The 72,089-nt window shown below is 32.4% G+C and overlaps 1 protein-coding gene and 2 long non-coding RNA genes across 3 annotated transcripts; 2 read left to right on the top strand and 1 right to left on the bottom strand.

The window, feature by feature from the left end:
• Window positions 1–26,026: 26,026 nt before the first annotated feature.
• On the bottom strand, window positions 26,027–53,116 carry LOC134269348 (receptor-type tyrosine-protein phosphatase alpha-like). Its single transcript, XM_062751548.1, has 18 exons — window positions 53,007–53,116; window positions 52,777–52,865; window positions 51,859–52,028; window positions 51,589–51,676; window positions 51,387–51,481; window positions 51,072–51,108; window positions 50,854–50,951; window positions 50,132–50,260; window positions 45,037–45,182; window positions 41,257–41,392; window positions 29,286–29,435; window positions 28,964–29,057; window positions 28,646–28,716; window positions 28,184–28,318; window positions 27,861–27,980; window positions 27,391–27,539; window positions 26,908–27,043; window positions 26,027–26,134 (listed from the first exon to the last, which is right to left on the bottom strand). The coding sequence occupies exons 1-18, from the start codon at window positions 53,009–53,011 to the stop codon at window positions 26,063–26,065; spliced, it is 1,920 nt and encodes a 639-aa protein (XP_062607532.1). The 5' UTR covers window positions 53,012–53,116; the 3' UTR covers window positions 26,027–26,062.
• Window positions 30,866–35,879, top strand: LOC134269350 (uncharacterized). The gene is made up of 3 exons (XR_009992559.1): window positions 30,866–31,800; window positions 32,663–32,851; window positions 35,602–35,879. It is a non-coding gene; the product is annotated as an uncharacterized LOC134269350 (long non-coding RNA).
• LOC134269351 (uncharacterized) lies at window positions 47,547–50,729 on the top strand. The gene is made up of 3 exons (XR_009992560.1): window positions 47,547–47,738; window positions 47,968–48,058; window positions 50,626–50,729. It is a non-coding gene; the product is annotated as an uncharacterized LOC134269351 (long non-coding RNA).
• Window positions 53,117–72,089: the final 18,973 nt, after the last annotated feature.

Here is a 72,089-nt window from a genome sequence, read left to right as displayed (position 1 = left end):
GTGTAACACGGAGTATTTTACACCGTGTATTTTCCACCGTGGGGTGGCAAAAACTCGTGAGCTGTACTGTAGATCATCTTTTGGAATATTAATAAGGTCGATAATATTAATATCTGAGAAATCTTTGTTCTTTTTGATATGACACGCAATATCTTCTACATTTACTGGCTGAGCTTCACAGAGTAAAGCATGTGGGGCAAGAGTTACTGTTCTTGTCGTGATATTGCTAATATGCACTGGTACTACACCATTAAGTTGATATTTGTATGGTATAAGTACAGGTGAAATGTCTATGTCATTTGGGATTTTTGACTTTGGTGTAGGTTGTAATATTGCACAAACTGGCTGGTAAGGTAATTCTTTTTGAAGGTAACCTTGTACAACAATATCTGTATTTGGGGGGATGGTCACTTTTGATGACTCAGCTAGCCGAATGAATGCTAGTATATTGTTGTGTTTATGCAATTCTTTTTCTCGTAAAGAAATACATCTAAATGCAAGATACCAAGGAGTAAATAACTTGGCTTCTTGTAAATATCTAGGACCATGGGACTCTTTGACTATGTTCATTAACACAGAGATGATATTTGTACCTATTAAAACAGGAACACTGTTATTGTAAGATGTTGTAGGTACAATAAGAAATAAACCATCTAATGTCAATTGTTCATCACCTATGCCATTGATTTTCAAAGGACATTGTATATAACCTGAATATGGTAAAGTTTGACCATCTGCACATTCTATGTGCAGAAAATCTGACACAGGTTTCAAAGGTAAATGGTGCAGATGTTCTTCATAAAAACTTTGACAAATGGTTGAGATAGAAGAACCTGTATCAACAAGTGCTGTTGTAACGACACTATCAATATCAACAGAGACTTCATTGGTTGTACCTACTAGAGTACAAGTTCTATTTGTTTGTCTATAATTTGTAATATTGTAAGGCCTTTTGTGATAGGATCTTAAATGATCTTTCCTAACTCTACAATATAAATCAGAATGACCAGATTGATTGCAAATTTCACATTTTATTTCTTCAAAATTTTCAGAATTGGAGCTTTGATGTGTTTCAGGATCTATGTCTGTTATTTGCTCCACAATACAGACATTTTCTAGTTTTTTCGATTTTCTGCGTTGTTATTTACAGGAGGTGGAATTCCTCTGTTGGAATAACCTCTACTGGCACCTCGGTATGATCTGCCTCTGAAAAATCCTCTATTATAATTTGGTGATGATTGGTCATATTCGAATGGCTGTTGTGATTGATCTTTCTGTTGTTGGTAAAATCTACCGGCACCTCTGCTGTAGTTGGTAGCACCTCTGTTGTACTGGAATCTACCATGATTGTGTCCTCCTCTCATTGAATTATCTCCCCCTGATCTGTTAATCTCATATAATCTAGTCTCAAAAGAGCTCATCTTTTGGTCCATCTTCTCCATTTTCTTGAGAATATTTTCCAAAACTTTGTTAGTAAGGTCTGTTGTAGAAGTTAAAGGGTTGTGGGCTACATTTCTTTTTGAAGATGGGATTTCTGTGTTTGTGTTGTTTGCTTTAGAATTTGAAATTTCTAACTCTATTGCCCTAATCTCTTTTCGTAAAATGTCAAAATCTTTCACAGTCTCATATTTATACCTACTAGCATTTTTCAATTCTGAATCTCTCAACCCTGACCAAAATTTTGTTCTTAACATATCATTTCTAGCATCTTTGCTAATATGACCCTTTTCGACAGCTGATTGTAATATTGACTCTAACTTAATTCCATATTCAGCAACAGATTGATTGGCTTCTTGTCGTTGCATGTAAAAATTTTGCATGATTGTTTCACTGTCATAGACATTGCCAAAAACACCCTCTAATTTCTCAATAATGTCTGCAGGAGTTGCCTCCTCTGATAGAGAAAGTAATAGTCCCCTAGCCTTTCCCTTTAAAGAATTTCTAATTGCTTGTAATGTAATAGGCAGGGAGAAATTTCTTTCTTTAAGAATACATTTGACTTCAAATTTCCAAACTTCAAATGATGTTTCGGACTTTTCTTCCCCTGAAAATACTGGTATCTTTGGATGTGATAAAGAAATAGTATTGCTAGATGGTACATTGCTAAACATAGGAAAAGGATCAACCCTTGGAACATTGTACATACTATAGGGCTTTGGTGTAGAGGATCTGGGGATACCTTCTTCATCCTCTAGTTTTACATGAGAATGTGTAAGATTTTCATATTCTTCCTCTGTGAAGATCTTGTAATTTGTATTTTGTTTTAAAAACTGAACCATGGTTTTGATGTCAGCTTGTGTGACTGCTTGTTCTTCTTGTTCTTCCTTAAGGTGTTCTTCAGTGTCTTTACCTGGATTCTTTGCAGCCATTTTCGACTGAAGAAAATATGTACTCACACACGAATGATCTATAATTCTACAGTGTCTATCAACAACAAAAAAAAATCACACACAAAAAAACTGCACGTTAAAAAAAATCGCACGCGCAAAACTGCACGAAATACACTAATTCTATGTGCACATCTATACGCATAAAATAAGCAGAAAAGTTATACGGAAATATACTTTGTATTAAATACAAAGTAACCAAAAGAAAACTTTATGACATGCAGAGTTACTGACCCTTTGATAACTGATGAGATTGACTCACCTAATTATTGGTAAGGTCAATAACATAGAGATTGACTTTTCTTAATTGATGAGATTAACACACCTAATTAATACCGAGTCAATATGGATTGTACTTTAGACATAAATACCTAAGTTGTAAGTTTTACACATATTAAACTTGACAAACGGAAAATCTCAATCAGAAATTCAAAAACGCCTGACCACGTTTACAACATGTATGTACAGACGCTCACTGTATATGGAGATAAATTACACGTTCATTTTAATCATTACATTCCTTCTGAACATCTTGTAAAATTTCCTTAATGATGGCCAAAGTTAAAATACTGCCAGTGTGAATCCCATCATAATTTAGTGTTAAATTCACTGAGGGTTTAGGAATGGGATTTTTTAATTTAAATAAGTTTGAATTATAATTTAGAAATGAGAAGTTTTTAAATTAAAAAAAAAAACAAATTTTACTTAAATCTTTTGGTCTAGTTTTACCAAAAATCAAATGTAATAAATTTTACCAGGTCAAAGGTCACTCAAGGTCACTGATAGGTCAGATAGAAGTCAATGAGTAGAAAAATAGGAATTAGTGATCTTATGTATTTAGTATTACTTCATTCTCTCTGATCTTTCTCACCTTTTTCTAATAATTCAATTGAAAGCAAAAAAATAATATGAAAAAAAAACTAAGTTCACACAAATACAAAATAAAGGAGTGTGAAAAAAAAATCTTTGAAAAGAAAAAAAAAATACTCTCTGGTATTTGCAAACAATATCAAAGCATGCTCAGTGAATTATAAAACAAAATAAAATGTGCACATATAACTAGATACTTGCAGATATGGCAATCTATAATATCGAAGAAGTTTTCAGTTCAATAATTGTCCGTTCTCCCTCGATGTCCCAGAATTATCACAGTCGAACCAGTCCAAGTTTCACCAGTCCCTACGTGGGCGCCATTTTGTAACAGGGGTCAATTGTGTATCCTGACGGACAATTGCATTCTTTAATAAGCACATGACACCTGCGGGTTCGTTTGATGATTTTATTGTTGCATGGTATTATCAAGAGATAATATACTGGTTATATATCATACCCTGTAAATATACATATAAATAATATTAGTACAGTTTTATATAATCAAAATGACAATTCTATAAACATACAATGTATTCATAAAATCACAATGCATTAATTCTTACAACGCATACTTTGAAAGAGTTATTTCCCTTTACAAAGCATTTTATAAAAATCTACATATATACTTGTACAATTCATATATATTCCATTGAAACATATATTGAAGTATTTAACATTCATTATTACAATCATTAAGTGAATTCTAAGTCCACTTCTTAATTAGGAATATATAAAAATGATAAGTACATTTGTAAAAATATGAAATGTACCTGTTTATGGAACAGAGTGCCTGGTACCTTTGATTTACATTACTCCAGGAACTGTCTCATTGTTTAAACTGTAATAAAATAATTGCATTCACTCTCAACTCTTACACACTCAATATTTCCTTAATTTATTAATTTCAGATAAATTCACACACTTTGAAATATATTTCATTAATAAGAAGTAAATTAGCTACTTACATATAAGTAGCTGGTAACCAGGTCAAATTTAAACTAGGAGACTTATTGTTCACAGAACAATAAGAGGTCTTTCCACCTTCTTTAAATTTCAATTTCATGTAATATTTATCTCTTTAAAATTAAATTTCATCAAAAAGAAACCAGGAATGGCTTAAAAGAAGAAAAAAAAGGAAAAAAATTCAAAATTTGGAGGTGACCTTGACCTTTGACCTTCAAGTTATTTTCAAGGTTAAAGGTCAAGGGTCACATTGTAATTAACCTCAGGTCTCTATGACGTATAGTTTTAAAGTTATAAGGTTTCATGGTAAGCACAAAAGAATTAAAGGGCAGTAACTCATTCAAGGAGTCACCAGATCCTTTCTCACTTGAACATAAAAGTTGTGCCTAAAGTCCCATAAGACATAAGTGAAGGTTTCATGTCTTTACGATTTACTTTTTCGGAGCAATAGCAATTACAAGGTTTTTCGCAAAAGGGGCAATAACTTTTAATAGGGTCAATCTTAAGGGACAAGAATGAAATCTTTGAAATAGGTTTAAGAGTACATATTAATGATGCAAAGACATTAAGTATGTGCTAAAAGACAAAAAAGATGTAAAAAGAGCTTAATTTCTCAATTTTGGAATGACCTTGACCTTTGACCTTTACATGAATTTTATGAGCAAAGGTTAATGAATCTTATGCAGTTAGTCCCATGTCTTTACGACTTCTCATTTTGAAAATTTTTAATTATTTGTACAATTCAAAGATTTTCAGGGGCAATAACTCATTGAAGGGGTCACCAAATATTTTCGCAATGAATAGATTCCAGAGTCTTCTAAAGGAGTCGAAAACATTAGTGAAGGTTTTATGTCTCTGCGGTTTACGGTTTCGAAGTAGTAGCAATAACAAGGTTTTTCGCACAAAGGGCAATAACTTTTAATAGGGTCAATTTTAAGGGATACGAATAAAATCTTTAAAATAGTTTTAAAAGTGCATAATAATGATGGTAAGACAGTTTGTATATGTTAAAAGACAAAATAAGATATAAAAAGAGCTTAATTTCTCAATTTTGGAATGACCTTGACCTTTGACCTTTACATGAATTTTAAGATCAAGGTCAATGAATCTAATGCAGTTAGTCCCATGTCGCTAAGATTTGTCGTTTTGAAAATATTTAATTATTTTTAAAATTCAAAAACTTTCAGGGGCTATAACTCATTGAAGGGGTCACCGAATACTTTCACAATGAATAGATTCCAGAGTCCCTTCAAGTAGTCGAAGGCATTGGTGAAGGTTTCATTCTTCTATGGATTACGGTTTCGGAGGAGTAGCGATAACAAGCATTTCTTGCGAAAGGGGCAATAACTTTGAAAGCGGTCATAGTTCATATGCGTTGGGTCAAATTTGTTCCTAACTTTTAATGACCTTTACGATGAACAAAAAGTCTTTTCGATAAATGTCGAAACAAAAAATCAGCGGAAGAAAAATAATAGGAATAATAACTAGGAGACTAATTGTTCTCTGAACAATTAACGGCTTTCCACCTTTTTTAAGTTTTCATGTCATTTGAATTTAAAAAAAAAAAAAAAATAAAAAAATGAAAAAAAAAAGTTTCTCCAGCTGGGCTTGAACCTACAACCCTCAGTTTGTAAGTCGGACACGCTAACCATTGAGCCATCAAGTTGTACACAAGTAAGCGTATTTTGTAAACTAATTTATTTTTTGAAGGTGGAAGAGGATACCTGTAGTTTCGTAGGAAAGTACCGGTCAAATTTCTTAAAAAACTGAGATCTTGCCGGTTTGATGTGATATTGTATGTAGGAAAATGATTAGAATAATTATGGGACACATTAGCAGTGAAGCAATGACACGTAGCATATATCGAGTCGTAAAAGCGAAAGTAATACACGTGGTCAGTTGCAGAGGAAATTCAAAATCCCGGAAAAAAACAGTGAGTGAGTCATGGACTTTTTTCTACACTATATTGTATAAAGCGGGGTATCTGCAATTGATTTAACCTATCTAAATTGCGTGGAAATTTATTTGATATGAAAAATCGCTATTTCCGAGATTTAGATTTAAATCTAAATAAAATTAAAATAAATTCCATACACCTAAGAAAGCAAGAATACTTGGTATTAAAATGTCGTAATAGAGCAGGAGAATCGAATGATATTAACAATAATTGCAGAAATAATTAATACGAGTTTTAATTAATTTTTATGCTCAGCAATAACTAAATTTCAGACAGAAAAGAAATGCAGATTTTGCCGATATACAGTATAATTTCAAAATACTTTAGAGACTCACCTTCAAACTCTCAGGACACTTTCTTTCAGGTCTATTCTTGCTTTTATTACGAATCTTATGCCGATATTTCGTTTCATTTGACTTGTAGACATTTTCTCTAAGTTGGTGTTGATTTTCTTCTTAAAGGGGGGGGGGGTGTTAATTTTATAAGCATTTGTTAGATTGATGGTTGTAAATACCTCCACGACCTTTAGCTTGATTGTGACCTTTGGTTCAATGGGGTCAATGGTCAAGGTCATTTATCAAGGTCAAAAGTCAAGGTCATGAAAAGAGAGAGAGGTAAAATTGAGATTAACACTTGAAGCTGAATCTAGATAAAGGAAATGAATATTTCTTTATGACCTTTTGAGTAAGGGTCAAGGTCAGAGGTCAAGGTCAAAATCAAATTTCAAGGTCAAAGGTCAAGGTCATTTGAATTTTAAGCTTAAATTGACAATTTCTCTATTTGGCCAATGACCTTGACCTTTGACCTTGACCTAATTTCAAGGTCAACGGTCATAAGATCTCATGCACATGGTCCTATATCTTTACCACTTGTCATTTAAAAGTTTTTAATTTTTCTTGTCAGCTTTAAAACTTTGAGGGGCAATAACTCATTGAAGGAGTCACCGAATACTTTTGCAATGAATAGATTCCAGAGTCCTCTCAATTAGTCGAAGACATTGGTGAAGGTTTCATACCTCTACGGTTTACGGTTTCAAAGGAGTAGCGATAACAAGCATTTCTTGCGAAAGGGGCAATAACTTTGAAAGGGGTCAAAGTTCAAACATGGGGGGTCGTTTTTCGGAATAACTTTTAATATCCAATATCATGAACTACAAAGTTTTTCGATAAGTCTTGCGGTTTCAAAAGTCCGGGAAGAAAAATAATAATAACTAGGAGACTTATTGTTCACAGAACAATAAGAGGTCTTTCCACCTTTTGAATTTCAATTTCATTTAATATCTATCTATTTAAAAGTAAATTTCATAAAAGAGAAACAAAGAATGGTTTAAAAGAAGAAAAAAAAATGAAAATGAAAATTCTTTTAAGTGACCTTGACCTTTGACCTTTAAAAAATATTTAATAAAGGTTACATGTCAAGAATCACATTGCAATTAACCCCATGCCTCCATGTCTTATAGTTTTAAAGTTATAAGGTTTTATAGTAAGCACAAAGACATTAAAGGGCAGTAACACATTCAAGGAATCACCAGATCCTTTTGCCCTTGAACATAAAAGTTTTGCCTAAAGTCCCATAAGACATTAGCGAAGGTTTCATGTCTTTGCGGTTTACAGTTTTGGAGCAATAGCAATAAAAATGTTTTTCGCACAAGGGGCAATGACTTTTAATAGGGTCAAACTTAAGGGACAAGAATAAAAATCTTTGAAATAGTTTTAAGAGTACATTTTAATAATGCATAGAAATTAAGCATATGTTTAATGACAAAAGAGATATAAAAAGAGATAAATTTCTCAGTTTTGGAATGACCTTGACCTTTGACCTTTACATGAATTTTAAGCTCAAAGGTAAATAAATCTTATGCAGTTGGTCCCATGTCTCTATCACTTCTTGTTTTGAAAATTTTTAATTATTTCTAAAATTCAAAAAGTTTCAGGGGCAATAACTCATTGAAGAAGTCAACGAAGACTTTTGCAATGAATAAATTTCAGAATCCTCTCAATTAGTCGAAGATTTTAGTGAAGGTTTCATATTTGTACGGTTTACGGTTTCGCAGTAGTAGCGATAACAAGGTTTTCCGCACAAAGGGCGATAACTTTTAATAGGGTCAATCTTACGGAATACGAATTGAATCTTTAAAATAGTTTTAAGAGTACATATTAATGAAGCTAAGCCAGTTTGTATATGTTAAAAGACAAAAAAGATATAAAAAGAGCTTAATTTCTCAATTTTGGAATGACCTTGACCTTTGACCTTTACATGAATTTTAAGCTCAAAGCTCAATGAATCTTATGCAGTTGTTCCCATGTCTCTATCACTTCTCGTTTTGAAATTTTTTAATTATTTCAAAAATTCAAAAAGTTTCAGGGGCAATAACTCATTGAAGGAGTCACCGAATACTTTCGCAATGAATAGATTCCAGAGTCCTCTCAATGAGTGGAAGACTTTAGTGAAGGTTTCATATTTCTACGGTTTACGGTTTCGAAGGAGTAGCGATAACAAGCATTTCTTGCGAAAGGGTCAATAACTTTTAATAGGGTCAATCTTACGGAATACGAATTGAATCTTTAATATAGTTTTAAGAGTACATATTAATGATGCTAAGACAGTTTGTATATGTTAAGAGACAAAAAAGATATAAAAAGAGCTTAATTTCTCAATTTTGGAATGACCTTGACCTTTGACCTTTACATGAATTTTAAGCTCAAAGCTCAATGAATCTTATGCAGTTGGTCCCATGTCTCTATCACTTCTCGTTTCAAAAATTTTTAATTATTTGTAAAATTCAAAAAGTTTCAGGGGCAATAACTCATTGAAGGAGTCACCGAATACTTTCGCAATGAATATATTCCAGAGTCCTCTCAATGAGTCGAAGACTTTAGTGAAGGTTTCATATTTCTACGGTTTACGGTTTCGAAGGAGTAGCGATAACAAGCATTTCTTGCGAAAGGGGCAATAACTTTTAATAGGGTCAATCTTACGGAATACGAATTGAATCTTTAATATAGTTTTAAGAGTACATATTAATGATGCTAAGACAGTTTGTATATGTTAAGAGACAAAAAAGATATAAAAAGAGCTTAATTTCTCAATTTTGGAATGACCTTGACCTTTGACCTTTACATGAATTTTAAGCTCAAAGCTCAATGAATCTTATGCAGTTGGTCCCATGTCTCTATCACTTCTCGTTTCAAAAATTTTTAATTATTTGTAAAATTCAAAAAGTTTCAGGGGCAATAACTCATTGAAGGAGTCACCGAATACTTTCGCAATGAATATATTCCAGAGTCCTCTCAATGAGTCGAAGACTTTAGTGAAGGTTTCATATTTCTACGGTTTACGGTTTCGAAGGAGTAGCGATAACAAGCATTTCTTGCGAAAAGGGCAATAACTTTCAAAGGGGTCAAAGATCAAACATGGGGGGTCGTTTTTCAGAATAACTTTTAATATCCAATGTCATGAACTATAAAGTTTTTCGATAAGTCTTGCGGTTTCAAAAGTCCGGGAAGAAAAATAATAATAATAATAATAAACATAAGCATTTCAAGAGGTCTTTCCACAGAAAGGTGGAAAGACCTAATAATAATAAACATAAGCATTTCAAGAGGTCTTTCCACAGAAAGGTGGAAAGCCCTAATAATAAACATAAGCAAATCAATAGGTCTTTCCACAGAAAGGTGGAAAGACCTAATTAAGTTAACTGTTTGTAAGATATTTAGGAATCTAAGTCTTTCCAGTCTGGAATCAATAAGCTGAATGTCTTTGTCTGTTGTCCAGAATTTGGAGGTAAAAGTCTTGACCAATAGGATTTAAGGAAATTGAATTCTACTCAGGTAGCTTATTTACAGGTGTAGAAATAGAAAGGAGTGGATCTAAAGTTTTAGCTGATTGTTTATTTTATTTCATTTGGTTTGTTTTATTTAATTTTTTAAAAAGTATTTTATTTGTTAAATTATTTAAATGAAAGGTTTCAATATTTGAGTTTAAATTATTTGTTTTGGTCAATATTAATTGACACACAGATTTAATAATACATTCACTTCAAAGTTTAAAATCAGTTGTGGCATATTCATAATGTATAAGTAATAAATTATACATCTGAATATTATAATAATTAAAACAACATAAAACTAATCACTATCACAAATATACCAGTTCAGTTGGGTCAGGTAGGACAAATAATTTTCAGTTGGAAGTTAAAATAATGAATGTATGAGTTTGGACCAAGGAGTATGACAGTGGTTTTAAAAGAGGAAATAGGTATATTTTAATACATGCAAGGACAATTTTTAAAATTTAGCTGATCACACAAATATTTCATCACCATAATTACATAAAGATTTATACAAAATTAAATTGAGTGCCTATAAATGATGATATTTTGAAAATCAAGAACATTGATAAAAATCATTAAAATATACTGCCACTCATAAAGTTTATACTGAAAATTTTAGCATGTACATGCACTATACAGTATATAATTGCTTGTACACCTGGTGTATTATACAGATTTTAAACATCTCCCATATATTTTATAATTCCTCTCTTGAATTATACATTATTTACAATTGATTAAAATTCTTTCTTATAGCAACAGTTGTCCATGTGCTGCAGTATTTATTGGATCCTACCAAATCAGAAGAGAAAACCCTGAAGCAAATTCATATGGTAAAGTGTACTGTAGGGCTAGAAAATTAATATAATTATATTTTTCACAGGTCACTTAGGCTATCACCTTGATTTTTTAATAACTCAATACTCTTATTATCCCACTGGGCCAGTTGATTTTAAAAGAACGCATAACTTACTATAATTTATAGTACATGTAATACCTGTTTATATTATGATACTTTGTAATAGTGCAACATACATGTAACAAAACAAACCAAAAGTCCCTGTTGAGACTGTAGCTCTATTAGTTTGTACTTATTACAAACAGAAAAAGGAAGAAAAAAGTAGCAGTTGGGTCTAGAATAATGATTTTTGATAAAGCCTCTTTTTGTGGCAAGATTGCAATAAAACCACAACTGTAGGAGCTGCGTTTATAAAATTTTACAAAATTTTCAATTTTAGTTACTGTGATAAAATCATTCATCAATATAAAAAACAAAAACAACAATTGTGTCTCTGTGTAGTCTATTTGCATGCCACATTATATTATAATCAGACTAAAACTGTATTTAGAATAGCCTTTTGAAAGTATTTCACAGAAGTTTCTTTTTTATTAACCATGGCAACACTGTTCATCAAAATTGAAAAAACCCATACATTATCTTCTAAATTGTAATTCAACCATTTACAAAGGTCACATGTCATGACATATGATATATTGGGATTGTGGTAGGTAAACATGGTTAAGTCAAAGTAAAGTTTTTTTTTCAAGAAAGGTCAGTTATCAAATTTATTCTAAAAGCACTGGGGCACTTTTTTCATGATGCAGAACAAGATCAATGAAGTACTTAAAGTGGTTTGTTTTCCAACAACATATTTATTCATCCTATCATTATGATTGATTGAATGTATATATTGTTTATTGTCTTTCTCGAGAATTTTTCACTCATATGGAGACGTCACCGTTTGCCGGCGAAGGGCTTCAAATTTAGACCTATTTATTTACATTTCCAATGTCTTTGCCCGAGATAAAATTACCAATTGTAAATGTAATTGATTTCCTCATGAATGTTTTGGCGCGGTTCCAAAAAAACCACGTGCAGGGCGGGACAACTTCTAGAGAGAAGCAGGCTTGGAGCCCGTGGATTGGCGGAATCAAAGCATGTAAATATAAGGAATAACTGTCAGATTTTTCGAATTCATGAAGATGATCAATGGATTGGCTTGTGTGATAATTTTATGCATAAACGCCTTCAGCGTTTATGCAAATTATCACACAAGCCAATCCATTGATCACTTCATGAATTCGAAAAATCTGACAGTTATTCCTTAAATAATGGGCACTCAGGGCCATTGAGCGGTGAGGGTTCTTATCGTGCCAGCGCCTACCGTGACACGGGACCTACGTTTTTAAGGTCATATCCGAAAGACCCATGACTTTCAATTCTGATGCCGAGCGCTTGGTGAAGGAAAAGTCACTACCTATTTTTTATTACTTCTTAGGTTTCACGTGGCGCCGGGAACGAGAATCGAACCCGGACCTCCAGATCACGAAGGGAACGCTCTACCACTAGGCTACCGTTAACGGTCCTATTATGGAAAGTACACTTAATAATTAGTCTTTGAATAAATCACCTCCTTCATCTACAGTAAATTGCTTATGGTGCATTTTAATTCATATTATAGGTAATACAGGGTTTTCTACGAGAGGAGGATCACAGGAGTGGAACTGTTTCATTTACCCAACACCTTGAGCTGACTGATCAAGGGAAATTTGAAGCAGTTTACAGATGAAAGTTCTGCTGGAAGCACAGAGATTAATACTGAACAATACATGTATCACCTCTGTCCGGACTCATCATAACAGAAAGTATTTTCGAAATGTTGCAACCACGAAAATCTTCTGGGAGTTGGAAATCAGTCTTACAGAAATTGAAGATCAAGTAGGAACACTGCAGCAAATTTATATGCTACAAAATGTGAAAGCATTAGAGAGTCTCAAAATTTATTGATACAAACAGTCAAATCAGCTAGAGTCGATGATGGAGTCCAGAGTGAGCCAACAGGAGAAAGCATGGGTTTGGCACTGGAGAGCAGAAGAAAGCAATAAAATCCTCCAAGAAAGAAAAGGACTACTTGTGCATGATATGCGAAGAATGTGACAGAACAGGAAAATGCCCCAATAGTGTCTCATTGGCAGATGAGCTGAAGAAAGTAACTGATAAAAATGGTGAAAGACTTTTTAAGAAAGACAAATGGCTAAATATTTCAGAAGTTAGAGGATATATTGCCTCATATATTTGTCAATAAAATTTAAAATCTAAGAGTGTCTCTGTACCTCCCTCTGTATAAAAAAATCAATTGTTGTCTGAAAGGTGTTTTGAAGATGTTTGTATTGATGAGGATGAAAAACTTGCAGAGATTGTTTCTGCTTTAGACTCGAATGAATATGAAGATCAGATGAATTGTATGGTTTACATCTGTAAATATTCAGTAAGTTTATAACCTGTATAATCACATATTTTGAAAGAGAGGAATCGAGGATTCAGAAAAAAAAAATATTAATATGTGGAAATTTTGAATTTATTTTGCAGTTGTTGAAGTGTGGAGTAGTAATTAAGCATAAAAATTTTATATTTCATGATAGTCATAAATTTGTGGGTCTCTCCATGCCCCAAATACATTGAAAATTACCCCCCCCACACACACACACAAATTAGAACCTTGGAAATTAAAGGTACAAATATACTGAACCATGGAATTGATTTTGACATTCTTACATTATGATCAAAAGTTTCATGATCATTAAAATGTTAGAATTCTGATTGTTACAGTATTTTCAGTTTGATGGGATATCAAAATAAGTTATTTTAAATTTATAAACTCTGTTGCCTACATCACAATATGACTTCTATCAAAGAATGTATGAATCGTTATAAAAGTAATTAGTTCCCAATACAGTGTAACATGTTTTGGAATCAACAGAGGATGAAATTAACTACAGTAACTGTAAACATGAATTCATTTTAAGTGTGTTTACTGTAACCAACATTATGTACATGAAGTTGATGTATTACATACCATATATTGTAGAATAAGAGATCACAATGCTAATTTTGACCTTTATGCACTTGTTTTCTGAATTCTATTTTAAAAGAGCTATCAAATTCAAAAGATGTTGAAAAATAATCAAACTTATTAATTTTTACAGAAGTTTGGTTTTGTTTACTTAAAACATTTACAATATTCTTTTCCTTACATGTTAAGTTTAAGAGATGAAAGGGGAATCATAATATTGAGTGTAACCCCCCCCCCCCACCCCTTTCTAATGGATTATTTTGATTTATAGAGGTGTTATCTATTGAACTGTAATTAATATGTTTAATTTTTAAAATACAGATATGAATGTTTCCACAGAAACATTTTTATTTAATGTTTTGAAAAGTTAGAAGTATTTTATGTATAACACTTTAAGTATTTTTGATACCTTGAGTGTGAAAAATTAACTTACTTTGACATTCAATAAATACTAAAGTTTAAATTTGCCATCAGCAATTTTTTCATATTTTGTTCACATAATCATCCTTAAAAATAAGCAGTAAAATTTACTAGATTAAAATTTCCATTATGGCAGTAAGTGTTATTTCAATTTATTAGAAAATTGACATTTTTTCAAAAATATGGAACATTGCCAATTTTATGACCTTTTTGCACTTAAACAAAATGGATGTCAGTCATTTTTACTATGCACTTAAGAAGTACTAACCTGTGTTCTTTTATTTCAAAATTGAATATTTTGATAATAATGAGAGTTGCAGTTTTAATTCTTCTCCAAATATGACTAAAAAGTATAAAATATGACCTGAGATTTTGTTGCATAAGAGCTATTTTTAGTAACAGGTCATATAAGGTATACCGGTATGGTTGGCACAATAAAAATTTGTCCAATTTCCATTCATGCATACTAGATTTAGCTCGCAAAATTTGAAGGCAATTGGAGAACCTTGCTACTGGACCATTTTGCATGTTTTTCTCTGAGACACGCTCTTAAATTAAAATTACAACTGTTGGAAGGTAGTGATTTGAAACAATTGAAAGAAAAATTTCATTTTTAGTCATCATGGCAACACCATTTATCAGAATCAAATAATCTTGCAAAAAAGAGTGTTTCTAAAGTTGAACAAGACTCGTGAATTATCAACGATATCGGCATCGGACAACACTCTTCGCATTTGTCGCAACTGACTGCCTTATTGTCACTGGTAACAGCATGGAATGGCTACACACGTTCGTGCTGGTTATATTATAGTACCTTTGCTTATAATTTATTGCAGGTACGTATACATGTATTTGTATATTGCACTGACATTCGCATTTGTTGTCTCTTTGTTCTCTGCATTAGATGAAATACTCAGTTATTTTTTGTCGCTACAAATGCTGTATAGCACGTCTACACGGTTACTACATAAAGACCATCAGATATAGCATATACAACATGTAATATAGCCTTATATTTTACGAATCGTGTTCAGCGATAATAAAGAATTGTAAATACTACTAAGGTGTCAAGTTCACTGAAATTAGATCAAAACTGTACGCGGGTATGCTCTGCTCCTATTTTGTATTCATTTTTGTTTAATGGACTTTGATATTGAATACTCAATATCCTCCTTTTACCACGGTAACCATGGCAATCTCATTTCTCACAATAAGAAACCCATCGACTTGAATTTTTAGTACTTCCCTATTTAAGTTCTACTAAGTGTCATTAAAAAAAAGATCAATACTGTGGAAGGAGTAGATTTTTTAAGGAATTTCTAAATAAATACCTATCTTTTTATAACCATAACAACACGGTTTATCCAGTTCTTATACCGTTGCACTCAATTATGTATCTTAGTGCTGTCTAAAAGTGTTCTTAGCAAAAGTAAAATTTGGCCAAGACTGTAGAAGCAGTAGCGTTTTTAATGAATTTCACATTAATTGTCCCCCGCTTTCGCGAAAGCGAGGGGACATTAAATCTCATTCGTCTGTCCGTCAGTCTGTCCGTCCGTCTGTCCGTCCGTCACAAAAACTTTAACCTTGCCCATAACTTTTGATTCAGTGGAGCTATGACTTTCATATTTCATATGTGTATTCCTTGTGACAAGACCTTTCTTTGGGTACCACCAAATTTGAACTTTTGACCTTGACCTTCGAGTTTGACCCACTTTTACACAAAAATTCCAAACTTTTACTTTGGCCATAACTTTTGAATAGTAGGTACTAGGACTTTCATATTTCACATATATATTCTGTGTAGCAAGACCTTTGATTGGGTACCAACAACTTTGACCTTTTCACCTTGGAGATTTCCATACTTATGAAAAAAACTTTAACCTTGACCATAACTTTTGACTGGTAAAGGCTAGGGCTTTCATACTTCGTGTATATAATTCTTGTGAGAAGACCTTTCATTGAAAAGCAATAACTTTGCCCCTTGGACCTTGACCTTGGAGTTTGACCTACTTTTCAAAAACTTTGACCTTGGCCACAACTTTTGAACAGTAGATACCAGGACTTTCATTTTTCATACATGTAATCTTCGGGGCAAGACTTTTCATTTGATACCAACAACCTTGACCTTTTGACCTTGACCTTGGAGATTTTTTGTACTTATGAGAAAACTTTAACCTTGACCATAACTTTTAAATGTGTGGGCTAGGGCTTTCATACTTCACATATGTAATCCTTTCGATAAGACTTCTCATAGGATATAAAGAACATTAAACCCTTTGACCTTAGCCTTTGAGTTTAGTGCTATTTTCTAAATAGATGACTTATGAAAGGGCGTTCATATTAGACACAAAATGTCATAAAAAAATGACACCTCACCCCCCAAAATACACCGAAAGCGGGGGACCACAATTCTTTGAATTTGCTTGTTATTTCTTTTAGTAACTATTGCAACACATTTAGTTGAAATAAAAAAAAACATGCAGAAAATTAGATACCTTAGGATAGTTTACATGGTTGTAAAACTTTAGGAGAAGAAACGATTTGAAGAACTGTTTACAGACAGACGGACACATCACCATTACATAAGCTCTAATGATTTCTGACCAGTAGAGCTCAACAAGAGTCTTAATTTTTAACAAAAGACAAAATTTATAGGAATTTAAATTAAAAAAAAAAGAAGTAAAATGCATGTTTATACCTTTTAAACAAAACCGCTATTACAATAATGAAGGCAACAAAGGCACATAGACCAATAACTGCACTGATGATGGTTGATTTCGATTTGATACTTTTAGACTGAAGTCGAAAAGTACCATCTCCTTCAAAAACATCCTGTTAGCATTTACAAATATATGCAAGTCATAAATTATGAGACATCATTATATATTTCTTGAATTGAATTCGGAATTTTTAAATGATTTTTATGAAAAGCATAGATTTCTGTCTACTTTTTCGAGGAGTCTTGAAGTCAACTCACTTTGATCACAGATTTTACCATTAAAGGGTTCTTTGCATCCTTCAGAACAACTCCCATTAAATTTATCACAAGTAACATTAGCACAGTTTAGGCTGCACGAATGAGTACAATTTACACCGAATCTTTCCCGAGGACATCCTAGAGTAAAAAGAATTAAAAAAAAAACATTGTATTATAAAAAAAATAATAATAGTGTTCCGAAATACTACATGAGGATGACCAATATGGCTTTGCTGATTTTTAAAAGATTTTTTAAAGTTTTATCCTAAATATTCCTTTGTGAAAATTTGCAAATCAATTGTAGCCCTTCTTTACCTGCGGGGTCATGATTTGGACAACCTTGAATCTTCTTTTATCCCCAACATTTGTCTTTTATCTTCCTTAATTAAACTTCCATTTTGGACCTACCCTAAACCCGCGGTCTTAATTTCCACAAACTTAAATCTACACTTATTAAGAGTGATTTCATTTGACTTTTATCTTTCCTGTCCCAGTTCATGCGCGGATCTAGAGGGGGGGGGTCGGGGGGGTCAGGACCCCCCCCCCCCCTGGAATTTACTAGGTTAAAAAATGTATATACTAAAAAAAGAAAATAGTTACCATGGACCCCCCTTGGAAAATGCAGACCCGCCCACTGGCAGGTAAACGCGAATATGTGTGAAATGGGTATGATGAGTATGAAAGATTTGAGGCAATAGAAGTCACCACTACCCCCCCCCCCCCCACCCCTACGAAATAGGTTTTTGGTGTTTCAATTAACGCAAGTTTTGGTGGGGTTTTTTTTTTGTTTTTTTTTTTTTTTTTTTGCTTGTCAAGAAATTTTTGGGAATCGATTTTTTTTTGACTGAGGTGGATCCTCCCTACCCTGGAAAAAATTTCTGGATCCGCGCCTGCAGTTTGCAAAGAAGAATTTCAAAATAAGCCATGAATATTTTATTTTTACTTTTTACTTAAAATTTGTAATGATCTCTGATTGAAAGAAGTAGTCGTTCTTTATTCTTGTGTCGCCTGCGGATCACTTCACACTTGTAGCTTGAGAATGGTGAGAGGTACATGTATGAATTTGAAATTTAGCACATATATAGATTTGCACTATTGCTTTTGTATTTTACCAAGTTAATTGACCTAATTATCCTTAAACTTGACCTTTGACTTAATTTGTGAAATAGCTGACAGTGCAAATATGTAACATATTTTACATTTGAAAGATGTCTATGTTATCTAGAATATGCACCATTTATCAGAAACATTAAAAAAATACCAGTGTCACAGCCCACTTGACCTTTGACCTACTTTGCAAAATATACTGCAGACTGTTAAATCTAACTTGTGTCTTTTGAATTAAGAGATACATGATTTGTATTTTATCGAATTCTCAGATTCTATCACAGTCCTACTATATCCCACCTTTTTTTTTTTTTTTTTTTTTTTTTTTTTTAATGAATTAAATGATGTTACTGTTCATAGTTGACCACTCTCAAATGTAATTGCATATTTAATGAAGCCAAAGGCAGGTGACACGTGTGTTCCTTTACCCAAGGATGAATTGTGACAAGTGTGGTTGAAATTGTTTCAGTAGTACTTGATAAGAAGTCAGAAAGTAAAATGTGTACAAACAAATGGCTTCCGGATAAAATTATTTTAAAAGATTAGAAAAGCTCGCTTACACCTTCGGCTCGGGTAAGCTTAATTGAAAGAATCTATAAAATTGAATAGACTGTTCTTCACTGACCTTTAACAATAACCTCACACAATTCTGTGTAGGAAATTATTTCATATCCAGTTGGATACGTGACATTTTGTTTTCGCTCGTTGTAGTAGATAACATATCTACTTTGGCCTGAACATTCTATTGTGAAAACTAAGGGAGGTAACTCTAGTCCGTCTTTATAACATCTAACACCGTCTTCCTTCTTGGTTGTATTTGAAACAAAAAGAGAAAATCCAGAAAATCGGCCTCTCTGTCTTTCATCTGTAGAGGAACACAAAGTATGCAATAAAGGTAAATGTTTTTTTACAGTTCAAAGTACAAGTATCAAAAATGTAATCGATCGTTTGAGAGAATCCAGTTTCAAGTGCATTTATAGAAACAAAATATTACATATATATGTATTTGAAATTATTAAAGGTCTATAGCATCTTGAAATGAAGCCCATCAAAATGCAATCTTTGAATATAAAATAAACCCTGTTACATTTATATTATATAAACAAGATATGTTTGTGAAACACTATGCGCCAGGCAACAACAAAAATCGAAAAAGCTATTTTTAGCATACTAGCTTAGGTAACAGTGAATGTCACAAGGTCATTGACCTTAGTGTCATTTGAAAGAACTTGATTAGTGGAGTATGCACACCAAATATGAATTCTCTATATTTTATGGTTCAGAAGTTATGGTGAAGGTACGAAAAAGGTTTTTTAGCATATAGGTCACAGTCAAGATCACCAGGTCATTGACCTTGTTGTCATTTGAAAGTACTTTATTACTGTAGTGAGCATACTAAATATAAAGTCTCTATCTTTCATGGTTCAAAAGTTATGGCAAAGGTTAAAAGTTTGCAGACAGAAAGGATATTTCAAGCATATAGGTCACATTCAAGGTCACAATGTCATAAATATTGGTGTCATTTGAAAGCACCTAATTAGTGAAGTATGCATACCAAATATGAAGTTTCTACCTTTCATGGTTCAAAAGTTATCACGAAGGTTAAAGTTTGGAGACAAACAAACAAACAAACAGACAGACAGACAGGACAAAAACAATATACGCCCCTGATCTATCGATCCGGGCGCATAAAAACAAATGCAATGATACTTTTACTCATATTTAAAAAAAAACCATTTCATTTTTAGAAATAGCTTAATAATATTTAGATGCGATGACTTGCCGTATGAGTCTTTATAGGTTTTAAAAAGGATCCATATGCTCTGCACACTGAAGATGTGACCCAAATCTACATACCACCATGCCGACTCGTCATGAGAATCATAACCAATTGGTTCAGTCCTCGTACAAGTAGTTATATTTCTGTCAACGGCAACATTCGCTGAACAGTTTCCCCACGAGCACCTGGAGGTTGTACTTTGATAGGCAGCCTTTCCAGACGATAAATTTTCTACATAATTTAATACTTATTAAAGCTAATACAAAGTGATTGTATGTAGTTTATCGCATCAATTGAGAATATTTCACTCATATAGGTAAATACCTACAGTGAAGATAATTTTCCCCTTAAGATTAACAACTAAAGACAACACTTACTGAATATAAAATGCTTGTTAGTAAAAACAACGTTCAAAATTATTTTAATTTATTGTATTTTTCAGATATATTTTAAATGATCAACTAAAGGCCTGTTAGCAGAGAAATGTTATAAAATGAGCGAGTACGACGAACAAACGGCATGATTTAATCCGATTATATTTTATTTCTATATGTGACAGCTTCCTTTGTCTACGGAAGCCTCCTTTGGCAAGAAATTCTCGCCACTTTAATGCCCCTTTTTAAATATTGAGAGCAAATATTTACAACCAAAAGTAAGACATTTGAATTAAAGTTCTCAAGCCATCTGTATTCTTATTTGCTGTTTACCGTCTCTCATGAAAATTTTTCAATCATATGGAGACTTCACTACTAGCCGGTGGTGGGTTGCGAATTTATAACATTACTTGGAAGTAAGGGCCATTCAGCAGTCCGATTTTTTTTTTTGTGCCAACTATGGACCTCGGTTTATGCGATCTCATTCGAGGGAACGTCACTGCCTGAAGATTAATTGAACCTGCGACGTAAGTATCAATTCCGCGACTCTCCAGCGGAGTTGATGTAACCACTGCGCTACAAAAGTGACTTATCAATGGTTATACCGATCGTTCATGTGACCTCAGTTTTATTAAACATATTTTTTCCTTAAACTGATATGAAATTGTGTTATCTGAAAAACAAACAAATTATGTTTTCAACATATCAATTTTATAATACCTTTGACTTCTTGATTGTTTTGCAATATTGTTCCTTGTTCCTTCAGATATAATTTATTATATACAATATATTTTTTTAAGATTTTCTTATTCAGGTAAAATCGCGTTCTTGTTTCTTGTGAAGAAGAATTAAATCAAAGTACTCAGAAGTACAGAGAGCCGGGCTCATTTACAAAGTAGAATAAATTTCTTACATTAATCTCGTTTATATTCTGATTGAAAAATTAATAAAACTATCAATACAAATGATAAAACACTGACAGTGTTTTTCAATCCTAATACCACGGTCCGATTTTTCCAGAATCAGAATTAATCTGGTACCGCAGCTGAATGTAAACAAACAGGCCAGTCTGGCTCCCTCTCCTTCTTTACCTCTTATGTGTAGAGAACTACGAGAACACTATCAAAAATCCTTGCTCTAATGCACTATGTTCTTTGACTTAGGACTGAAGTTTTCAAAGTCATTACTGCTAATGTTTATTTATAAAGATAAAACTTCGTTTTATTTTTGTTGCTTTATTTAGCGTTTGTATTTTCTCAAAAGTGGCTGAGACTAAGAACTATACTTTTGTACCTAACTTTATAATGGCGACTATGGGGTTGACTTCCTGCCTTGAACAAGATGACCTATAAGCCGGCAATTGCTCTTTGAGAAATAAGCCCGGCTAATAACTAGAGGCACTGTTAGCATCGATCTCTTTAAATGATACACTCCACTTTCAAAATGTTTACAATGGCAAAATAAATTATTTCCAAGGGGAGACCCGTGTCAGTTCAAAAATTTAAAGTAAATCTGAAGTGCACAAAGATATTATGCAATAAAATCATTGTGGGAAATTATCATTACATTTAATTCAGTGGTCGAAATTATGACAGTGTTCATGTTTTTTTTTCTAAGGGAAACCCAAAATACATGTCGGATCAAAAGGTACATTGTTAAAAAAAATGTAACAAAGATTACTGATAGGAAATTGGAACCTCTCAGCGTAAGAGACACGGACGGAACGCACCGATCCCTTTATATACCATCCTACTTTTCAAGGGTGGGGTACAAAGATAGTTTAAGTAAAAACAACTATTTAAATGATAGTATTTTCCAATTAAATGCGTATTATCAAAGTATCAATCCTGAGCCTCAACAATTTTAAGTGAAATAGCATGAAAATGAAAAGAAAATAAATACAAGAATCTTCCTGTAGTTTTCGTTATCCAAAAGGTTTTGGTGTAAATTTAAAAAGAAGAACACCAATATGGGAAATATGGTGGATAGGGTTATGGTTAAATTCGGGACTACCCTCCTAGAAAACTAAGTATATTTCTTTATTTCAAGAACGCACAAAATAAAATTATTTTTTTTTTCAGGAAAATAGAGTGGCAAACAAAAAAATTAGTACGTACCATATCAAAAGGCTATTATTGATCCTCCCAATAAAATAAGTACTTTCATAATCAAACTATATATATTGCATTCTGATATTATTCTGTTATATATACACTCAAACCAAAGCAAAACATCAGGTCTATATAAATAGTATACATTCTCATATTCAAGGAAAACTTTCGGTACTTAAAGATTATACACGTAGCTACTGTAAGTGTTTTATGGATTCGACCACAGATGAAGTACAAATAAAGATAAAAGAAAACAAAACAAATCTCCTAACCCAAGAATCCTATTTAGTAAAGGGAAACTTAATTTTTACAACCCTATTCCGTCAAATATTACTCATGTATAATATCCATTCATTGAATAATTTCTGTTACTGTAGTAAAAACACTATACGTTACTATACTTAATAGTATAACGCTTCTCTCCCTCTATCAAATCAAAAAGGCGGGAGGGTTGCAACAACAGCAACCCCACCCCTCTTGACCCGCCATCTGACTTATTTCACAAATTTAATTTCAAATAAGAACAAACACACTTAACGTTAGTCAACAACAAAATGGTTAAAACTGATCATCTATGTTTGTACCATTACGTCCATTTTAGTAAAACATTCACACAATGAAGCGTCTTTAACCTGGAGTTCATGGGGATGTAACGAATCAACGTAGGAATTAAAATGAGTATAAGGTGTCGTTTAAATATTTGAATGTTTTAAGGCCACACATGGTTCCTCTTTTAATGTGCTCCAAAAATACTGAGTTTTAATAAATCTAAGAAAAATTGGACAGTTATCTAAGATTACAAATAAAAGTTGTGTTGGTTGCGTTATAAAAAACAAGTTCAAACCCTAAGGACTTGGAGTCACACAACGAAATTATTTTCAGATCTCTCAAGATTCATGACTTCTCTAATAAAAGATACTATAGATACTATCAATAGTAAATCAAAGTGTCAAACTTATCACTCAAGTACATTAAAGTTTTCAGAGTGATCATTATAGGGTGAAAATTATCACTTTTGTAAAGCAGATTTTTTTCCAATTAAATGCGTATTATCAAAGTATCAATCCTGAGCCTCAACAATTTTAAGTGAAATAGCATGAAAATGAAAAGAAAATAAATACAAGAATCTTCCTTTAGTTTTCGTTATCCAAAAGGTTTTGGTGTAAATTTAAAAAGAAGAACACCAATATGGGAAATATGGTGGATAGGGTTATGGTTAAATTCGGGACTACCCTCCTAGAAAACTAAGTATATTTCTTTATTTCAAGAACGCACAAAATAAAATTATTTTTTTTTTCAGGAAAATAGAGTGGCAAACAAAAAAATTAGTACGTACCATATCAAAAGGCTATTATTGATCCTCCCAATAAAATAAGTACTTTCATAATCAAACTATATATATTGCATTCTGATATTATTCTGTTATATATACACTCAAACCAAAGCAAAACATCAGGTCTATATAAATAGTATACATTCTCATATTCAAGGAAAACTTTCGGTACTTAAAGATTATACACGTAGCTACTGTAAGTGTTTTATGGATTCGACCACAGATGAAGTACAAATAAAGATAAAAGAAAACAAAACAAATCTCCTAACCCAAGAATCCTATTTAGTAAAGGGAAACTTAATTTTTACAACCCTATTCCGTCAAATATTACTCATGTATAATATCCATTCATTGAATAATTTCTGTTACTGTAGTAAAAACACTATACGTTACTATACTTAATAGTATAACGCTTCTCTCCCTCTATCAAATCAAAAAGGCGGGAGGGTTGCAACAACAGCAACCCCACCCCTCTTGACCCGCCATCTGACTTATTTCACAAATTTAATTTCAAATAAGAACAAACACACTTAACGTTAGTCAACAACAAAATGGTTAAAACTGATCATCTATGTTTGTACCATTACGTCCATTTTAGTAAAACATTCACACAATGAAGCGTCTTTAACCTGGAGTTCATGGGGATGTAACGAATCAACGTAGGAATTAAAATGAGTATAAGGTGTCGTTTAAATATTTGAATGTTTTAAGGCCACACATGGTAACTCTTTTAATGTGCTCCAAAAATACTGAGTTTTAATAAATCTAAGAAAAATTGGACAGTTATCTAAGATTACAAATAAAAGTTGTGTTGGTTGCGTTATAAAAAAAAAGTTCAAACCCTAAGGACTTGGAGTCACACAACGAAATTATTTTCAGATCTCTCAAGATTCATGACTTCTCTAATAAAAGATACTATAGATACTATCAATAGTAAATCAAAGTGACAAACTTATCACTCAAGTACATTAAAGTTTTCAGAGTGATCATTATAGGGTGAAAATTATCACTTTTGTAAAGCAGATTTTTTTTCCATTGGAAATCAAATTTTCCAAAGTGATCACTAAGGTAAATCAAAGTTTTCATAGTTATTACTATAGCAAATCAAAGTGTCAAAGCTTTTAGTTTATTTAACTACATATAGAGCATATTTTGGTTAGGGAATTCGATTGAAATATATGAGGATAATTAATAGTATTCAAGCTCAAAAGTCCATAAAAGAATGCAAATAGGAGCAGAACAAACCTCCAGAAATTCAGAGTTGGAATCAGGTGTCATGTAGGAGTTAGCATCCACTGCCGACTGGTCATACCCGTCGTGTAAACGTCATAAAATGTTTTTTTTTCAGTTTCGTACAGATTCGTCAATTTCAATATCTGTTAGATCACTGCTCGTAATATTCGATTCTTACCCTCAAAATTTGTTTTCAAAAAAAAAAAAAAAAAAAGAAAAGAAATAAAAGTCCATAAAATATGTTAAATGTGTACACGACAACGCATTTAAAAATTCGTTTAAAAGCAAAGAAAATGAGGAAAAATCTATGTCAACATATCCGTTGTAAAATTAAAATGTCATTAACATTAAAAAGGTTTTAAAATAAGCCAATGCTTTATGTAAGGATTGTTTAAAGTCTAAAAGATATCAAATCATTGAAATAATTATGTTTTAATAAGCAAAATAAATGGAAACTTATTAAATAAGCAAAAACGATTATTAATTTTATATCTTACGCTACCTATTTTACAATATACAAATTCAAATAATTAATAGAATCGAAGGAATAAAATTGTCATTTCACTTCTGCATTTCATATGTGATGCTTAATTTCTCCCTTAAATTGATTAGAAAACATTTAAATCAAAATTTGGCCATAATAAATCAACAATGCGTTAAGTAATAACATAAAAAGGATAAAATTTAAAAGATCTGGTAGCAATCTAAATATTCATGTAAGTACTAGTATATATGAAGTTTCATTTCAGTAAATAAGTCCTCAGTTCTTCTTTAACAGGATTCGACTGTCATTGCAAAAACAATACTCTGCTGTTCAATTTACATTGTCTTTTCACAGCTATTAAAATTCCTTCCCTTTGTCTAACAGTTTGCATACACACTGTCATTCTGCATATATTCAGAAACGACATCATAACAAAGCTGGTATTCCTCCTGAAAAATGAAGAACATATGAAAATAAAGTGTACTTAGTACATATTTAGATTAATTGTTACCCATTCATCCTATTATGTTGATTATTGAATAGTATAATCATTATATATAGGTACAAAGGATAAGACATCAACAAAAAGTAATTTTTTTGTCCAAGAAAGTGAAAAGGTACCAAACTTAATATTTTCTCCAAAGCAATCAAACCTTTGATTCAATAATAAATATACATGTACAACTAACAGTAAACATCGACTTACTAAAACTGATTGCTAGATAATAACAGGAAAGCTTTTATTTGTCTGTTACATGAAACAATACTTTTATTCAATTATCCTTCTTAAATTCACCTACAAAGAGTACTAAGGGATTCCTAAGCAAAAAGAAAACATCTATCTTGCTCTCAGGGTTATTAATAAATATCATCAAAATATAGCATTGTATAAACATTCAATCTCTAGTGAAAATGTTAGCGATTTCAGACGAGATATAATATTGCTGATATTTCATTTAACAAAATGTTCCAAAAATATTGAGACTAGTTAAATGTCTAAAATGAATCATCTGAAGATAAGCATAATCAACATACATTTTTTCGAATGAAAAACTGAAAAGCAATTATGATGTCAATGAATGTTCCCATTCATCCATTGATGTTCATGCAAAAACACTAATTTTGGTCAACTAAAATTCCCATAACTGATTAAATGGGTAGCAAAACATATTAAATGGTTACCACGGAGAACACATATTACTGAAAAGACAAAACTTCTAACCAAAGTAGACAAAAACTCCGGTCTACGGATCTGAAGTTGTCGTGTGATGGTGAAGATGTCCACTTCCTGATCCATTGAGAGTTGTTCTAGAGCGTTATAGACCACACAGAATGCTCCACAACGTGTGGCACCATAACTGTCAAGATATAATTAGATTATTGTTATTATAATTATAGAATTGTTCCAGAGCGTCATAAACCACACAGAAAGCTATCTACAACGTGTGGCTCCATCACTCTGAAACACATTTATACATGTATAAAGAATAATTTTGATCTGTTTTCCAGTGTACTTGAAACGCGTTTTCAATAAATTAAAAAAAAAATGTATGTCATCTTATAAGCAAAAAGATTGGGCTAATTGACGATCTGACGTAGACAAAAATAAACATGCGATTCATTGCTAAATTGTTACTAATATAACTAGACATTTATCAGAATGTGATGAAAAACAATTGTCCAGCTACACAGAGCTGAGATATACCTGGACAAAACCAATATTTTCCCCTCTTCCTTGTCTTTCTCTGCTTTTGCCTCCTTCACCACGTCTAGCAGCACTCTTTTGTCGGTAAGGAACCTTCCTTCTTTCCAGGTCTTACATTCCAACACCGTTATTTTTATGTCGCTGCTTCCCTACGATCAAAAACTTTTGTATTATAAAGCACATAGACTTTCGTACAAAGTAAGAAACAACTACTGTGAAATCATGTATGTTCGTGGGGTCATTGTTTTGGTGTTAAAGGAAAAAATATTGCTTAATTTGGGATGTGGATGATGAATTGTTGAGTAGTGATGAATGTAACATTTTCCATCTTGTGATGGGTATGAGGAATGAATTGGTGGACCTCTTCATACATTTCGAAAACAATGAAAACTAACACCCCACCTCATCACAGAAATTGTTTTTTTTTTCACAGTATTCACTAGTACAAATGACATATAAATCAAACAAACCCTTGGCTGCAGAACAATATTCCTGGTTGTAAAGTTGACCGAATTGGTTGATGTTGCCAGATTAAGAACAAAACTGCCCACTATTTTATTTTCGGATTTTGCTGGAACCCAAAGGGAGGACTAAAATAAGAAAAGTTTTTCTGTTACTTTTTTACACAAATATTCATATGTTTTAAGTAAACTTCAAAAACTACGGAAACCATTCTTTTACGACAAGATAATTATCATCTACAATTTTTCTTATGTTTATACTATTTGCTTCACATCAAAATCGACTGACATTTTCTTTCTGTATCTTAAATTGGAATATTTGGCTGTCTTACAGATTTTATTTCCTTCAAAGGACCAAGAAAAACTACAACACGGGCGTCAAAATCTCTGATGAGTCTGAGAAAGTCCTCAGTGAAGTCAGGAAGTGGGTACTGGGCGCTGATCAGACTGTCGTTCTCTGTGAAGGACTAGAATATAAAGATTTTATTTAATTATTTTTTTCTCTGTATCAAGCACAATTATATGAAAAAGTAATCTTAAAATAGAAAATCCAATTTATATATTATGTAAAAAAATTTAAAATGTGTATATTTGATATACATGTATATCTTTAATTTTCATGCCTTATAAGCAAAAAACAATTTATTTTTTTCCTATATAACTGAAAAAAAGGTAACTTATACATATATAACAATATTTTTCCTAAACCTTTATTTTTTAACAAGTAAAAGACATAATTTTAAATCAAATCAATAAGGAAGCAATAATTTCATGATATGCGTAAAGAATCGGACCTGCAGTAGAACAGCATTGTAGTAGTTGTTCCTTCCCTTTGCATAGGACAGATAACACATGAATTTTTCCACTGAAATATATATTTAAATAGGATCAATATCTTTTAAAGAAGCTGTATGTAGAAACAATAAGATGCTATTTGCCGTTTTTCCCAAGTAATTTCTATTAACAATTGAACATGCATTAAATGATTAAACATTAGAAAATCAAGACACTTATTTACATTATTTTTTTTCCAGAAAATGTCGCTACTAAAAATCAAAAGTTGACTGAAATACATGAAACTTTAAATTGATGAGTAGAATATTCAAGAATACCCGGCAGAACACTCTTTGTGTAGTTTGCCGATATGTTTGTCTGTCCAGGTTCGTAATCTTTCTCTGTATATTTTATTTGAAGAGACTGTAGACTCTACAAGAAATAAAATTCACTGTACAAAGAAATTGTTTTTTGATGGACATTTGCATTCTATTATAACTGGACATATATCACCTAAATTGTGTGAGACAACAGTATCATTATCAAATGTATTAAAATATGAATCATTTCCATAGACGAATTATATCTATTATTGTGAATTTGATTACAAAATGAAATTATTTGCATTGTGTTTCTTACAGTGGGATAAATCTATTCTACCTGGAACTCTGAGGCCAAGGGATTTGAATTTGTAGCTTCCCCACAACTTGCGTAGCAATTTTCACCTTGAGAAAGTTTTTCAGCTGTCAAACATCTGGATCTTCCACTGAACGACTCACAAAGGGCGAGATATATTACTCTGTACTGGTCCTAATGAATGAAAATGTTATAAGATTTATAAATTCAGAATCAAGTGCAATATCAAATGCATCTACAGTGTATGAAATATGCATAGAATGGAGTTTTTTTTAATTTTATCAACACGTTTGACCTACATTCAGAAGCTCCTCCTTGGCAATAACTTTTGAATATGTGGTGCTAGGTCTTTCATATTTCGCAATCGTATTTATTGTGAGAAAAGCCTATTTTGGGTATCAATGTATTTGATTTGCATTTAAGAACAGATGATACAAACAATATTTTGTTTGGAGGAGACTAAGTATTATGTCACAAGTTAAGAAATGTGGATAAGTCTTAGACTTTTTTTTCCTAAGAACTGATAAATGAAATAGACTTGTAAAATATTACTAATATTTCAATAAAAAATAAATATTGACAAATCACACTCAGTAAAGGATTACAGGTGAAAACAAATTTCAGAAAATGTTAGCTTGATGCTAAAAATTTCATATACACATTCGAAAAAAAATAATACCAAGCCAGGTGAATTTTATGAGGAGAAGCAAAATGGTATAAATCACCCTATATCATATGATATCACATGGGCTGATTTTTACCATTTTGCTTTTCCTCATAAAATTCACCTGGCTTGGTATATTTTTCTTAAGTTTATATTACACTTTTAGCACCAAGCTAGCATATTCTGAGGTTTATTTTCATCTGTAAACCTTTATTGAGTGTGTTATATCCATTTTTATAATTTTATTGAAATATTACTGATATTTTCCAGTCTATTTAAGGTCTTCCGTCTTCACGGAAGACCTTATAGTGATTCTACTGTTTCTTATTATTATTATTATTAAGGTCTTCCGTCTTCAGCGGAAGACCTTCTTGTTAGGGTCTTCCGCTTCCTTCGGAAGACCCTACTGTTATTCTACTGTTTCTTATTATTATTTTATTTTTTTTTTCCCGCTCGATTTTTGACAGGCGATTTCTCAAAGACCTTTGGACTGATTTTTATGAAACTTTCAGGTTAGATACCTTGTAATTAAACCTATTTACACCTGTTTTCAATTTTTTGATGCATGCCTTTAATTGTGAGTTATTGCCCTTTAATTGATAATTTTGATGTCTCGTTTCCACTAAAAATCTCAAGAACGACGTAAGATATTTACACGAAAGTTGGAGAACTTGTAGCCAATACATTGTAGATGTGCAGAACGATAAAATTATAAGCTGATTTCCTAAAGTTTGGAAGCTATAAAACGGCAAATTTTAGTAATTTTTTTTCTTGAATTTTTGCTACTTTTTGTGTAATAACTTTTGAACCGAGAATAATTTAGTAAGAAATATATAACAAAAGTTGTGTGTAATTATGAGAGCTTTCATATTAGATTAATGAAAAGGGGCTGGCCCCTATAATTAGGGGTTAATTGCTCATACACATTTTTTCTGATAGCTAAAAATATTGGTATATTATGAAAAAGTTTGACTGAAATAATTTCGAACTTATAAAATCTTGTCATTTGATATAAAAAGAAATAAACTTCCAGCTATATTTAATTGTTTTTTATATAAAACAAGTACATGTATGTGAGAAACCTTTCAGGAACAAGTTGTCTACTATAGCCAGCCAAGCCTTTACTGCATACATGTGCACATTTTTAGTTGATGCATCTAAAAGATATAGTTTTGATTCGGTGTTTCTTTGTTTTCTTTTTATTCAAATAATTTTAAAATGTGATGATGTACACAACAATAATTAGTACCTAGTTTAGAGGATTTTTTCGCGCTTGTTTGTAAACAACGCGCGGCATTGTGGGAAATAGGAAGGTACTAAAGACGCGATGTACTAAACACTTATTTGACCTGATTCAAATTTGTCTGTAAATGTTCCAAACAATTGAATTTTTGTATAGCATATGCCTCGAAGTCATAAAGTCTGTACATAAGTAATTTAAAATACTCAATATTATCATTTAATTAAAAATTAAAACGTCAGGTAAATATCAGGTCTCTAGTATATCCCGTTTTTAGTGTGCCCCTTCGAGTCGACGTCGGACACATTCATGGTTTACAAACTGAAAATAGAATGATTTGTGAAGTTGAACATTTTCTCACAAAGAATCCGTTTGTAGACATGCACACTCATTTAATCTGGAGCTACGAAGTACTTTGTCACTTCTCTGGAACATTATTCTAAGCAGAATTATCCCGATTCCTATATTCTAAGAATCTTGTGTGAATTGTTTACGAGGAAATTCTTACTGTCACATTAACCAAGGATGAACACTCTTGACTCTGCTTCGGATTCCCCAGTGATAATTGTATCGAGTGATGAAAGAGCTGACGGCGACATTTTAATGTATGATTGGCTTCGTCCATTGGAATGAAGGTTAGAATATTTTTATTACTTAAAATTTACACTACTGATTACATGACAGTGACGTACATTGATGTTATTAGAAATACACAGACACACCGATATATTATCTGTTTTACAGTTCAGACGCTCTCTGTTTGCCTTGTACATCCCCACAGCTTTATATTTTATTTTTTTTTAAATTTGAGGATGTAATTTCAACAGCCCTACTATCTATCATAGTGATCATACTCTATAATTCAAACTGCACTTAATGTTACAGAATATATTCAACTAATTATATATTGACAGTGTGACTGTAAGGGTGAGGGCAGATACTTATTTAGTTTTAATTTAGATTGTGCTTGTCAAGCCGCATTTGACATTTGGTGCATCCATGCTCAATGTTCACACTGAGAGTTTATTCAAATGTTTAATTCGAATGAATTCACTGCTCGTTAAATTACTTCCCATTAGCTCCATGTGAACATGAGTAAGGATAGCTAATAATCAAATTAAATAGAAATGAATTTTGAATGTAGCTTAAACATGTTAAAGAAGCTAAGCACTGTGTGTCCAAAGTATACTGCGGAAAAATTGTGTGGAGCAATGTGCAAGTCACAATCTTCTTTTGCCAAGGTGTTATCATAAGAGCTCGCATAATGGGCAGGGATTTGTGCTGCTGTCTGGACTCGCTATAAATAGATGTTCTCAAAAAGTCTTAATTATTTAATATCATACTTTACTGACAAAAAAGGACAAATATTGCTTAGTTAAATTGCAAAAGAAATTTGTTTAAAAAAATTGTAATAATAGAAAGTTTGCTTTTTTTGTTTGATAAGACTGCTGTAATGGTTTAATGTTTGTTTATTTGCCTTAATCATACATTTTTCAGTCATTTCATGGTGCCACCACTTGGGATGGTATTAGCTGCAAATATAGACTTGTACTCAGCACTTACTGCCTTTAAGAATTATGAGATCCATTTTGTGCTAACACCTACCGTGACACAGAATCTTGGTTTATGCAGTCTCATAGGAGTAACCTGTCTAAAGCATTTAGCAATGGGATTGGAACCTGCGACGTAAGGTTCAGCTTCTTATTGATACTTTGATTTATAATATTTATTTGAGAATTTCACTCATTCACATACTTAGAGATGTTGATATATATTGTTGAATAGCATCAATTTAGACCTTTAATTAGCTAAGTGAACATGTACTGTGAGGTTTTTAAGGTCTCATTCATTTTATATGCCAGATGCATGTTAAGGAACATTACTGCATAAATGTTTTTGTCTTAAATTTGAAGCTTTTTACTAATATAGAGATATGTTAGTTTTAAACCTCTTCAAATTAGGGTAGACCTTTACTTTAAACTCAGCAATGTGAGTGTGTTGTGTGAACTTGTGTTAGCGAGACAGTGTATTGTATGAATTTGTGTTAGCAAGGCAGTGTGTTTTGTGAACTTAATTGTGTTAGCCTGACAGTGGGTTGTGTGAATTCTTGTTAGCTTGACAATGTGTTGCGTAAACTCGTGTTAGTGGGACAGCGTGTTGTGTAAAATCGTGTATAAAGTGTAAGTGTGACAGTGTGTTGTGTAAACTCGTGTTAGCTAGACAGAGTGTTGATTGAACTCGTATTAGTGAGACTTCGTGTTGTGTAAACTGGTGTTAGTGAGACTGCGTGTTGTGTAAACTCGTGTTAGCGAGACTGCGTGTTGTGTAAACTCATGTTAGCGAGACAGCGTGTTGTGTGTATTCTTATTAACGAGACAGCATGTTGTGTGAATTCTTGTTAGCGTGACAGTATGTTGTGTGAACTTGTTATCCTGAAAATTTGTCGTGTGAACTGGTGTTAGAGAGATAGTGTGTTGTGTGAACTCGTGTTAGCAAAATAGCATATTGTGTGAACTCGTGTTAGCCAGACTGCGTGTTATGTGAACTCGTGTTAGCGATATTGCATGTTTTTTGAATTTGTGTTAGCGTGACAGTGTTGTGTGAACTCGTGTTAGCCTGACAGTGTGTTGTGTGAAATGGTATTAGGATGACAGTGTGTTGTGTGAAATGGTATTAGGATGACAGTGTGTTATCGCAACAGCGTTTGGTGCGAACTAGTGTTAGTGAATAGTGAGACAGCCTGTTTTGAGAATTCGTGTTAGCGTGACAGTGTGTTGTGTGAACTCGTGTTAGCCTGACAGTGTGTTATGTGAAATGGTATTAGAATGACAGTGTGTTGTGTGAAATGATATAAGGTTGACAGTGTGTTATCGCAACAGCATTTGGTGCGAACTTGTGTTAGTGAATAGTGAGACAGCCTGTTTTGTGACTTTGTGTTAGCGTGACAGTGTATTGTGTAAACTCGTGTTAGCGTGAGAGTGTATTGTGTAAACGCGTGTTAGTGAGACTGCTTGTTGTGTAAACTCATGTTAGCGTGACAGTGTGTTGTGTGAATTCATCTAAGCGTGACAGTGTGTTGCGTGTACTTGTGTTAGCTAGACAGTGTGTTGTATGAACTCGTATTAGCGAGACTGCGTGTTGTGTAAACTTGTGTTAGCGAGACAGCGTGTTGTGTGAACTTGTGTTAGCGAGACAGCGTGTTTGTGAATTCGTGTTAGCATGAAAGTGTGTTGTGTGAACTCGTGTTAGCCTGATATTTTGTTGTGTGAAATTGTATTAGCGTGACAGTGTGTTGTGTGTTAGTGTGACAGCGTGTGGTGCGAACTTGTATTAGTGCGAAAGTGTCTTTCAGTGTTGTGATGGCGAGCTGTGTGATAGCCTAATGGCGTCTTTTGTGTCGGTAAGATGGCACGCTTTTATGAAAGTGCTATTGAGCTTTAGCAAGTGGCCCTATCTGGACACGCCTTATTACAGATCAGTTCTCAGATATACAGTGAATTACCGGTATTATTGTCACCATGAAATCAGCATTTACAGTTGCAATTACCTAGTTAGTAATCATAAGATATTGGTTTGTCAGTTTTAAAATTATGGTGTTCCAATGATGTGAAGTTGCAGTGTGTTAGCATGTTAATTTCAACAGACTGCCACTCCAATGCAGCTTTAAACAACACGCTGCTGTGTTAACACAAAACAAAATATCATGCAAACACAACTTTAAACAATCTGTTGAGTGTTAGCTTCACTGCATGTTGGATTCAGTGTGCTGGCATATAATCACTGACGTACATGCTAGCACATTGTCACCTCGTGCTAGTATGTTGTCATAAATACTCTAGCACATTATCCTAAACCCACTAGTGCATGATTACTTTGCACTTGTATGTTGTCTTATTGGACTTTTTCGAGAAGCACTGACTTCTACAGTTGACGTTTACTTGGACATTTAAACTTGTATCATGTACGGAAGATCAGAATTGATAATGCATAAGAAAACCTTTCTTGTGGTCATAGGTATGGTGTTAGGGGCACTAACTTGTGAAGACCGGGAGCTGAGGGTAGGGTCGTTGTCGTTTTCTTCAAGGACAACTTATACGTGCATTAAAATAACCGTTATTTTCGCTTAATTAAATGTTGAGCTAAATATTTATATCGTCAAGGAGCTACCGTACATAGCCCTAGTGTAAAAGTAAGCGTCAACTGTAAAAGTCAGCGCTCCTCGTAAAAGTCCAGTAGGGAATAGCATAAATGACTGCCTTAATTGGTGTAAACTTCTTTTAATTGATGAAAGAGTACATTAAAATTTACAAATTATACACAGAAAATGTGACAATATCTTATCTCTCAATTTGATAATCTAATTTATAATCTCATGAATTGCACTTTTTATTAGTAAAAGAATTATAGATTAAAAAATTTCAATTTCTTTTGGATAGGTGTGACTCATCTGAAGACTGAATTTTGATACCAAGCATGACCATGATTTGCCAGAAGATCATCTGTTTGGATGTGACATGGAATAAACAGCATAGTGAAAATAAGTCAAGTTTTGGTTTGTGAAGACAATTTTTAAACACACTGTGTATCATTTTTAAATTTTGATTTGACAACATAAATCCACAAATATGAACATATCAATTGCTCTCAGTTTTTCAAGTGAAATAGTTTTTGTAACAGAAATACATGTACCAGTAATTACCTTGGAATAAATGTTATTTTTAAATATAATAATATTTTCTTTGTGTAGCATGTTGACCTCTTTATTAAGGTCTTCCCTTTCAAAGTTTAGACTTACTTATTCTAATGATTAAGATAGATCCTCTGTCTTCAGCAGGAATAGAAGATCTTGTAATACATGTATGTGTATTTTTTACAGTATAATGTAAAAAAAATTGTTATTTTGGCACATACAACTAATTAAAGGCAAAAACATGTGTATGATTCCAAGGAATTCAGTACATAGGGCATGTACATGTAGTTTTCTAAAACAAGATTGAAGAGATGTCCAGTCGCATTTCAATGTCAACTGCAAAACTGTGCCTGTTGCATACTTATTAGCCCATCTGAGCTAAAGGAACCAGTAAATTTTTTAAAAACATAATTTTATCCATTATCATCATTGTCTAAAATTTCACAATATCATTTTCCAGAACCAAAGTGAAACTTGGCACAGAGCATCCTTAGTGTAGGGGATTCAAATTGTTCTTATGCAGGGCAATACCTTCAAAGAGATTTGTTTCTTTAATGCTGTAAATGTATTATATTTAGCTTGTACAATATTTGGTGGAAATTGACTTTTGAATAAGTTAGCGTAGATATTCTTATTTATGTTTATGTACAAGACTTTGCTTTGTACTTGATTTAGTGATTGCTGCATTCCGCCAAAGCCGCTTAAAAAGAATACACAGCCATATGTAATATGTTTACAATATACCTTTCAGAGAATTTTACACTCCTATTGAGGTACCACCAGTTGCTAGTGGAAAGCTGCAAATTCGAAACATACACAACACATTTCTGTGCGTTTATTATAAAAGTATTGTTCTACTTACTGATTGCAACTAATGAAGATTGTTCATCATTATTGTAAATACATTTGGATTTTTTGAATTATTATATAATTTATTTTATTTACCTAGTTATATTGTATATTAAATGATTTTAAAGCCATTTTTAAGATGGTAATGTAGCAAAACACTTATGTTTCTGTAGTATGACACGTTTCACAAACATAATTGCAACAAACATGATATATCCGATATCAAAAGTCATAATATTGGAAGTTAAACTGTTGTGGATACGATTTCAAGAATGCTGTTAGAGAGAGTACCCTTTAGACCTCATGCTCACACCAAATTAAAGAATTCAAGTAAGGGTTTCTGAGACAAATCGAAAAAGAGAATGTTAGCAAAGTTGACAATCTAGACAGAAACATTTAATCTTTTGCTTATCACTAGGAAGGAAGACCCACTCGTTGCTTTGCAACGAGCTTTGCTCTAGTTATTCTTAGGTTTCTTTTTCACTTTTATTATTATTGTTTTTTTTTCTTACCGATTTTGTGCACGCGATTTCTCGAAAACAGCTGAATGGATTTCCATGAAACTTTCAGGACTTATGTTACATCACTTGAACCTTATGCGTTTTTTTCCGTTTTGATGACGTCACTTCCGGTTCGGAGTTATCGTCACTTAAATGGTTTTTTGAGGGTCGTTTTGTCCGCACGATTTCTCCTAAACGGCTTTAGATAGACACATGATACTTTCAGGTATGGTAGACCTAAGTCTGTAGATTTGCGGAATGTATTTTATTTTTATCGGAAGTACCGCTCGTCGGCGCTCGCTACGGCCCGAAAATAGTATTGCAAATTTCAAAATTTTTATCACCATTTCTACGATATCTTTTTACCTGGAAATATTTTGTTAAAACATATAGAACAAAAGAAGTGTAGAATTTCAAGACTTTTCAAATGATATCTCGTAAAAAGAGCTGGCCCCTAAAATTAAGGGCCTAGAGGGGCTGAAAGTTTTTTCTTTATATCTCAAAATGTATTGAGAATTTGTAATATGTCAAAGAAGCAAAGTTGTTCAAAATGTCAAGTTCAATCTATTGGAGTCATTATAATACGTCCGTCGTCGTCACTTCCGGCCAAACCGGAAGTAGTCGAAAAACGTGTATTTTTGCCGTTCTTAACCAGTTTTTGGGTAACATATGTCTCTGGGTGCATAAAAATTAATTTTCCGTCAGTCGTCGTCACTTCCGGTCAAACCGGAAGTAGCAAAATATGGCTTATTTTAGCATTAATTAACATAAATAAAGGTGATTTATACATTTTTGGGCGTTATTACTCACCTTTAAAAAGTGAAAGTTTCTTCCAGTTACTTCCGTTCAAACAGGACGGAAGACCTACTCGTTGCTTTGCAACGAGCTTTGCTCTAGTTATTATTATTATTCTTTTTTTGACAAAATTTTGTGCAGCCGATTTATCGAAAACTATTCAGCGCTTTTTCATGAAACTTTCACAAAATATGTGTCATTATATGAAGTTGTTACATCCGAAGAGAAATTTGGAAAATTCGCTTCTGGTGCCAAGTTATGGACAATTTCCTGATTTTAAAATGCGATTTTGTCGCCCCTTTTTATCAAAAATGGCTAAGGATATGAACTGGAGACTTATTGGAGATGATAGATCATGACTTTGTGGTTTGCAGAATTGCCTTTTCATGCGTCGTCAGTACTTCCGGTCGTTACGAATTGCAAAGTTAAAAAATTCCTATTTTCTAACTTTTTTGTTTTTCAGTATTTTTCATTTATATTTAGCATGGTAGTAGAAGCCCGCCGTATAATGCTTACTATTTAATTTGTTTGAATGGTGATAAATCTAAACTCTAGATATTAGCATTCAAAAATCTGAAGCGGGTCCAAAATGGCGGCTGTCTGTGTCAACGCCGACATTTCGCAATAGTGGTTTATGGAGGCAGTCGAGCGTTTGCTTGAACGAAAGTAACATAAGAATAAATGAAATGTAAAGGAATACTTGGATTGTCACGTCGTAGTTTCGTTGCAGTTCTGTGTCAAACTAACGTCTTCTATAATTGGTTTTGGCTGGTTTTCAAAGTAGAAAAACAAAAGACGATTGCGCACAATGTGCAAATGAAATTCGATACCTTATGTCTTTTGTGCATCACGGAAAAACATATAAGTAATACTTTCTCAAAAAAGAATATCAATTAATATTGTCAGTATAAATCTTCACCACTGTTTTTCCTATACACACTTGTGTCATATTAAAGTATAAATAAGACAAAAATAAGAAAACGTTTTTTTTAAAGATCGCTTCATGGAGTTTATTTTAGCATTCTTGTTTCAAAGATCTGATTCAAGTTATTGAGCATAAATGATTTCTGATTCCTTGACCATCAAAGGGCGAGCCATGTTTTCCGGCGAAACGTTTCAACCTTTTTCAATTAACTAATCGGGATAGTTCAGTTTGGGGATAAACATGAAATTGAAAAAAAAATCATAACCGTTTCACCGCTTTAGTGTTACAAGCATATATACAATATGGACCTTTTAAAATGTGTTAAATATACTTTCTAAATCTGGAATCTTAGGCTATGAGAACGTTCTTTTTTTTAATTTCATTGAAGCTATCACACCTATTTAATAGAACATTCCAAAGAAAAAGCGCGAAGATTAACTCGTGGCGTTTGGCGCTAAATTTTGAATAGTGACCTGCCTTTCATAATTTTAAGAGAGAGGCACTGCTTCGTAAATATGTACAAGTAGATTTAGTGTAGATGTCCCTATAGTGTAATATTTAGTGCGTTGAAATTGTGCTTGCGACTTGGGTTCAATCCCCTTGTGTGCAAATCTTTTTTTTTACATTTTCAGCACGATTTTACGTTTTCTTTCCGGAATCGGACGGAAGACCTCTCGTTGCTCGCAACGAGTTTCATCTAGTTCATTTTCCAATTCTTCGGAGAAAACAAATCTAAGAATTATCCACTTTTATAAACTACTGACATTATATTAAGTCTCCTCCATAGATAAATTTTGTTTGTATCATCTGTCCTTAAAAAAAATATATTTTGCTATGTTGCCATACAGGGTCATCAGTGTTTCACAAATACATATTTTTTTCTTATAGTTTTTGATTGAGTAGAGATAGGTTTTTCACATTCGACATATGTATTACCTGTGACAGATATTTAAGAGCATGCTATGACTTCCGACTCCTTGACCTCACGATTGACATTATTTTAAAAGAAATCAACTTCAATTATAATTTTTTAATGACAGAGTACGTTCGTATTTGACACAATATGTCATAAAAAATGACATCTCACCCACAAAGACATCGAAAGCGAGGGATCATATTTCTTAGAAATTGCTTGTTTATGAATTTAACGGGAATATGCACAACGTCTTGGAAGGCGAAATAAAAAAGAAAATCAAAGCCATTATACTCCGCGAGAAAATAATGATTTTATTTTCTAGTAGAGAGAAAATCAATATGTGGAAAAAGATCAATGACACAATATTTTGTTGAACTGTTTAATATTAGCAAGTTTTTTTTTTCTTGCGACTAGAGGTCCTCATGTTCATTTAGCTTGATGTAATATCTGCTTTTAGTTGATTGTAACAATCATCTATCAAAATGAATTGTTATTGTATAGAAAATATATACTACAGTCAATTTGTCCGGCATTATACCTCGCTTTTAAAAACATTTATATTCCATATCATCAAAAGGGGCGTAGTTTCTTTACTCTACGTTCGTGTGTAGACACGATGGTAAAAAGACAGTCTGAAATTGATTTTTTTTTTCAAGATTAAATTTAATTCGTCATTGCTAAAAAGGCTCAAATAGAAAATCTAAAAATTAATACATTTGAAATATGGAACTTTTCCAAATAAAAGAAATTCCAAATGATTCAATTCGTCTTTTGAAAGATCTTAACAAACAAGGAAATGTTTGAACATGCAATATAGGGAAGTTACCTTACATGCCAACAGTGAGGTGATTGGAAAGATAAATAACCTTTAACTTATTCTTCTTTTATTAAGGAAGGGTTTCGCCAGGAATACAACAAAATTATAATAGAAGGATAGAGTAAGGAAGCTTTTACAACTTATCACTTTTTATCTCCTCCAGATAGGTGATCTAAAGGGAAATATTTCTTTCATATATTTTACTGAGTGAAAGAGAACAAACAATCATACTTTAATGTTACACACGCTTTTTGTTTACAGGGGACTTAATCATACTATGCACTAAAAAATAATTCCTCAATTTTGCAAAAAGAAATGGAATGCGGAAAGTGTTGGTGAATGTTCCTATATGCACAGGGAAGAAAACCATCCATAGAAGCGTCTTTTTATTTATGAAAAAATTTCCGCACACATGTACACTAATTTATCAGTAAACATATCTTTAGAAATTCAAATGGCAGAAACAACAGTTACATGTACGAATTGGGCAATTAAAAAAATGAAGACCAATTCTTATGGTGACAATTTGAAAAGTGCAAATTAGGGCTGATATTTCAAGAAGACGTTGATATTAAATCAGATAAGAAATCTGAACCTACTTCCCCTTGTATCATATTTATTCTGTCTTTTCTCATGGTTCTGACGTACATCGGTACATTGACTCTACCATTTCTCTCCCCTTCCCGGTAGAGGGCGTCCAGAGCAATGTATGTTCCAGTTCTACCAATCCCAGCACTGAAATAGAAATGTATCATTTTAATATATAGTATAAAGACTACTTCATTACCATTTATTTTTATTTTTTAAATGATAAAGCTTAACAGTATCATTACAAAAAAATCATTTAGACAACAATTCGAGTCAGGGTAAAATATAGACTCGGAATTGGAGTTTTATGAAGAGACTTACTTTTACATTCGACAGCTGACTTTTACATTTCAGTAATAGGGGTTTGTCTCTGTTCAAAATGTAAGTCAGTCGTCGAATGTAAAAGTAAGTCTCTTCATAAAAGTCCATTACCAGGGCTGGGAATGAGAGTCATCCACCATATAACCCTTGTTTTGAATGCATTAAAATGTAGTCATAGTCATACTTAGCTTAAAACAATGATCAAACAATTGATATGAAACCATACGAAAGCCAGCGACAGGATATATTTGCAAATTATAATGATCACTTAAATGTAACTACATGTACTAGTATTCTAAAAGCAATATAAGCTGCAAGTTTAACATGGGACAAATTTGGTTGCAAATTTGTAATCAACTATTTCAACAACAGAAAAATAGATTTTGCTGCAAATTTGTAATCAACTATTTCAACGGCAGAAAAATATAATATTTATAACTTCTTCCGTTCATATTTGCGATGGAAGAACATTTTATAAGCTTTTAAATTATTGTTGTCCTGTACAATGTTCTTTTCCTATATATACTATATATTCGATTGTAGTCAAATTTTTCTTCTGAAACAATTTCAAATTTTATTTTGGTTTAATTGATCAGAAAGGTTTAAGTTACATACAAAATAATCATATTACATTTTTACAGCAAAATAAATTTCTCAAAAATGCAGCTCGTATTACTTTTAATAAACAGGTGTATAACAGTGGGTATTACACGTATTTCTTTTTCATTAGGTGCCTGTGGCAAAAACATGGTTTATAATTTCTATTTTTAAGCCTCTGAAATAGTCATATTTGCTAATATTAAATATCCTATGAGGATATGCTTAGTCCTTAATCCTTTTTTAAGTAAATGTTATTTGTTCTCTCCTAGCAACGATTGTGGCTTTGCAAGCAAAACTAGTCCAATACTGTTTTTATCTGAAATTTAGTCTTTCTGATTTGATGCCTTCTTATGTCTGTATATATAGTAGCTTAATCTTGTATAAACCGCCAATATGAGCAAGGTAAACGCTGAATAGTTGAAAATTCTATAGACATCATTTGCTGAAAGCATACACTTCGATTATAGCAAATTAAAACATGGGTAAATACCTTCCTAGGATATCAGTATTCAAATTAAAAGCAATATTATCCACTGCTTTCTACTTTTTGTTGAAAATTGTCACTTTTTAATAATATCAGGTGATCTGATTTCGCAACGCGAAGTATTTACCTCGGTAAAATTTGAAAAAAGAATACAATTCCTAACATAATGAAATTTAAGAATAATTCTGAAATCGACCATTAAAAAAAATTGATTCAGTATAATGTGTTTATCTTTAAGAAAAACAAAATATGCTAATTTGTTTTTAAAGAATATTGTAAAGGTTTTGAGTTATGCAACAACATTGTGTATAAATGCAGTATTTCAATTTTCCCCAAGACGTCTTTCAGAACAATATGTAACACAATTTCATAATTATATGAACGAGATATATATAAAAAAAATTTGTTAAAGCTCCAAGGGGTACCAATTGCGACCTGCAGACTATTTTTGTATTCATATTTAGAGGAATTTGTGCAAAACCATATCTGAGAAAAGAAGAAAACACTTGCTGTGGCCTTCAACTCGACATTTAGAAATATCGACGACTGTATTGTCAAATAATAACGGTAATTTCCATTCTTATGTCAATACGATATTTCCCGGTGAGCTTGAGATAAAAGATACCACAGAGTCTGACACACATAATTCATATTTGGATATTTTACTTCAAAAATTTAATGGTATCAACCAAGCTCTATGATAAATGTGATTAACTTTTCTACCGTCAACTTTTCATTTTTATAGAAATTCATCATCTGCATACGGATTTTATACATGTATCTCAGTTCATTTGACATGCAAGAGCGTCAAATGCTGACTAATACTTATTGTTATTCCATGATTTATACACTGAATTGGCATTCGCTTTTTCTGCTATTTCCTTCTCGTAATAAGAAGCTATTATAGGTTTAAATGTCACTCAAAAGCTCATTAGAGCTTGTGTTACTTTTAAACTACCATACTGACTTTAAATAAAGCTTATCTTTAGAAGCACATAGCGGATGTGACCGGTCAGCATGGGATGCTCATTCCTCCTTGACACCTGATCCCATCACTGATGTTTTGGAGGTCCGTGGTTGCTCTGCTCCTATTTTGTATTGTTTTAGTGACTTTAAATCTTGAATACTGTTCGTTATCTTCATATGTTTCGTTGACTAATTTAAATACTTGTAAGTGAAATGCAGAATTTACACCTGTAGGCACCCCTATACATATATATTTAGAAAAAAATCAATAATATAAAACACACATATGATAATAAATTTAATATCTTTATTGCAGAGCTGGAAAATTCCCTCGTCTGTGCAAAGTACATCTATAAGTTTGAGTTTTTGAGTCTTTTGATCGGAACACTTTGAAAATGATCCTAATATTTATTCCCTGAGGTTTTATCAAATTCAATGTATGGACAGACATCACTCTTGTATATGCATGAACAATAGAAAAAAAAAACTGTAATTTCTCGTTATTTGACTTACTCAATTAGGTTTCAATTTTCACTTAATGTTTACATTTATTCTTAGTATAATTCATTGAAAATATCTTTGCAGTTCTTAAAGTGGATGGAATTGTAATGGACACGCATTACACACTTGAATCATCATAACTGTTCTTCTGTTGTTAACAATAAGATTTTTTTAAAAGTCTTCTTAATGATTGATTGATTGATGGTATATTGTTTAACGTCCCACTCGAGAATTTTTCACTCATATGGAGACGCCACTACTTGCCGGTGGAGAGCTGCAAATTTTGTCCTATACTTTGCACTCAGGGCCATTGAGCAGGGAGGGTTCCTTCTTGGTGCCAGCATCTACTGCGACACGGGACCTCGGTTTATACCGTCTCATCCGAAGGACCGGTCTCCACGTCCAACAGTGGGATTTAATTCCGCGACGTAAGGATTGACTCATTACTTCGCAACTCTAGAGCAGACGCTCTAACCACTGCGCCACGCGGACGACTCTTCTTTTTCAATTTATCGATATAATTTATCATATTGACCATTTTTCTCATTTATTACATGTATCAAATGATTAGATATGTTTCCTGAGGGGTATCTTAGAATGAAACATCATCCCAATTGAAGTTCCAGGAGGGTTATGCGGGCCTTCCCTCTTGAACAATCATAGACTTGCTTACAATTTTATCAACCAATCAAATTGCGTGGTTCGATAAATGTCTCGCTCTGAATATACATGTAAACATTTCATTATAATTTTTTCCCGATCTAATATTTAAATACCATATCATGTTTATGTCATCTGATTGATAAAGAGCAGAAGAACATATTAATATAACGATTTTATAACCAGAGAGAGCGAGAGAGAGAGAGAGAGAGAGAGTCTAAAGAACTGGTATTCAATAAATTTGATATCACAATACAACCTGCAGTGCACCAATGAATATTTTCCAGTTTTTGATGACGTTTTCATCACGTGACGATGAAACACAACAAGATTGAGTGGATCAGGAACTCCGTGGTCTGGCCATCTTGTGTAATGATACATCAACACCTCACGGTCTTTTCGTTCCTTCCATTAAGAAATAAGAATGTTATATTGCTTTCTTTTCTGTGGGTCATTTTTATGGATTATGATTTTTTTTTTGGCATTGCATATAAATAGTACCTTTCATCAAATTCACTTTGCTAGCTTTATATACATTCATAATCTTTAATATAATGAATTCAAAAACTTTCTCCGGACAATTCATCAGTTTCAATTAACATAAAGAAAACTAAAAGATTATAAATGTCAGTCAAAGGAAAAAAAGACCTACCCGCCAACGATCGAAGTATTTGAGATTTTTCTTTCTCTCACTTGGTGATATTCAATTATAATTTATTTTATTTGGGGAAAAAATACTAGATGGATGTGTGTTACAGATTTTCAGATTTCAACAAAAAATGGTAAATGTATTTCTTTTTGTTGGAAGGGAAGGTCTGAGATTTGTTTTTCAAGAAAACAGGCATGCATATAGATAAATAGCAGAAAAAGATACGAGATATTTTACTTATATTTGAGATTGATAAGTTTTTTAACTTTAGGAAAGAGTCGGCTGCAGGTGGCATATAATCTGACAGTTCATTATCAAAAGCAATTTTCCAGACTTTTATGACTTCAAGATGTTTGTGTTCCATAACCACGAATGTCGGTTTGAAAACAAAATGTAATTTAACGAAGAACTGCGAACGATAGTATTGTTCTCCCGCCTACCTCCAAGTCAATTTTCAAAAGTTAATATAAAGTTAATATATTCGATGTATTTTTAATGTTTCTTATAGATAATTATAGGGATTTTCATAAAACATTACTTATTTAGGAAAACAAAGAGAGATAACTTTAAAATTTTGGTAAAACTTGTGTTTTTCACTATAGAAATCAAAGGAAAATATTTTTAAAACATCTTCCCCCCCCCCCCCCCCGTGTCACAAAAATTCCATTTTACAGGTAATATGGAATGTTATTTCACAAGTTAATACTAAAGCTTTTTGTGTGACACGGGGGGAACATATGTTTATTTACAAAAAAACCGATAAAAATGCTTATTTTCCACCAATTTCAAAGCGTTATACAACTGAAACATTATATTTAATTGATTTATTTATGTTTTATTTATTTGCCTAAAACATAAGAAAAGATATAAAGAACATTTAATCAAATCCAAGACTATTTCAAAATATGGTGATGCTCCGATTTCAATTGAAAATATCGTCTACCCCCCTTTTTTCAAGAGCTGGAATTATGGATAATTTACCGTTTAGCGCTGGTATTAAGGCAATTCATCAATTAACATTAAACTGTTCTTTGTATTAAACAAAGATTTTATGGCCAAATTTCTATTTATATTGAATTAAATGGTTCCAAAATGTAGGCGGGAATCGAGAGTTAGCGTGCGTATTTCTTAGCTACATGTTTATCATTCCTTGATCGGGAAAATGGGTCCTTGAATTGTTATATTTCACTTTTTGACATTGAACAACAGCATTCATTGTGATACAAGTCAATATTTGTTAAGACGTAACATTTTTTTTTTAGGATAGGCTATTCAATAATAGAAAAAGAAAGATTTTTGTAATATATTTTTAAATAATTAAAAAAAAAATAAATGAAGATAATGTCTGCAATGGGGTCCCTAAAAATAATACTCTTATGTTTGTGTATGGCCCTTCTAACTTAAAATTTACATATTTCTATTTTAATTATCTTTTTACGCGTTGCATACATATGTTTATGTATTTAGTCGTTCTTTTTTTAAAATGAGCTTGATATTTGAAGAAAAAATATATTTCCTGAAAGTATTTTCATAAATATATTCTGTAATTTTAATTTTTCATAATTCTCAAATAATATGTTAATCACCACGCAGTCAATCATACAATTAATCATTAAATTAAAGATTTGACGTTTAATGCTTGTATTTATTGTGCTTTCAAGATTGAACCGAGTGAAGTGCTGCGTAGAGATTTAGGATTTAAAGATATGATAGTCTAGCTGCTTGAAATCCTAAAATCTAATAAATTCTGTGAGTTGTATAGATTTAGATACGCCTAGCTGCTCATGCGTAGAACTCAGACAAGATTAATGAATATAGCCAATAATCTACCTTTTTGCATCCTTAGGATCTTCCATACATGTGCCGAAAATTACGACAGCATTAAACAAACGTTAAATTACCTTTTGGAGCTGATATATATCATGTATTAAAACAAAAAAATGTAAGCATTATTTTATTACATATAGTTGTTTCATTGGAATCGCTAATGTTTGGAGAAAAATTTGTATGCATCCATTTGTATGCATGAGTCGATCGACATTTAATTTAATAAGAATTAAATATGAGCATGCGCATTTGATGTAAAATGGCATTTTTCCTTCAAAATGGAGTATATAAGACCTGTGCTCGCGTGGATATTATTTTTGGACCGCTTTTTTGCGATGCAATGTCGATTATTCATATAATTTCGTTTTTATATTCCTATTGTGCTAAAGTTATCGCAACAGGTTAAATAAACATAACGGATTTTTGGGAAAAAAGTGGATATTTGTCTTGATGCATTTATCACCGTTATTTTAGGAACAATAAATGTAAGTGATTATCTGAGGAAATTATAAGCAAACTTGATGGAGGACTAACATTGTTACGAGAATGAAAATATTCCAGATAAGTATCTTGATTCTAGTTTCGCTCGAGAAAGATAATACTTGTTTTAATTTCACCTCGTTGCTTTAAAGATAAATGTAATCCAAACACATTCTTTTGTGTGTGTGTTCCTCATATTCAGAGCATATGTATCTCAAAATCAATTATTTTTAGATGTTCATGGTGTGTTACAGCAAAAAAAGAACTTTTGACCTGTCCAGGAATAGTACTGTATCAGAAACCTGCTGACAAGGATGTGTTTTCGGTAAAGAGAAAAGAAAAATTCAGAAATACACTGCTCATATGGCTCACAATAATGTACAAAATACTTAAATACTTGATTTTTAGCATTTTTATTTATTTATTTATTTATTTTTGTTCTGTTCTGAAATTTATATGATTATACTGAATTATTTTTAAAAAAAAATGTAAAGCACATCAATAAACAAGAGGCCCACGGGCCTTCTAAGTCACCTGAGTATTGTGCAACAACATTCAAACAATTAAATTTGGTTTGTGGCCATGAAATTCGCAATTTACAATTTTTAAAGAGGCACTATTGCTAATCATGATTAAAGACTTAGCATATTTACTCTATTTACTTTAATACCCAAAGGTAGATCATCAGAGTAACAAAGAGAAAATGCACTTATATGCAGTTGTGCACATCATCCAAAAGGAACCGCTGACTTTGGGGCCACATATTTCAAAATTTTGCAAATTTGATCATAAAATGGTTGATTTGATTAATACCAAAGAGCAGATTTCAAAGCATTAATTTATTTTCAGACTATGTACCCCCCCCCCCCCCCAACACAGGAGGAGGGCATAAAAAATAATCATTTTGCTAGATGCACCTTTCTTCATCATAAATATGTATTTTTGGATCATTGGCATAAAACTCAGGAGCAAAGGAAAGATTTTCAAAGAATTAATGTATTTTCACTTTATAATCAATAGAGCCCCGTCCTAACACCAGAACCCCTGACCCTGGGGCCATAAAATTCACAATTTTGAAAGACGCACTCTTGCTCATTATAACTATGTACTTAGTTAGTTTACTTAATACCCAGGAGCAGAGAAGAAAATTTTCAAAGAAATCATGCATTTTCACTTTATAATCTATGTAGCCCCTCCCTAGCATTAGAACCCCTGACCCTGGGGCCATGAATTTCACAATTTTGGTAGAGGACTCAATGCTTATTACATTCATACCAACAGTTTGCCTGCTTGATGTCCAGGAGTAAAGAAGAAGATTTTTAAAGATTGCAATAATTTTAGTGGTTTTGGCCCCACCCCTCAGGTCCCATGGGGGCGGGGACCATAAAATTCAAAACTTTTGTTTCCCTTGACCCATAGATACTGTATACCAAATTTGGTTGAAATTGGTTCAGTGGTTTCAGAGAAGAAGTTGAAAATGTTCAAATGTTAACACACGACGCACGACGGACGAAAACAGTTAACAATAGGTCACCTCAGTTACTCAGGTGACCTAATAAAGGAAAAAGATGTGTTTGCGAACACTGATGCACCCGAATATAAGCTGTCTGTGAATAAATCTGTTTAATATGCAGGTTCCAAAACTCATATTTTGAAAATCAAATTCAAAGTTCAAGACTTTTTAAGAGTGGGTCAAACTCCAAGATAGAGATTAAAATGTCAAGCATGTTTATATCCCTAGAAAGGTCTTATAACAATGTACACAAGAAGTATGACAAAATTAGCTTCAACTGTCAACAAATTACGAACAAGGTTATATTTTGGTAAATCCTTGCTTAATTGGATGAAACACCAACGAAAAAAGATCATTGTCACAAGGAATATACGAGTAAAATATTAAAGACATAAATTTAATCATTCAAAAGTTATTAAAAAATGTTATAGTTTTTGAGGACAGATATACAAAACGTTAAACAGACAGCTAGATAGACGGTTCAAAAGCGCGAAATCTAAAAACACGAATGGTCAGTTATTGGGGCATAAAACAAACATTTGTATAGACCCAACCGTCATGGAAATATGTCAATTTAAACATACAATGTAATGAGATTCAAACAAGAAGTACGCAAGCCATTGTTCATAAGAAATATATAGATATCTGAGAAACTGCTAGAAGGAATTTCTGACGGATAGACAAACAGCTAGACCCAGACAGAAAAACACACAAGAATAAAGCAGTTTATCACTTTCCTTCGGAAAGGAGGTATTCAAAGTCTTCGGAATAAAAAGCACAAAAGAACAAAGAATAACAGTGGGCTTTTTCTAGTTTTAAAGGGAAGGACACTTCATAATTAAAGTCGCTTATAGGCTATTATTATACATTATAACTCCTTCTTACCATGCTGTTGTACACTTTGAAGCGCCTTGATGTGTAATTGGCATATACCCTTTCTTTAAGGTTTCTGATTATAAATTTTCCATGCTGCATTTTATCGTTAAAATTTGGCCAATATTGAGTACATTTGATCTACAAGAAAAATAAGGCAGTACGTAGCCACAATCGTCGCTCTTAAACTCTCGTGAAAAATGACATTAATTTAAAGAGTACATTATTACAGCAAAAATCTTTTGTGATGTAAATTGTACCTAAGACGGTTCTACTACAAATATGCATAGTTGTATTTTAATTAAGTTAAAAAATGACGGATAAGTTGTAACCCAAAATTTTACCACGAAAATTGTGACTCATATCACTTAAATTTAATTTTGTAGTTTTCTTTGATCACATTTTTACAATGTATATTGCGTATTTTTGTAGCACTATTTCTCTTTTTTTTAAAATTAATTTCCCGTTGATAGTTCTCTTTGATTGCACCCAAACTCTAATTACAGGTAGGCCAATGACCCTCTGTCTTGGAGTGTCCACTGAAACGTTTTTGTACGTGTGCCTTAAAAATCAAACCGCTTAAGGTACTGCGACGGATAAATAAATGCTGAACCATTTTTTTAATACAAAATTAAAGTGACAATCATAAGGTAGAGTTTTCTATTCATAAATAAAACCGGAAGTTATTTAAACGATGAAATTTGATTATTTGTGTATTCATTTTCTCATCAAACCTTTGTTCCTTCTTTCAGATTGGTCAGACAAACAATGGTGTTAACACACTCCTGCCACACCATCATCCAAAAATCCACCACTGTTTTTGGTTTTGGGCCTAAAACATTAATAAGTATATTTAAACTAGCAATATCACAAAATTATATCACACGTAGAACAAAATGAAACCTGTTTTCGATCTGCGATTATAATTACATTAACAAATAAACAAAATTACCTTGAGTTGCAATGTAATTTCGATTACTCTGAGTATCCTATGGAAGTAAAAATTAATAAATGTACAAATTAACCAAAATGTCAACAGTAATTTAATACCATCTAAAGTGTACTAGATACTTTCAGAATTTATTAAAATATACGGCGAAAGTATCGTGATAGGAATATTAAAAGTCTTATTTATCTGATATAAATGTTTCGTGGTAAAAAAATGTTTCATTGCAAGATTAAATTATTTCAAAGGAAGTCTCGTTTGCCTCTTTTTTTAAGAAATGTTTATCTAGCTACTATATGTTTGGTATTCATCTAAAAAAACACTGTTCATGATTATACTTCCCTCGATATAATTTGCATTGATGTAGTCATTTTCATTAGAAGAAGTGGTTTTCAGTACAACTCGAGAGTGGTCATCTATGAATCAATATAAAGAAGACAATATATATATGTTCAATTAAAATCAAACAAACAAAAAGATATATTCTCAGTTGCACAAAAACTCTTTAACTTGTAATTCTCACAAGGAAAAGTAGTTGTGTATCTATTTTTAGGTTTATTTTCAGGCTTCTTAGCTTCTTCACAAGGAAACAGTTCTCCTCTCGGTATTTCCTATAAAATTCAAGAAAGTGTTTTAGGCTTGTAAAAGAGTGCCTTTCAGTCATGATATAAATGCACAAAATCGTCATTCACGCATTCCAATGATTGTATGACATGCACATATCATAGATTTTTATATTCATTTATCAACTTTAAATTATTTGAAAGTACATAATTATGTACATGTATCATACATGATACTCGTGTTTGAATCCAGCGTTTTCAGCAGGAGACATTTTGGCAATGATTGCCTGTAGATTCCTGGTGAGAACGGTTTTATTTGTAGGAGGGCCTCTCTTAGCCTTCTCTTCAACATTATGTAATTGGTGATTATTTTGTTCTTTTCTTTTCTTTGACGGAAGTGCTGAAAAAGAAATTGTAATTTTGATAGATAATTTAGCTCCCACTGAAGGAAAATGAACCTCCCCTTACTAAAAATTATTATTGTTACATTTAACAATAATTCACATTTAAAGTAAACAGTAGTTAACTACAGTAGATCAAACTTTTCATTATAGTAAATCATAGTATGTTTATCATGAAATTCAAATATATTTTATTTTTTAAAATCCTTACAGTAATTTCCTAATGTCGAAATTTACTTGTATATTAAAGTCTGGATATCTTTCCCCAAAGAATTAAATCATTAGGATGTAATTTAAGACATATTAAGGTTCTAAATCTTCATTTAAAAAAAACTCTTAAGCCAAATTTCACGGTGAATCAACGTTTTTACAATATTGTTTAATAGTGAACTAATCTATTTTTGTTACGGTTTATGGTTGTTTTTATGAACGGGTGTAAAAAATTGTGCATACTTTTGCATCAAAATCAACATTTTAAATAATTTAGGAATTAAAAGTTAAAAGAAATACCTTTGTCTTACGCTTCAATTGCAAGACACATTGTTATTTGAGCAGGACACATGATTTTTTGTTTACATTTATTTTTTTTTCAAGGATTTCGCTTATATAATCTTTCTCAAGTCTATTGTCAGAGGGGCGGAAAGTCCAATTCAAAACGTCTTTAAAAACATGTTTTATTCATTTATCTTTAAAAAACATTTGAAATAAAATCAGTTCTATGAATAAATACAAGAGTAAAACCTTTACCTTCAGCTTGTTGGTTCTGGGATGTTACTGGTGACATTTGTATAGATACAGAGGCCCTGCTGGATCCCTTGTGTACTTTTCGTCGTAATCTATAATAAATGATCAGAAAATGACCCATCTTTAAAACCATAAAAATCGGATTAATCTCATTTGTATCCTTTTTGTCTTGCAAATTGTAAAATACTTTTTAAAAACAAATTCATAAAGATTCCAGGGAAAAAATAAATTACCGCATAAATAGAGCAAGCAATGCGAGAAGGATGATCACAACGGCAAATGCACCTAAAACTGCCCCAATGGTAAGTGGTTGAGCAGACGTTCTTTTAGATTGAAGACGAAGAGTTCCTTCTCCTTGAAATTATAATAACAAGAAATGAAACAAGTCTGATAAATCTATGGTTAAAAGACTTTTGGTAGCTTAAGACAATGTCTTAACTGGCGTATTTATGAATCAGGTTTTCGTGATGCTGAAAGTTCCCGAATATTAGTACTTGTGTATGATTCACATAATTATTAAACAAATTTTGAGGCAAAACAAATTCCTACAGGAATTTTTTTTACACTCACTCTGTTCACAATTTTCTCCAAAATATGTATCTTTACATCCCTCAGTACAGCTACCATTGAATCTATCACATGTCCCGTTCACACAATTCGAACTGCAGGATTGAATACAATTTTCTCCATATGTGTTGTGAGGACATTCTACAGAAAAAATGTTTTGTGTATTTTTTTTTTCATTGGAACATGATGTAGAGATCCGTAATAAGTCATCAATTGAATGTAATATGTCTCTCACCATAATTATGATTGAGAACTTCCAATGCTATGTTCATATACACTGAATATAAAGACTGTTTTTGGAATATTATGATATGCTCTATAGTTTATCTACATCGACAAACACATGATTTTTATTCATGATCACCTAAACTGCAATTTGGGGATCCTGTCCAGCCAGTTTTACACAAACATGATCCGTCGGTATGTTCGCATTTTTCTAGACAGTTCCGAGAGCAAGTCTTTGAGCAGTTCGCACCGTAGAAACCAGACGCACATGCTTTAATAGAACATTCGTTGAATATTTCAGGCGTAATAGAGCAGAAGAAAAAAAATGCATTTGTCTTCTAAAAAATTGTATGCATGAAACGTTTCTTAGTTAATAGCATTAAATATATACATTACATTTGTGGCATATTTTTTCAAGGTAACCATTTTGACAGCCATTAGGACAATGTCCATCGACATGGTGACAATAATCCTGATTGATACAGTGTCCACTACAACGTTGTCTACATCCTTCACCAAACCAGCCTTGGATACATGCTATTGAAAACAGATACATTTTTTTGTAAAAAGAATAATTTCACTTCGGCTAAATCAAAGTGCCATCTGATATATTTAACAAGATGCACATTGACCACATCAAACTTGAGCCACTTTGGGCCTTATTTGGCCCTGAGAATTTCTGAAAATTCAAAACTGCTCAGTTTAGGTTGCAAATGCAGTATTTATCTCTTGGATTGTTGGTGACCACGTATCTATTAATTGTGACGTAATTTTACATCTAATCAATGCATTATGACGTCATGAAATGCGTCATTTTCCTCATATCCTGTAAATTCCTTTGAAAATGACCTAAAGTTGAAGCGTTATTTTAATATTTCATATAGAGCACAACCTCTGATCCAAAATATGCCAATACATAACGAAAGGCCTATTTCTGAAGATCAAAAAACATGTCATGTTATTTTTTGGATCGTGGGCTGTGCTCATATTTTAATTCTTTGCTGAAGGTAGTCAAAAACGCACATTTTCTGCAAATTTCAAGAACATTGCAATTTTTCAAAGCCTGTTTTCAAATATTTGGATTCTCAAAACGAAATTTCATTATAGAACATGAAAGCACCACGTGTCTATTTTATTTTGATATATGAAAATGGAAAGAGGGTGATAGTTAATTAATTGATATAAGTACAGGGCCATTTTATGCATAAGATGGCTCTTGTTCTTTGCTAGAAAAAGGCACAAATCAATTAAGTAATGAAAAGAAGGGCCCCCTCATACCCTTTGAACCATGATTTGAACCAATGTGAATCTACACGACCTAATGATGCTCCCATTTCACTATAACTAAACTTATTTAAGCGTTTTCATTCAATAAAAGAGGACTTTTTCCTATAGATTCCTATCACAAAAAAAGTTTTATCGTTATTGTGGCCCAGCCTCCCACAACCTCATATCATGATTTTAACAGCATGATTCTAAACTACCTGAGGGTTTACATGTGGCCAATACTAGCTTTACTGTTTTTAAAAAGGATTTTTAAAGATTTTTTTTTACATGTTCCTATTTTTTAAATTAAATTTTCAGTTGTGATCTTACCCTAATGGTGGGGGTCATGATTTCAATACACTTGATTCTACACTGAGGATGCTTCCACATAAGTTTTATCTTTCCTGGTCGAGTGGTTCTTACAAAGAAGTTTTTTTAAAGACTTTTCCTAAGTATTTCTATGATTAATTTTAATCCCAAAATTGTGGACCCGCCCTACTCCAAGGAGTCATAATTTGAAGATACCTGATTCAACACTCCCTGCGAATGATTCCACATAAGTTTTATCTTTCCTGGCCTAGAGGTTCTTGAGAAGATTTTCCCTATATATATTCCTATGCAAATTCCTTGATTTTTCATTGTGACCCCCCACCTCCCACCCTCTGCCGTCATTATTTGATCAAATGTGATTCTACACTACCTAAGTATTATCTTTCCTGGCCCAGAGGTTCTTGAGAAGAAGATTTTTGAAGATTTTACCTATAGGTTCCTTGATTTTTCGTTGTGGCCCCGCCCTACCCCCGGGGGTCATTATTTGAACACATATGATTCTACACTACCTGAGGATGTCTCGACATACGTTTGATCTTTCCTGGCCCAGAGTTTCTTGGGAAGAAGATTTCTAAAAGATTTTCCCTATAAATTCCTATGAATATTTCTTGTATCTACAGCACATTCGTCGTCAACAATGATTATAAGATGTGTATTTTTTTAAAGGATTTCAATAAATCCGAAAATTAAAGTGGACAACAGTTGAAGACACTGTTATCTTAGTTGAAATTATCCCCAAAATGAGTCATTTTGAGGGTGTTTTCTGTTTATTAGGTTTTTGAATTATATCAATTATTGATATATTTCTAGAACGGTCCTCTTTCATGCCTTATTCTTTTACGATTTATCTCATCTATACATGGATATTTTCATTCATATTCATAAACTCGGTATCACCCATGTTCAAGTTAATTTCATAACATTTGAAAATAATAAAGCCCACATCGTATCATTTTCTTTTAGTGTACACCTTTTTTACAAAAATCTCCGGTGTATCCAAGTGAACATCCTGAGTCGCAGTGTCCTGTTTCCTTGTTACAAGAGTTTTTATTCACACAATGTCCACTGCAGTTGAAGACACAGTTTGGTCCATACCGTCCAAAACTACATGCTGTTTTGAAAGCCAACAAGAATAGAATTACATTTAACAATGAAACCAAGTTAAAAAGTAAATCAATAAAAACATGTAATGATTAAATAATATATTTGTACAATTCTTCTTCAAAACATGAATACATTACACAAAGAAAGAAATCTTACATTTATTACACTTTGGTCCTGCCCATCCGGAAGCACAACCTTTATCGCAGATTCCAGTCATGGGGTTACAGGTTTGACCATCGCGACAATGTCCTGAACACCGCAATTTACAATCTTCACCGTATGATCCACTAACACACGCTATTCATGTATGAATACATATAAATATAAAAATCTAAAAGCATACCAACATTTAAAATAGTGCCAAAAAACCTTACGTGTTTGACAAAATTTTTCAGTCCATCCAGGCATACATCGAAAACATGTTCCATTTACAATATCACAACTTCTCTCTTGACAATGTTCAGGGCAATTCATTTTGCAAAATTTACCATACGTTCCCTTTGTACAACCTGAAAGTTATATGTTCACATTTATGTACAAAATATAAATAATTTATTTTCAAAACAACATAGGATAAAGATTATAATTGATTGTTTTATCTATTTATATATATACCTGCGGTTTACATTCAACACAGCTAAACAAAGACACTTTTAAAAAAATCACATTAACTATTTCACCATAATTTAATTTTATCATCTATTGTTCCATGCTTAATTCAATGATTCATTCTAATGTCTTTTTTGTAGCAGGAAAATAAGAAGCTTATACGAACACAATTTGATTCAAATCAATTTGTGAGATTGAAAACTGGTTCCTAATTTGATTATTTAAATTAAATAAAAATTGCTTGATGCAATAAACACGAATTCGACACATGTTTGTAAATTAATACCTGAGGTTTTATTAATTTCAACACCATTTTAGCATCTTTTTTTTTACACAGAAATACACTACAGGAAACACAGATAAAAGCGAAAGGAAGCAGACAATAAACCTTTTCCTCTGTTTGTCCATCTGTCACAAAAACTATAACCTTGGTAATATCTTTTAAATGAGAAGACAAAGGGGTTTTATTTAACACATCTAAATAACCTTATGCTAGGATTTTTGAAACCATGATCTTGACCTTCAAATTTGACCTACATGGCTTAAAAAAAGAACGTTTCTTTTAAATGTGAAGAGATAGAGTTTTTAATGTGAAAGATGTGTATTACCTGTTACAGAACCTTTCTTGATATTAAATAAATTTTACCTCGTGACCATGACCTTGACATTTGACCTAACTTTTAAAAGTCGTTATGCCATGTTAATGTTGAAAAAGAAGATATTGGGTTTCACATTTCACTAGTATATTACCAGTGACAAGACCTGTCTAAATAAATTATGATCCTGTGACCTTGAATATTGATGCCTGAACCTACTTTTCAAAAAAAATATTTTTTCCAAATATGTTTTAATTGAAATGAGATAGGCTTCCGTATTTAACACGTGCCTTAACTGTGACAAGATATTTCTATCATGCTGTGATTTCCAACGCCTTGACCTTGGCCTTCATGCTTGACCTAGTATTCTGAAAAATCAAATTAGGTGATAACCTTTAAATGACAAATGAAAGGGCTTTAATATTAGACACAATTTGTCATAAAATAATGACATTTCATCCACAAAAACATTGAAAGCGGGAGACCACAATTCTTTGATATGCTTGTATCTTGTGTTATAATTTTTACTGTTAAAGATCAAAGCCGTAAGATTGGCTTTTTTCAAAAATCCCTTTACAGTTGACAAGCAACCTACATACCTTCGAACTATCTATCATAAGAGCTTAATGATGCATCTGTATATTCAAAGCAAGAAGTCTCTGATGAGACAGTGGCTCTACAGGTCTGTAGGTATAACAAAGGAAAAATAGCAATTGGATATGAAACTTTGCACGAGGCAGCAACAAACAGAATTATGCTTCTTAGAGTAGTCTTCTTGTGTGCCACATTATATTGAAATCAGACTAAAACTGTAGGAGAAGTGTTTTAAAGGAATTTTAAAGACTATCTTTTTTTAGTTTCCATGGCAACTTCATTCATTGAACTCAAAAACTGATGCACTAAATTATGTATCTTAATGTATTCTGATTGTGTGCCAAATCATATTGAAATTAGATCAGTAGCGTTTTAAAGGAATTTCACAGAAATTTCTATTTTTAGGAACAATGGCAACACTATTAAATGAAATTAAAACCCGATGCAATAAATGATGTATCCTAATATAGTCCACTTATGTGCCGAGTAATATTGAAATCAGAACAAAAGTGTAGGAGGAGAAGCGTTTTAAAGGAATTTCACATAAATTTCTTTTTATTTAAACCATGGCAACACCTCTAATCGAAATCAAAAACCGATGCACGAAATAATGTATCTTAGTGTAGTCCAATTATATGCCAAGTTATATTGAAATCATAAAAAATGTTTACAGACAGACGGAAGACGGACACCCTTCTATCGCATAAGCCTCTTAGTCAATGACCAATAGGACCTAAAAAACCAACCTTTCACTACGACTTCACATAATTCTGTTTGGAGTAAGAGCTTATATCCTTGGGGATAATTTATGTCATCCAATCGTTCGTTGTAAAAAATAACATGAGACGCATGTCCAGTACACTTGAAGGTTTTGAAGTCTAAGGAAGGTAATTGTGGCCCGTCTTTATAACACAGATGTCCATCCTCTTTATTTGTAGTGTTAGACAGAAAAAGAGAAAATCCTGCAAAGCGGCCTTTTTGTCTGGTTACTACAAAGGGAAAATATATCGTGGCTTAGCCCTGAATTAGTACGTTCTCCCCAAAGTGTGTACTTCATGTACAAATTAAGGAGTGATCAAAAAGTTTCCCCAATAATTGAACCTGATTACATCTCTTTTACATCCCCAAAATAGGTCACAGCTTCTGTTGTAAACAAATCTTTTACGTATAGAATACCACTTCTTGCTGAATATTGAACTTTATTTTTTTAGGTGTAATGAGTGTTCAATTTGAAAAAAAATCTGTAATTTTATTTCGTGCTGATGTAACCATTTTCATTCGTTTCTTCTCATATTTCTTGTATTCAAAAATAATGAAATTTTCACAGAATCAAGAAGATAATATCACTACGTATTGGTATCAGTGAGATTTGGCCGTTTTATATTAGAGGCAAAATCAAGTCATAAACTTTTCCCAGCTGGACATGAAGAATAAAAAAAAATACTGTTGCCAATCGCGCGATCCCTACATGCATTTCAAATGATTAAAGTTTTTTTTTCTTTTGCATAAAAAGAAACTAGTTTACCATATAGGACCTAGAAGATGATTTTACTTAATTGACATAAATGATTTAACTAGAATGAATATTGGTTAATCCGAATTTTCTCTACTTTTCGTATCTTTTTTAAAAAAATATATATTAGTTATTTGTATATGTTTCAAACATTAAATTTTTTCTTATTTTCACATATTATTAAGTTGTCGCATAAAGATACAAAATAATACAAAAACAAAAAGTTTTGAAGGTCTACTAAGAGAGAAAAAAAATTTGGCTCAAATCTGGATTCGGGTTGGAATCTTATAAAATCTAGCATACTTCTTGATATTATTTTTTAACCTTCCGTCACTCGTTTTTAGATTTAGTTTTCAGCTGAAAATTTCTTCAAGTCTTTGATTGTGTTAAAATGATAATAAGATTCAATGTTCTAAAAACATTCTGAGAGGCAGAAAAGAATATATTTTCATACGCCACTATTCCACCAAAAACATAGTCCGTGTTTTCAAACGCAGTTTACCATTTCACTGTAAAGTTTTACAATTGGGATGAGAAAAGAAAAATATGGTCTTTAAATCTCCTACACCCTAAGTATAAAAGATATATAAGCAAATATAATTTGAATATTTCATCAAGTCAAAAACCAGAGAAGAATCCTACCTTAAACTAAATAAAATATCTTTTTAAAATTTCAATAATTTTTTTTTTAATGCAAGTTGAAATAGTTCGGATTTTATAACATTGCTACATGACAGATATTCAAAGTTCATTGCATAATTATTTTTATGTATTTTCTAAAAAAAATTCTCAGTGTGACGAATTAAATGCACAAAATTATTCTTAACATTTGATTGGATGTATCTACTGATCAGGAACGGATTGAAAATGTATTTTCTCGATTATGTGAATCGTACCCGATTTAAGTAATACCGGTATATCTTTAATACAAAAGATAATAAACAGCCACACTTGTCTGTTTAGCATATAGGTTCTCTCAGAAGATATCTTTAGAATTTTTCGCAGTAACATGTAAACTCCGATGATTGGTATGAACCAATAAAATATGAATATTTTAAAATTTGCTGTGTTTTTCTAGTAAGCCAAGAGTGACATTGATTTGAATACCATTTTCGTGTATACACATGCATAGAAATATACACGGAGAAACGTGCGCTAACGTGGCATCACAATGAGGCTACAGAAACGTTATAAAAATGCAACCAAATAGTGCAGCGATAAATTCAAATATTGAGTATATTTTTCATGCTTTAAATCAGGAAAATGTAAATAAGTGTAAAAAGAATGTTTTTAGGTTTAGTGTGAATTATTGGTGTGTGAATCACATAGACTTGCGTGCATAATTTTCATAAAGCTTCTAGAAGTACATAGATTTTCAAAAAAAAAAATATAATGACGTTATACACTGTTATTACCGCAAAACTGAATAGCTATAAAGAACGATGTCGGTTTTGATAAGCATTTGGCAGTAAAATGGGCGTACTTACAGTGTAAAAAAAGAAATTTTATCGACGTGTCACATGAAATTTTAACATATTTTTTTTTTATCGGGTTCCTGTAAAATGTGAATGGAAAACAATTTCCCGAATGTAGAATTTAATTTGCTAAAAAATAACTTGAATATTGGCTAAATCAGTAATTTGATACAAAATACATTTTTAAAACACTTTTTCTACAGTTTGACTATCTCTGGGTCTTCTCTAAATGATTTTGAAAGGTTATTTGTGTGCATTTTAATTTGAAGAGACAAACATGCATTTCTAAAAAAATGGAGAGAAAATCAAGAGACTGTAAAAGACCAATTTTCCCCTAAAAACATCCAACTGTGTAAATGAGGTGCTTATTTGTCCTTTTAAGGTATCCGATCCATAAAGCCTTAGATTCATTGAATCTGAATGCATAACAGATTTACTGTATTTTGGCTGAGTACTCAGTATATGTTGACTTAATCTTAAAGTTTTAGCATCAAAATGTAAACGGGGAATTAGTCCTTATTTTTGACATTGGTCCATTCTCAAAGAGTTCTCCCCTTTTAATTTTGATTTGATCAAGAAAATTCATTTGAACGTGTGAAAAAATTATTTTTCAATCGTTTTCTATTCTTAATAACTATATAGTACATTTTTCCAATGTACCATTTTTTGATTGTAATTTTTTTTATCGTTTCCATACACCTCAATGTATTTTTCATTAATCAATTACTGCTCTGGTATTATATTTTTGACAATTTTTCCTGGTTAATTCTTTTTTACTCTAAACTTCTTTGAATTAGTTTCAAAGTTTTTATTCAGGATGTATATTTAATGTAAGAAAATTATGCCATTATATGGGTTCGGATACCTTAAAATCTACTGTATGTGTACTCATTGTGTAGCTGTGATGGATCATTAAAATGGGTTAACTGTTACATGTTGTACGTGCACTAGAAGAGATTTTTGTTTTGGTTCGAGCCTCGCATGGGGTGTTCTTTCTTTGAATGAAAACAACCATTTCTTTCAGTTTCATTTTATATACCAGTCTGATTTATTAAAATTTTGAATAAGATAAATTTTGGTTCATGCAGTTCCACCTAGAAATCAATTCGAATATTTTATTCAACTTAAACTTTGATGTAAACAAGTACATAAAACTTATCGTATGTGACTTTTATCTTATAGGTGCTTATTTTTGTGAAGCATTATTATGTTATTGTACCTCCTAACAAAAACGGTCATAAATGTTTCAATCTAATAAGATATTTCAAACTAAATGAAAAAAACTATAGTTTTTATAATCTGACCAGCTATGATCAGCTAACCTAATCATAGATATTAAAACTTTATAAATGTTTCGTTCAAGTGATTCCTAAAGATCACATACGAAATTTAAATACGCCCATCTATCTTCTATCTCTTTTCTCTTTGACGGGTTTTGGCATCGTATCAAAAACAAATGCCTCAGATCTAGAGGATGGTAAAAGGTCTTTTCCATAAATTTTTGCACCTTATTATACGAACGTCTATTTGAACCGGAAGTAGAAAAGACATACCCTGTATTTTTGCATCACTACAGAAGTTGTCCGTTATTTTTATTTTGCAATTATTTTGCGATGACACGCAATACATTTGGTATGTTCCCGTTTTGCACACATTTGAATTACAGGTAATTAAAAATGTGTGCGAAACGGAAATTTGACCAGGTGAGATAATTACTTAATTACTATAGTCTATACCATACTGAGTAGGTGAAAGGTGAACTTATAGTGAAAAATAAGAGAATAAATACAAAGTTATTTACAATTTACTAACATTGAAAGACACAAAATTAAATTATCATAATCAAGATTTTACGAGCTTGGATCAGCAGCAATCATTGGTCGTCACTTTGATCTTATAATTATCAGATGATCTTAACATCTTATTGGTTTGGGCATTATTTTTCAAATAAATTTTTATTCTCTGTTAGATTTAGCGTTGAAAGGAAATGATATTTTTGCGTTTATTTTAATTGCAATAATTATTACATTTAATTGAAATATCTTAGACGATTATTTTGCGTTTAAACGCCATAAATTGCGTTAGTATAAATCCGTCAACCGTTACTTCCGGTCATCAAAGAGAGTGATGAAAAAATCAATACGAGGGAATGTTTAAAAAGCATATAAATCATTTTTCGGGAAATTTAGACTTTTTAAAGAAAATAAAGTTTGATAACTTACCGAAACGTAATAAACGTGATAAACGTAAACTATTATTAACTATTGCATAAAGATAAACGAGTGTCTAACGCAAAGACACCATCACCATCACCACTGCATCACGTGAATTCTATTAATAGCGAAACGTTTCCTGAATAACAAGAGGCCCATGGGCCACATCGCTCACTTGAGAAGCTTTAACCATTCTGTTCTTTACCAGATTTCCCCCTTGTAATACATAATGCATCCCCACCCTACCCAACTGATCATAATTTAGACACTATGAAAATAGTTCCTATATATTTCTATGTAAAACTATGAAATAACTTTGAAGAAGATTTTCAAAGATTTTTCCTATATATTTCTAGGTAAAGTTTTGATTCTCCAATGTGGCCCCATCCTTCCCCCGGGGGTCATGATTTGAACATTTAAGAATCTACATTATACCAGGATGCTTCCACATAAGTTTCAGCTTTTTTGGCACAGTGGTTCTTGAGAAGAAGTTTTTCAAATATTTTTCCTATATATTTCTATGTAAAAACTTTGATTCCCCATTGTGGCCCCGCCCTTCCCCCGGGGATTATGATTTGAACAATTTAGAGTCTACACTTTACCCGAATGCTTCCACATAAGTTTCAGCTTTTCTGGCCCAGTGGTTCTTGAGAAGAAGATTTTCAAAGATTTTTCCTATATATTTCTATGTATAACTTTGATTCCCCATTATGGCCTCGCCCTTCCCCCGGGGGTCATGATTTGAACAGTTTAGAATTTACACTATACCAGGATGCTTCCACATAAGTTTCAGCTTTTCTGGTTCTGTGGTTCTTGGGAAGAGGATTTCCAAAGATTTTTCTTATATTTTCCTATGTAAAACTTTGATTCCCGATTGTGGCTCCGCCCTTCCCCCGGGGGTCATGATTTGAATAATTAGGAATTTAAACTACCCCAGAATGCTTCCACATAAGTTTCAGCTTTTTCGGCCCATTGGTTCTTGAGAAGAAGATTTTCAAAGATTTTTCCTATATATTTCAATGTAAAACTTTGATTCTCCAATGTGGCCCTACCCTTCCCCGAGAGTCATGATTTGAACAATATAGAATGTACACTATACCAGGATGCTTCCACATAAGTTTCAGATTTCTGGTCCAGTGGTTCTTGAGAAGAAGATTTTCAAAGATTTTTCCTATATATTTCTATGTAAAATTTTGATTCCCCATTGTGGCCCTGCCCTTCCCCCGGGGGCCACGATTTGAACAATTCAGAATCAACACTTTACCAGGATGCGTCCACATAAGTTTCAGCTTTTCTGGCCCAGTGGTTCTTGAGAAGAAGATTTTCAAAGATTTTTCCTATATATTTCTATGTTAAACTTTGATTCCCCATTGTGGCCCCGCCCTTCCCCCGGGGGTCATGATTTGAAAAATTTAGAGTCTACACTATACCAGAATGCTTCCACATAAGTGTCAGCTTTTCTGGCCCAGTGGTTCTTGAGGAGAATATTTTAATGACCCCAAACTATTTTTGTCTTTTCTTTATTATCTCCTCTTGTGAGGGGACTTGGCCCTTTATTTCAACAATTTAAATTCCTCTTCACCCAAGGATGCTTTGTACCAAGTTTTGTAAAAATTGGTCTAGTGGTTCTTGAGAAGAAGTCGAAAATGTGAAAAGTTTACAGTCGGACAGATGGACGGATGGACGACGGACAAAATGTGATCAGAAAAGCTCCATTGAGCCTTCGACTCAGGTGAGCTAAAAAGCTAACAGAACGACAATACCCCGGAGTTTAATTTCTTTGAGAAAATAATATAGTCGAAAGACATCGATTATGCCTAAAAAGTGCTGCTAGAATCCCAGTTAGAAAAATAATTATTCCACACATTCGCTCGAAATCTTACTCGATGTTTTGAATTTTCTTCATATGAACCGAGATTTTTTTGTAAAAATATGTTTAACTAGGGATTCTAGCAGATATTTCCAAGTATTTTAGAAGGCAAACTTTCCATCTGTAGAAATCTTATGTTTTGAAATATCCAGCTGATTATTGTTCTGTTGCATTATTTTCGTCACGAATGACCGAGAAAATGCAGGCCGGGATACGTATACAACTGTCTTCGAAAGAGAATATGATTGATGAAAATGAATTAGCATAATTGTTTAATTGAGAGAATAACTATCTTCTTTTTTGGTATTTTGGTATTTGCGACTGGTAATGATGATTTAACGGTCGCACACTGAGTTTAGCCGGCGAAACGTAAGCGGATGGTGACAAAAGGATGTTTGCGACCGTTAAATCAGCATAAATGGTCACAAAAACATGTATCAAATTAAAAGATAGTTATTCCCATTCTAATCAATCTATGCATTTTATTTGTGGTTTACGTCTTATCTTGTTGAAATTCGTTATATGAAATACGTCACGGAGCATTGTGTTTTACGTCGCTCTAATATGTCGTTAATACTCGATTTACTGCTTTAAACAAAGCACATCAGCCAATCAAAACGTTCTTCACAAACCTATTGCATTAGCATAACTGCACTCAATATGAATTTTACATAATATTCACGATATTTGTTGTTTAACTCCATTTTACGTATCTTTGTTCAAGCCGACTGAGTCAAATTCTCTTTATCAATTCCCAAGTTACTTGAGGTACCACGTCATCGGTGGTATATTTCAATCAAGCATAAAAAAATAAAATCATTTTATTTTTGTTAATGTTTACACGTTTCTGTTCATTTTCTAGAGTTAAATTACATTCTCTAAATACCAATATTACGAAAACTTTGTTCAAAAATTTCGCCTACTATGTAGTCATGATATTTCATTGGTTTAGTCAAGATAGAATATTCTGTATGCTACCTTATTACCTCTGCTAACTTTCATCTTTTCTTTTCGGAATCTCTGTTTTGCATTTCATTATTGCATCTTATTTGTAGTTTCAAAATAAGTCAGTCTCACCGGAACAAAAACGACAAGTTACGGTTTTAAGAGTAAAACTACAAAATTTGCGTATTTTTCTTTCCCTTAAATATTTTTTTTATAGATAAAAATGTTGAAATTATTTTTTAAAAATGTTATTGAGACCGCAAATTTCCAGAGTAATGTCAAAATTTAAATATCACTCTCTACCATCGGCTCATGCATTCATCTCTGTCGTTGGCTCGCGTATATCCCAGTGATAAACACGAGAAATAGTGCGTTTGATTTATTTTTCTATAATTGATTCAATTTCTACGCTTATGTCTGAATTTTGAGATAGATGTTTACTAAATAAATCCAGAACTACATTGTATTAATTATATTTGAAACAATCCTGCAACTATCACGTTTTATATGTTATGTCAAAGATCTTGACGTTAACCAATTGCTGAGGTGTCTGAGAGAGGAAAGAACGACAACTCTGCATTGGAGAATGGTCAGGTATCTCAGTAAAATTCACTTCTGGTCGCATGTTTACCTGTCCTGAAATTGAGAAGTTATCTGAGCGAGATCTCAGAAGCGGTAAGAGTTATATAAAGTTATATAAATTATAAACTTTGAGGAGTAGGCGAAACACATAGGGTTAAACGCACCAGTCGTCAATTTTGGTCGAAACAGGAAGTGATCAAGGAAATCAAAACATTCAAGTTTTCTTCTTAAAATCAAAACTTGCATCACTTAATGCATCTCTCACTCTGATTTGAAATATGTAAGATTTCACCGGAAACAAGAAGCCCAAGGGCCTTGATCATGAATCGCTCTTCTCTGATAAATTGTACAATCTATCACTTCTATTTGAACCCCTCACTCAGTTAATAAGATGCATCAACTGACAAAGTTTAATGATTCTTAGGCTGTTAGGACGGAAGGTCTTTCAATATCTCTATAAAATACTATAGATAGATCACATTGACCTACTTTTTGACATTTTCTGAGAAATCAAAATGTGTTTATTGGCAAAGATTCTAAGTCAATAAGTACAGTACCTGAGATATTCAAAAGAAGGTCACCATGACCCACTTTTTTGTCGACATTCTCTGAAAACCCAAGATGCATCAAAGGACAAAATTTTGATTATTCTAAGCAAATAATTACCCGAGATACTTAAGTACAGCCATAAAATGTCACATGTAGGTCACCGTGACAATATTATTTGGATGCTTCTCTCAAACTTTTTGATAAACATTATCCGAAATGTTTGATGATTCCAAGCCAATAAGTACCCACGATAATTAAGTATAGCCATAAATTATTACAAGTAGGTCAGAGTGGCCTACTTTTTGGTCGACGTTCTCTAAAAACCTTGAGGCATAGACTGACAAAGATTGATGATTCTAAGCCAATGAATAATTGTGAATAATAGGTCAATGTGACCTACTTTTTGTTGGACAATCTACGAACTCTCAAGATGCATCAACTGACAAAATTAAACAATTCTAGGTCAATAAGAAAATAAAAAGGCTTTTATCTAGCCATAAAATATCAAAAGTAGGTTCTGGTGACCTACTTTTTGATCGATATTTTCCGAAAATTCAATATTGACAAAGTTTGATGATTCTAAGGCAATAAGTTCCAGATATATTTAAAAGTAGGTCATCGTGACCTAAATTTTGGTCGACATTCTCCGAAAATCTAAGCTCAACAATTCTAGGCAAATAAGAACCTAAGGTACTTAAAATATTGCCATAAAATGTTTAAAGTAGGTCACGGTGACCGAAAACCCAAGATGCATCAACTGACAAAGTTTGATGTTTCTAAGCCAAAAATACCTGAGATAATTAAATATAACTATAAAATTTCAAAATCACCCTGACCTACTTATTGATCAATATTTTTTGAAGACCAAAGATGCATCAACTGACAACGTTTGATGATCATAGGTCTGAAAGTAATCAAAATATGCCTTTTAAACAATTTGAAAACAAATGCATGCAAAATCTAAAATGTAGGTTAAGAAACCTACTTTTTCATTTTTTTATTAAGTGTAAATTTTGTTCAACTTTGAAGTGACCTTTAGACCACGCCTTATGCTTCATGGTGATGCCTTGATCAAATTTAAATTTTCAACATATCCTGATTTTGGTGAAAATCTGCCCGGTGGTTCTTGGGAAGAAGATCTTTTTAGCAACCAGTACATTTGGTTTTATTTTCCTGATTACTTCCTTTTGCTTAATGATCCAAAGCCTAGATTTAGTAAAAATGGTAGTCCTTGGGCCGGGGATGCACTGTGACAAATTTGAGAATGATCGGTCAAGGGGTTTTTGAGTTATGGCCTATATTGTAAAACGTTTACGCACACCGCACGATGCACAAATGGCCATTACATTAACTTTTTGGGCCTTTGGCTCAGAAGAGCTAATATAAAAAGTCGACTTTCGGTTTTAAGAGATAAAGTATATTATTTCGATGTTTATCTTTCACATAAATATCACTTAGAGATAAGTATTTGAAATGTTTTTTTTTTTTTTTTTTTTTTACATATGATGTAGATATAACAAACATATTGTTAAAATTCAGAATTATTTTATTCAATTGACTTCCTGCCGCGTGTTTCCTTGTCGTCAAAATTACAATCTGTTCTAACAGGAGCTCGGTAACAGACTAAAATCTAAAACTTTCAGGACTGATATTCAGTCATCAATTTATTTCAATCAATACATGTGAAAATCAGGTGTCGTCATTACTTGCGGGCGAAAAAGGAAGTGATGAAAAAAAGTGAACATAAACAGTTAAAAAAGGACATACAACAGGAAGTGGTATAACGGAAGATTTCATTACTTGTAATGAGTTTTCTTCTTCTGGGTACTCTTTTTTGTCCGGGAATGATCTACGATTAATGTGAAACTTTTAAAGGGTCAGTAGGCATGTTATGTAAATTTGCGGAATCAAGGTCATTTTGCGCGCAAATGCTTGCAAGAGCACGCTCGTGCAACACGAAAAATTACTAATATAACTGATATTGACGTATATATGTTACTTTTTAAAAAAAATTGATGAAATGCCTTTGAAACTCATAATGTAAGGATATTTTTGTAGTATAGAAAAGGTGATATGGTCAAAATAGCAGATCTCACGCGCATGCACGTGCGGACCGCTCTGATTTGCTGAAACTAAAATCTCAAAATCTTTCTCTTTTTTGTCATAATCCTCTAAAATTTTGAACAAAGTTGTACATTATGAAGATCTACAACAAGATAAATAAAAATTATCACAAAAACACGCACATGCACGTGTGCTGAAATCTGATTGGCTGTTTTAAGAGCCTATATCTCTCTTGGTTTTCAGTAGAATAGGCTGAAATATAATCCCTTTTACTTTGTTAATAGTGAATCGTATTCTTTTTTATACTGTCGACCAACGGGATAATTACTCTGTATAGGAATCTGATTAAAGACTAACCGTATGTTGTTCCATGTGACTTGAACAATATTCTGATACTATACACACTGTGAACGTCTCCCAGATCCACATACCACCATGTTTTTTTCTCTGGTGATGACGAACCGATGATATCAGTCTTCGTACAAGTTGTGTTGTTTCTGTCTAATGCATTTGTTGCCAAACATGCTGACAGAGGATTACAAAGAACATAAGCTTTGTGCCGCTCCCTTACCAACAGACAAATCTTCTGTAAAAATTATAATTATACATAATCAAGAGACCCATCGGCCACATCGCTCAATTGTTAACATTGGTAAGGAAAATAATCAAGAGGCCACGGGGCCACATCGCTCATCTGAGGAACTTGCTAGGTACATGTAAAGGACGATATACCGATACACCGATACATATTGATGAACTTCAAGTATTAATTTCAAAGCTTACATGATTTGATATAGATAATTTGTTGATATAATGTCAAGACAAAAAAAATGAAACAAGATACTTATTCTTTTGAGTAGCTTTATAATTTATTTTGTTAATTTAATGTCAAGACAAACAATGAAATAAAATACTATTTTTTTTTAAAATAGTTTTATAATTAAACATAGTATCGAGATACGTATCGTATCGTACTAATATATCGAGATACGTATCGTATCGCAAGATCTGTGTATCGTCTAGGAGTGGGACGAATTTCATTGAAATAAACTGACAAAAACAATAATACATGTACACATTATTATTACCAAATTTCTGTTAAAAAAAGGTGTTTACAAATAATTGTGTAGTTCAACAAAGAACACTGACTAAAATTCATTTAAAAAACACTTCATTTACGTTATGATTAATTGCTGAAAGTCTGTAGCCAAGTTGGGATTACAAAAAAAGTACGAGATGACTAACAATTACTAATATCAAAAGTTTTGGAAACGGTACTTTCTGTCCAGAGCACGCTTTACATACTGAACTTTTCTTGTCCAATCTTTAGAGGCCGCTTAAAAGGGAAAACTTTTTACCCTTAATCAACGACTTATTAGTTCTAAAGTGTGTTTTCAATATCAACATCATCTCTTCGCTTCGTACAAACCGCCATTTTCCAAGGACAGGTACTTTCATTTTCATTTTTTGATAGGTCGTTCGTGTATCGTTTCGTACCGATATTTGAATGCCTGTATCGTAAACCGTATCTTAGAGGAAAATATCGATATGTATCGGTGTATCGGTATATCGTCCCACCCCTAGTATCGTCCAACCCCTAGCAGATATAGGTTCCGTATTGAAAATAAAAAATATTTTATAAATATAAAAGTGGGTTCGGTGTAGTGGGTGGGTGTGGGTATTTGAACAACCTTAAATCTACACTTTTAAAGCAATATGAGCTGCAATTTTTTGTAGCAAAATTGTAGATAACCTTTGCAATGACCAAAAAAAAAAGTAATGTTTATAATCTTCTGTTTTTCATATTTGCGATTGAAGAAGTATTTATAAGCTTCGATTGAATCAAAATTGCATTATTGTCGTCCTGTACAATAATGATTTCTTATATAAATATGTATGTTGGATTGTATATAGAAGTCTTTATTCTGCTTTATTTTAGATAAATTAAAGAATAACTGTCTTATTTTTAGGAATTCATGAAGTGATCAATGGATTGGCTTGTGTGATAATTTGCATAAACGCCGAAGGCGTTTATGCATAAAATTATCACACAAGCCAATCCATTGATCATCCTCATGAATTCGAAAAATCTGACATTTATTCCTTATATTTATATGCTTTGATTCCGCCAATCCACGGGCTCCAAGCCTGCTTCTCTCTAGGTGTTGTCCCGCCCTGCAGGTGGTTTTTTTTTTTTGGAACCGCGCCAAAACATTCATGAGGAAATAAATTACATTTACAATTGGTAATTCTATCTCGGACAAAGACATTAGAAATGTAAATATTTGATTATAAACATTTTAGTGACATACCAATTTATCATAATAACACATTTTAACAACAAAATAAAATTTCCAAAAATGCAACTTATACTGCTTTAAGGATGCTATTGAATTGACAAGACATTTAATGGCTTTGTTGTTTATAAGATGATTTATTTTATTGATAAAACCTTTATTTTTCTTAATAATCCACTTTAGTGGTTTCTCTATTCTCCTGATTTGCCATGGTTTAAACAAATTTAAATCTACATTTATTTACCTTCTTTGATGCTTTTATATTGATGATCATTTATCGGTTTGTTGTTATTGTGAATAATCTTAATGGTTTTTCCCATGTATTTCATCTGTATTCCTATGTTAAAATTTTGATATCCCTTTTGGCCAGACCCTACCGCCGGGGTCATGATATGAACAATCTTGAATCTTCAATACCAGATGATATGCTTCTACATGAGTTTTATCATCCCTGTACCAATCCCACCATACCCCCGGGGGTCATGATTTGAACAAACTTGAATCTTCAATACCAGAT

The sequence above is a fragment of the Saccostrea cucullata genome, unplaced genomic scaffold (assembly GCF_032062105.1).
Source record: "Saccostrea cucullata isolate Sc308-1 unplaced genomic scaffold, CSIRO_AGI_Scuc_v1 ctg855, whole genome shotgun sequence".
NCBI lineage: Eukaryota > Metazoa > Mollusca > Bivalvia > Ostreida > Ostreidae > Saccostrea > Saccostrea cuccullata.
The sequence above is the reverse complement of the archived record's forward strand: the minus strand, read 5'-3'. Positions and strand labels throughout refer to the sequence as shown.

Excerpts from the sequence above, each read along its gene's own strand:
- LOC134269348 (XM_062751548.1), bottom strand. Across the intron at positions 27,044-27,390 it reads AAAATATTGGTTTTGTCCAG|TTATGGTGCCACACGTTGTG; the intron begins GTATATCTCAGC and ends ATATCTTGACAG. Across the intron at positions 26,135-26,907 it reads CGGAGTTTTTGTCTACTTTG|GAGGAATACCAGCTTTGTTA; the intron begins GTTAGAAGTTTT and ends TTCATTTTTCAG.